This window comes from Protomyctophum parallelum (genome assembly GCF_964188405.1).
Source record: "Protomyctophum parallelum genome assembly, chromosome: 5".
NCBI classification, from domain to species: Eukaryota; Metazoa; Chordata; class Actinopteri; order Myctophiformes; family Myctophidae; genus Protomyctophum; species Protomyctophum parallelum.
In genome coordinates, this window is record NC_139702.1 from 3,512,390 (window position 1) to 3,584,478 (window position 72,089).

At 45.2% G+C, this 72,089-nt stretch overlaps 2 protein-coding genes across 2 annotated transcripts; both read left to right on the forward strand.

The window, feature by feature from the left end:
• Positions 1 to 2,165: 2,165 nt before the first annotated feature.
• Positions 2,166 to 9,270, forward strand: nansa (N-acetylneuraminic acid synthase a). Its single transcript, XM_083764980.1, has 6 exons — positions 2,166 to 2,378; positions 3,956 to 4,171; positions 5,860 to 5,959; positions 6,569 to 6,723; positions 7,216 to 7,482; positions 8,525 to 9,270. Exons 1-6 carry the CDS (start codon positions 2,247 to 2,249, stop codon positions 8,732 to 8,734), a joined length of 1,080 nt encoding a protein of 359 aa, XP_083621106.1. The 5' UTR covers positions 2,166 to 2,246; the 3' UTR covers positions 8,735 to 9,270.
• Positions 9,271 to 16,790: 7,520 nt separating this feature from the next.
• On the forward strand, positions 16,791 to 37,341 carry LOC310859203 (solute carrier family 24 member 2; the record flags this gene model as incomplete). Its single annotated transcript, XM_083765604.1, has 9 exons — positions 16,791 to 17,747; positions 30,393 to 30,428; positions 31,278 to 31,407; positions 33,281 to 33,364; positions 34,517 to 34,623; positions 34,835 to 34,972; positions 35,592 to 35,681; positions 36,780 to 36,946; positions 37,092 to 37,341. 9 exons carry the CDS (start codon positions 16,791 to 16,793, stop codon positions 37,339 to 37,341), a joined length of 1,959 nt encoding a protein of 652 aa, XP_083621730.1.
• Positions 37,342 to 72,089: the final 34,748 nt, after the last annotated feature.

Below are 72,089 nucleotides of genomic sequence, written 5' to 3' on the forward strand. Positions count from 1 at the left end.
GTGGCCTGGTGGTCGTCAGTCCGCAGAGACGTGTGGGAGTACGTTACGAGGTGCCACGTTTGTCAGCAGGGCAGGCCAGGTAACTGTAAGCCGTCCGTGATGTTACAGTCTACTCAGGGAGACCGGGCAGGGCAAGGTCTTGGGGTCGACCCGACGGGGCCGATCTTGAGAGGTGGGGAAGGAAGCGCCATGCTGCTGGTCACCATTGGCTACAACAACGAGTGGGCCATGGTCAAAAAAGTTGGACGAAGGTGGGGGAGGGGGGGTGTCTCCCGGGCCAGAGAAGCCAAATATGTTAGAGCCTGGCTGAGACGTGCGCAGTCCCAGCCAGACGCTTTGGTCGGGCCGAGAGCACATCCACTCTCAAAACCTTTTGAAGCATGCTCGTCAAAGCTAGTGCCCCCGAAGTGGTCAGGTTCAGCTAGATGACGAGACAGATTGGGCCTTTAGTTATACCTTTTGAATTGGAAGGAACCAGAAAGTAGAAATGTTTTAATGTGGTCAACCTCAACCCCTCCTTTGGGAGGACTTGGAGAATTAGCTTCCAGCTGGGGGGGGGGACTGTGACAAAATGCACATTATATTATTATTATCTGCTTTTTCCAATGTGTGTTATTGTATACGTGTGATATGAATACATGCGAAACCCTGTGATATGTGCACTTCCAATTCATGTCGGAGGTAATGGGCCTGATTAGCATGACAGTGATTGCTGCCACACGCCACTTGACAAATAGAGGGTGTGGTGCAGGAAGTGGGGGACCTGTGTACTAGTGTGAACGGGTGTGAGGAGGAGATCTCAGAGGCGCCAGGGTCTGTCTTTAGTGTTAAAGTTTCAATAACTAACTACTAGCAACCTGCAGCCTAAACAAACAAACTGTCGAGCTCAGCCGAGCACGGAGTAAGCGGCCGTGTTGTGACGCTGGGGAGACTGCGTCATCGGAGCTGGGTCCATGCATGAACTGCCGGTCAACGAGGAGCATCGCGGGTGAGAGAGATCCGTGTTCTGTTGGATATCAATGGATTAACGTGCGCTTCATGTGGATCTGTGGAACTATACTGTGGGAGCGTACTGAGAGGAGGACGGTCGCGGGACCGTTCGAGATTCAGAGCGCCTGCCTCGCGTGACGAACTTGTTTTGTTTGTTGTTTACAACTGACGTTGGGACTTTGTTGGGTTGAAAGGGGATTGGGGAATTGAGTGTTGGTTTGTTTGTATGTTTATTATTTTGGTATAGGGACAGAAGCAAGTGTATTGTCTTACCTGATTGATTTATTTTGTTATTAAATATGTGAGTTTCATTGAGCTAAAAACCTGCCGATCCCGTCTTTTTCCTTTAGTTAATAGTTTTCCTTTCTAAACAAAAGGCCGATTGTTACACCGTCAAGGTGCCTGGACCACTGAGCCCAGGCCCATAATGGACCATCTTGAACAGTGGAGGTGGCCTGTTCTGACATCACAATGATGTTCTGACATCCGCATAGACTCCATATTTGGGCATGCCTGACAAAGAACTCCATATATGGGCATAAAAGGGACACAGAAATAACTGGGTGGGGCATTCATTTCCAACTTGCATCGTTCCAAGTAGGCCAGTGCCCACTGGGCAGTAGGCCTACTCCCTACTTGTACATTTAAAGAACCAAAACAAAATCACAATAGGCTGCTATGGCATTCGATTACCCACAGCCATAGGCCCCCACCTATGTCTATGCTACCGGTATTGAAAACAAAGTTAAATCCAATTCTACCTTACTTTAGTTTAAAACATATGTTTTTATAGAACATATTTAGATACAAAATTAAGTTTTTTTTTAATAATGGTCCATTCGAGCATGTTTTGAAATGAAACAAAATATTTGCCTCTGAGTCAGAGGCAAATCTTTCGTTTCATATATTAAAGTCATGCTCAAAATGGAGCAATAATTATTGAACGGTCAATAAATTAACCTGAATTGAACACGCACGCACGCACGCACGCACGCAGATTGTATCCGTATCCGCTCTCAAGTCCGGATACGCAAACTGCAAAGTGGAAATGACATGTATGACGCACAGCCAACCAGCCAACCCGGCTGTGCGCTTTGCTCTACGTAACGTTCCAGCTTCCTCCGGCATTTGGATGTATGGGTACAGTACAGTCCCTCTGTATCTCTCGTTGTCCACGTTACATTAGTACAGTAGCATTTATTTAGGCTGTTTTCCCTCGGTGTTCATCTCTCTCCGTGTCCCAGCTGTGTGTCAGAATGCCGTTGAAGTTTGAGCTGTGTCCCGGGAGGATGATCGGCGGAAACAACCCGTGTTTCATCATAGCGGAGATCGGACAGAACCACCAGGGAGACATCGAGATAGCCAAGAAAATGATTAAGATGGCAAAGGTGCACATTTCAGAACATTACGTTACGTAGAAAATACCTCATAATAAGTATACTTAACTATAACTTTAGCTATTAGTTATAACTATAGCTACTATGTTTAGGCTACTGTAGTAAAACCTTGCTTTTGCATCTTTACTGGGTAGAAACGTGCAGATGTATTGGCAGGCATCCAAATGTAAATAATCTGTCATTATTGTGCATAATGGTCAGATTATTACATTCAGATTATAACACTTTAATGTTGCAGCAGGTAAACGTGAACGTGGGTCTGATTTGAATGACTTTTATGTGCTTTACAAATTAGGCAAGTATCAGAGTTATATAATGTGTGTCTTTCATTAATAAATACACGGTAATACAATTACAAGATACTATAGTATCAAGTAGGCGTAAAACAAAAGTACATCAAAATTGTAGCCTACTATATTTTTTTATTACTTTCACCACTGCCAAAGGTACAGTAATCTGATCTGAACACAGTTAATGTCATTGCTTAGGTTTACTGCAGCAATCTACAAAGGCTGGTATTCACTCACTTTCCTACTCAAGTAGAAATACTGTTGACTTAAATGTCACTCAAGTACAACATAAGAGTGTTTGTGTTGAAAATAACTTGTGTAAAAGCACAAAACTAGAAAAAGTGCCCTTCTGGGCACAGGTCTCCACCAGGTTATCCACAGATCCGTGCAGTTAGAGGTAAAACACTTTTGGGCCAGTTATAGCGCCACCTTGAGGCTGAGTTGAAATTGTTCATGTGGCATTTCGTCCTCGGCCTAGTGGGAATGTGGGTGCACAATTTCAGGGAAATCACGCGATGTGTTCATGATTTGCAGCATTTTGTTTGAAACTGAGCACTCCTGTGAATTTTGGAAGCCAATCTTAACCAATCAGTATGGAGTCTGAGAAATCTGAAAGACCGGTTTGGTTGAATGGCTCTAGAGAGACTGTGTACCAATTTGCGTGATGTTTGGACAAAATCTGTAGGTGTGCTGTGCAAAAACTTGTTTTGCACAAAGCGGCCTCCTGGTGGCGCTATAACAGGCCGTTCTGGAAAGTTTGGGGCAGAGGTTCATGGTTGGCATCCAGGGAGTGTGTGTGCAAAATTTGGCATCGACCAGGTTAACGGTGGCTGAGATTAGCTGGTCACGGACGGACGGACACACGGACGGACGGACGGAGTGCAAAACATACTCTCCCCATGCCTTCGGCTGGTGGAGACAATAAGCTCCTTTGAAGACTGCAGCTCTCAAGTGGTGATATGTATGCATGATTATAGGCAGTAGCCTAAACTGTTGATTTCAGAACTGCAGAAGTTTGGCTGCACAACCTAGAAATTGTAGTCAAACTTGGGCTGGAAAAGGTTGATTGCTAATGCTAGCATATATTTCACAACTATAGAACCACTGGGCTAGATTATTATGATTGTTGTTTTCAAAAGTGCAAATAAACACCTATAAATATTTAGTAACATAAAAATGTATTACAACAATGCAATGCTTCCAGCTCCTTGACTGGTTTTCTAAGCTGTACAGCTGTAATTCTCTTTCTCTGTCATCCTTTCTCGTCCACCTGTACAGGACTGCGGTGCCGACTGTGCCAAGTTCCAGAAGAGCGAGCTGGACCACAAGTTCAACAAACAAGCCTTGGAGCGGCCTTACACCTCCAAGCACTCCTGGGGCAAAACCTACGGCGAGCACAAGCGCCATCTAGAGTTCAGCCATGAGCAGTACAGGGTGCTGCAGAAGTATGCCAAGGAGGTTGGCATCTTCTTCACCGCCTCAGGAATGGATGAGGTAATGGCATTTATTTTCTGTTTAACTTGGGGAGCTGTAGACGAGGTCAGTGAATGTGGAGCAGGGAGAGAGAGAGAGGAGGAGGAGTCATGCTGCAGTTACACCGTCTAATGAAATCTCAAGGGCATGAACTGTTATCATTCTTGCACTCAGGAGTGCAGCGGCCGTTAGGAAGCTCAGGCCTTGGCCAAGCCAATGTTGCTCCTTCCCCACCTAGCTGCTGAAAGAAACAATCTGCTACTCCTACGATGACAATAGATAAATTGGCTGCCCCATTCGCAACTTTTACCAAGCAAAGAAAAGCTGCCAGACTCGTTCAGTCTGAACAGCTGAATAAACATAGGAATGAAAGACCCTGGCTGGAATCTGGATGCATGTCAATGGTCCATTGTGTGACCTGTACTGTAGTCTGTAATCTGTATAGGCATAGGTTATTGTCGGATGTCCTGAAGCAGTCCAAAAGAGAATGGATAATGGTCCTGGATTCATGAATTAAATTAGAGGTGACGTGACTTGCGACTAGCCGACAGAGACAGACAGATGTGCGTGCGACGTGTGTGCGTGTGAATTAATTAATGCATTTTTATTTTTGTGTCTTGTCATAAAGACCCATCCCTTGCGGGATTATAAAACCAAAAACATAAATAAAGAATATTACATTAACTTCCTGAACACAGAAACTACACAAAAAGAAAATATTTGGTTAATACTCAATAATCATATCTCATACGTTTTCTTTTCTGTTTGTCCCTAGTATTCTGTAAGTGTGAATATCTTATGTTTGAAAATCCACACCAGTCTCTCTGCTTAACCATATCGGATCCAGGGCCTACTTAACAATTTCTTATGCAATTTGTGATAGAAAGAGCAGTATAAAATACAGTTGAACTAATTCTTAATATCGTTTATATCACAGTACGTGCATATCTGCTCTTCTTCTATTACTCCTCTCTACCTACCAGTCACAAGGTGCAGGGGCAAGATGAACGGAGTTGGGCACATAGAGATCTTTGTCTTTTGGATAAAGGAGCACATACTTTTCACTAGCATAACAGCCTTTATCATAACAAATGTTCTCAGCTTTGGTTTATGCAATATTATATATATCATGTGACCATTTGTTCTGATGTAAGCTATGAAGTGTAAATGGTGCATTTATATAGTGCTTTCATCCAAAGCACTTTGCCTAGATTGATTGTGCATTACATTCACCCATCTATACACACACATTCACACACTGATGGCGGAGGAAACCATGAAAGGCACCAACCTGCACTTCGGGAACAATTTTGGGTTCAGAGTCTTGCTCAAGGACTCTACTCTACTGCACCTGCCCATGCGCCTTTTACCGATTTATCCCAGTTGAACATTTTCCTGGAAACTCTCCAGCTTATCTCAAACGGCTCCCATCGCATGTCATTGCCAATACAGGAGTGAATATGTGCGTGTGTGTGACTTACTATGAGTGACAGTCACAAGTCACAAGTTGACATGGAAACAGCTTAAATACAAAGTTAAAATGGTTTTGCTTAGACATTGGGATGGAGATAGTTATGTTTGAGGTTACGGTTAAGATAAGGATCTGGTGGGTGGTTAGCCAATGAGGTTGTGTGACCTCAAACTTCCACATTCATAGAAATTGGGATACTGGTTCAGGAGGAATGACCTTAAAGTGTTGCTTTTCTCAGATGGCTGTGGAGTTTCTTCATGAGCTGAAGGTTCCTTTCTTCAAAGTGGGCTCTGGGGACACCAACAATTTCCCTTTACTGGAGAAGACAGCCAAGAAAGGTCAGGAGACAAAACCTCATAGGGTTGAATACTCAAACTTTCATGTATTGGTTTATATATTTTATGAAGAGGTAGTGGTACCTTTTTATGTAAAGCATTTCCTCTGTATACTGCCTTGCTTCGTTTTAGCACACTGTGTATTCATACTATATTTCAAAGATATTTTGCAACATTATTGATATTGACACAGCTTCCACAAGCTTAGGTTATTGGTTGTGTGATTGCATTATTATCATCTATTAATTTCCTTGGACCCACTTCCCATGTCAGTGTCAGAGCTGTGTCACCAATGCACCATACAGTTTTTACAATTTTCTTATAATCCTTTTATAAACCTTTTTTTTTTTCAGGTGATTTCTTTAGGCTGTTTCTTTGTCCTTTCTTCATTTAGCAGAGTGTAGAGAGACAGAGAGACTGAACAACATGCAGCTCAAGCCTCCGACCACATTCAAACCATAAATGCAGCAATTCTGTGGTTGATGCATTTTGATCAGCTCAATGCGGAGTTCCCACGGAGAACTGCACTTTCAGATTTTGGGAGTTTGGACTAGAAATGCTGTTCTCTCTGGCTCTGTAAGTACATTCTAATCACTCTTGTCTGTGTGCCAGGCCGTCCCATGGTGGTATCCAGTGGAATGCAGTCCATGGACACCATGCGTCGGGTCTACCAGACGGTGAAGGAGCACAACCCAAACTTCACCATCCTGCAGTGCACCAGTGCCTACCCTCTGGAAGCAGAGGACGTCAACCTCCGAGTCATCGCGGTAAAGACGACAGAACACAATACAATTACGCAATTTTACACGAGGGTGTGCTTTACTGTGATTATATTGGCACGGCGGTGACGCGGTCACGAACGAGGCGGAGCCCATGTTCCGTAAGCATCCCTGAACACTATACACGAAATACAGAGAGAGACGGGCCTTGGTATTCAAGCCGAAAAGGTTCTCCAATTTGAACGGCCTCTTATGGAGGGATAAAAGCACTTCAGTATTAATTTAATTTATTCAGCAGTTTTTCCTCCCGTCACGCCTTAATTAAGGACAGTTCAAATGTCAGTCACTAGGTAGTATTGTATTAGTTTTTTTGTATTTATACAACGTAGGAGTTGAATGAATGATAAAAATAAATTGAGGCCTCTCACAAAAAGTGGTGAGATATCATCTTTGGTTAGACATGCATATTTTCAACAGCTAAACCTTTCCAGTGTGGGACAGTATCATAACAACACGTCTCCCTCCACTCTTCACATCCAGGAGTACCAGAAGGAGTTTCCCGATATTCCCATCGGATATTCTGGCCATGAGTCTGGGATTAGTATCTCAGTGGCCGCCGTGGCTCTGGGGGCAAAGGTCATCGAGCGCCACGTGACCTTAGACAAGACGTGGAAAGGAAGTGACCACGCAGCCTCCTTGGTGCCTGCAGAGCTGACAGAACTGGTCCGATCCATCCGATTGGTGGAGAGAGCCCTGGGGACTGGTGTCAAAACCATGCTCCCCTGTGAGAAGCCATGTCATGATAAGGTAAAGGATTGGAAGATCTGTTAAAACGTCCCAATTTGATAGTAATAATAATAAACTTTATTTATATAGTACCTTTCATACATAAATGTAGCTCAAAGTGCTTTACAGAGCAGAGAAGATAAGAAAAACAAAAGCAAAATAAAACAGTATTAAAACAGGCAAGCAGTTAAAACAATAGGACAATAACGCAGTGTCAAATCCGGAGAAGGCAGTGGTACAAAGATAAGAACAGATAAAATAAGGCAACGACATTTAAAAATAGTAATAAAAATAATAAATAAAAATAAAAGATCACTTAAAAGCTATGTTGTAGAGGTGGGTCTTGAGCTGAGCTTTAAAAATGTCTACAGAGGCTGCCTGACGAAGGTACAGTGGGAGCTTGTTCCATGCCGACGGCCCATAGAAGCAAAAAGCTGCTTCCCCGTATTTTTTTGTTGCCATTTTTTTAGGCAGAGCGAGCAGGCCAGCAGTGGAAGACCTTAGGGGCCGGTTTGGGACATATTTAGGCAGGCAGTCATGTAGGTAGGAAGGTGCGAGACCATTGAGAGCTTTATAGACAAGTAAAATAATTTAAAAATCAATCCTAAAAACAACAGGAAGCCAGTGCAGTGATGCCAAAACTGGAGTAATATGTTCTCTCATCTTAGTTCTAGTTACAACTCTAGCTGCTGCATTTTGTTTTCTTAGGCAGTCCTGAAAAGAGCGCATTGCAGTAATCAAGCCTAGAAAAAACAAAGGCGTGGATTAGCGTTTTTGCATCGTCCAAGGACAAATAGGCTCTGATTCGTGCAATATTTCTAAGGTGAAAAAAAAGTGAAATTTCTCTTTTCAGTTCTGTACAGTATTCTTTGCTTTTTAGAGATCACAGACCAATAACAGTTCAATGGCATCTACACTCTAGTCTACAGTAAATAATACCTTAAAATTAAAACTTATCTCTCTCTCTCTCTCTCTCCCCCTCTGTCCCTCCCTCTCCCCCTCTCCCCCTCCCTCTCCCCCTCTGTCCCTCCCTCTGTCCCTCTGTCCCTCCCTCTCCCCCCAGCTGGGGAAGTCTATTGTTGCCAAGGTTCATATCCCCAAAAACACTGTCCTGACTCTGGACATGCTGGCAGTGAAGGTGGCCAAGCCCAAGGGTGTCCCGCCAGAGGACATCTTCATGCTGGTCGGTAAGACCCTCATTGAAGACACAGAGGAGGACGAGAGCATCACGCCAGATGTGGTGGACAGCTACGGCAAGAAGGCCAAGTGCTGAGATCAGGTGGAATTAAAAAAGCCAGGGTGGGAAGTCATTGATGTAGTGCGGCTAAAATAACAATTTAGTTTCTCACATATGAAGAACCATTGTTGCATAATGTAGAGACGTGTACGGGAATCGTGTACGTTCAGCCAAACGGTGCATTTAACCACTTAAAACCCATACTTTATTGACCAGACTCTCCCAGGGGTCTACACATTGTCCCCTCATTTTGTCCTTCTACACAAAGTCTCTTTGCCGAAAAGAATCAGCTCTACAAGCTCCACGCACGCTGTGAGGTGTACCGGTCTGTTGTTTTCTCCAAATGTTGGCCCATTAAGTCATTCCTTTAATAGGTTCATATAGTGTTCAAGTGGTTAACTCTTAAACAGAATCAATTGACATTATTTAAAATAAGTTCATGGGGCTGGTCTTATTAATTTATATATGGACCTTAAAAGTGAGTGAAAGTCAAAATGTCAGGCCAGGTCACAAGACCAGTCTAACTATTTGTGTTTGATGTCAAGAGTCATCACATGACCGTTTCTCACATGCTTTAAAGGGATAGTTCAGTAAATTAATTCACAAAACTAACGTCATTTGTATTGTTGACCAACTTTCTTTCAACTTTGACCCCTCTATCACATGGAACAATGTTTTTGGGCGTAGTGATATGGACGAAAAAAAATACGAAAGTTGCACTAATATTTTTGAAATATGTCAACAATACAAATGACGTTAGTTTTGTGGATTAATTTACTTTTAATGCGTGGCCCCCTGTGCCCCCCACAACATGTCCGGAACTACTTCATATTTCACCAAAACCAGATCAGAACTCCCACCACAGGACTCGGGCAATCAATTAATTCAGTTGCAACCACTATATTAATGGCAAGTATTTCATACAGCTTAAGTAAAAAAAAAAGAAAGAACTATCCCTTTACCCATGAGCCCCTTAGGCAGGATGCTTTACAGTGTCACATGACTCCTGATAACACTCACAATGTGTTGTCAGACTCTTAACCCATTAAGACCTGAGGCCAATTCTACAAATGCCTTCTAAACCAGTAGTTCTCAAACATTTTTGTAATTAATTTTTAAGATTTTTCGAAAATGTTTAAAAATAGCAGATGTAAAGTACATCAGTATATAGTTTGGTAGTTTTCATGAGGATAGGTTGATCATCATACTGACAACTTCCCTCTTTCCAACTACAAATAGTTGTTCATCTGTTGTGTAAAGTGCCTGACTCAAAAGGAGTCATGGAATGGAATAGGAATGTACCTCCTCAATTAGCCCTAGAACGGCTCTTGTTGTTACATACAGTATGTACAGTATTTCACATACAGAGCCATAGAACACCCTCCTTTATTTGTGGTAGACCGTTACCATGTGCGGCTTGAATGTGATAAATGCTCCGTTTGTACTCACCCATTAAATTATTCCAAAGACGTGGAGTGAAAAATGGTCCTCTAGTTTTATATCCATGTGAAAGTTCTGGCACAAAACGCGTATTTAGTGAATTATCTCCACTTTTTCAAGAGATGCACACGGACGCCTTTCTCTCCGGCGAGGGGACGATGTTAGATATTTCCTGTTGTTTACCAAAGACGTCATCACAAATTGACCAAGGAAACACAAAAGTTTGGGTCACACAATTGGCAGGTGCTTTGCGATAGGTGTTGGGTAATTAATCACACCACCTGCCAATTGTGTGACCCAAACTTTTGTGTTTCCTCCAACAGGAAATATCTAAAATCGTCCCCTCGCCGGAGAGAAAGGCGTCCGTGTGCATCTCTTGAAAAAGTGGAGATAATTCACTAAATACGCGTTTTGTGCCAGAACTTTCACATGGATATAAAACTAGAGGACCATTTTTCACTCCACGTCTTTGGAATAATTTAATGGGTGAGTACAAACGGAGCATTTATCACATTCAAGCCGCACATGGTAACGGTCTACCACAAATAAAGGAGGGTGTTCTATGGCTCTGTATGTGAAATACTGTACATACTGTATGTAACAACAAGAGCCGTTCTAGGGCTACTCCTCAATGTACTGTACTACGAGGGCTTGTAGTGCTTCATCATAACTGACATGTTTGTGTTGATGGGCACGGTTTGGTTTGTTTTCTTAACGTGGGATTGGGAACGTACGGAAAGGTCAGTATATGTTACAACAACAATGGAAAAACTGTTCACTACTGGTATGGTATTGTATACTAGACTAGAAGTGAACGGACCAAAAATTAAAATGTTTTTGCACCACTAGGTGGAGCTGTCGGTTGTTATTTCTTAGCTAACAGTTTAGTCCCTTTTCAGTCATTTGGACACAGGCTGAACACTGCTAGGCTCATTGGTAGGGCAACAATTATTGGTTATTTTCTTTTCATCATCTTTTGATTAATGAAATAATCAAAGTGATATATATATATATATATATATATATATATATATATATACATATACACACTCAGCAACAAAGTTTGGAAACTTGTCCGTGGAATGAGCAACACAGCTAAACGTGTGGGTAGCGCCTCCAAAAAATGTGCCCAAATGGTTGGTATTCAACCCTTGCTTCGAGTTGCTTAGTGGATCATGCTGGTCGACCTAGCCACATTTTGTTGTGGTATGGCATCCCATTCCTCAACCATGTTTTGTTGCAAGTCATCCAATGTGGTTCTGTTGGTCACTAGCATGTACAGCACGGTCAAATTGGTTGAGGTCTGGACTCGCGGCAAGCCATCCCATCCTCCACTCCCAAATTCTGGAGGTAGGCTACTCTGTGATGATCTTGGCTCTGTAGGGGCGAGTGTTGTCGTCCTGGGACAGCGGTCCCAGATTCTGAAGATATGGGATCACCACTGGCTCCAGAATCTCATCCCGATATCTCACTGCATTTGAGATTGCTTTCAATGGTGACAACCTCAAGTTCTGTCTTGCCTGTGAGAGAGATACTGCCCCATACCAGCTGCCCCATACCAACTCCCTTTGAGAGAGATACTGCCGCATACCATGCCAAGCTGTTGGCAGAGGAATGGATGAAGTCATTTCTGTTTTACTTTGTGGGAAATGTATCGACACATTGCTGGTGCCCAGCCTCTGCTCATTCAGCTATGGATGCCCAGCCTCTGCCCATTCAGCTATGGATGCCCAGCCTCTGCCCATTCAGCTATGGATGCGCATGGAGAGGAGAGGAGTGGGTAAAATGGTCTCATTCTTATTCTACGAGGGTGAGTGGTGGAGATAAAAGAAAAACCTTTTATAATCATGCCCTGCTGATGAAATCTTAACTCATACTGCATCATACGGTGGTGGTGTTGTACAACAAAGTATAAGTCAGACTCAAATTTGAGCCCACCAGCCCCCACAAGCATGTCATAAAATCCAAGGATATGAGGATCTCCATAACATTATGAAAAGCACTCTGAGACTAGTCTTAGCACTGTACTGTAGCTAATTGTCACGTCATGTCATCAATGTTATTAGGCTAACTAATAAATAAAAATAACAAATAACAATAAATCAGTATGAGCAAAATAATAATTTGAAAGAAAAATAAGCAACCAAAGAAACAATGCGAAAGAAAGACATTTATATATCATCAGTACCACTGTAAAAACAAACGTGAATTGCTGGGAAAAGCCATCTAAATCCAAGCACCCATTCATGCGTTCTTCTTCAACCTGCCTTGGTTTCTCAAGCCCATTAACCATGTAGATATATATAGTACACTTTAGTTAGCGGAGGCTTTAGGGCGGCATTAAGCTGCTGCTGCTAACCTTACCTTCACACAGTTACATGAATACTGTCACAAATCACATCTGACCTTCTCTTGAGTTAAATGCAATTGGTACGTTTTTCTCAAATTAATTGATTGATTAATGACTCAAATAATGATTGTGCATCAGTGCATCTCCTCCAGCATTGATAAAAGCACCTTTGAAGAAATCTTTTTTTTTTATTCTATTTTATTAATAATTCAGTATACCCTGTCTAATGAACATTCGGCAAGGTAATAAATAATACAACTCCATGTCAGCTAAATTCTCTTGCAGCCTGGCCACAGTAATGTAAATGACTGAACACCCTCTTTGAAACACCTAGCGAATGTTCGATAGATGGTGTTTTTTGTTTTGTTAATTTTTTTCCTTCTCCATGACAGTAGATTTGTTTGACTTCAAGGTATACATGCAATGTCACAGTCAGTTCTATGCTACACAGAAGGAGCGCTCAGTTGACTTGGGTGATTATAACAACTATATATATACTGTACTGTAGGACAAGTCCTATTATAGCAGCCACCACAGTGACCACACCCCCATTCCAGATCTCCTACTCGGGTCAAACAGCCACAGACGAGTCACACATCTGACAACATAAACTCACACTGTAACATCCTAAGTGTTAATTAAACCCTGAGCATGTACAAATGTTTTATACTTATACATATACACATTATGTCATCAACATGGTAGATATTCAATTCAATTCAAAGGACAATCAAAACAAAATGTAATTGAAAGTGAGAGTATCCAATAGATCGATTTCTATGTACCGATTTCTATGTACACTCCCAGAATGATTAGTAGTCTTTAAGGTGGTTGTGTTCCATTTGATATCCTGTCACAGCAGCTCACAAATCCAGCAGATATGGGAGGTTTTTGTCATTCAAACTCTGTGGGAAGTATGTGTCTCTGATGTCTTAGTACAGTGGACAGACGGTTAGGAAATGTAGCTTGGTTTCCACTTCATTTTGTTTGCAGTGGGTGCATAGTCTCTCTTCTCTAGGGAGACGGGTCTGCCTATGACAGCTTTTCACGATCGCAAGACTGTGCTCACTGAGTCTGTACCTACCGTAGTCAAGATATCTCAGATAGCATAGTTTACTTTGCTTTTGGGATGCTTCTTTCCAATGTGTCAGATAGCTTTCCTTTTGCTGTTTTATCATTTGGCTTAATCCAATGAGTTTTCTATCTAGTGTCTCTGTTTGTGTTTGTGCACAGAGTTACAGGGCCAGCTGGCTGAGGGGGCATCTCTCTAGAGTTTCGGTCTGTGTGAGTGCCTTGTTATGGAGTGCATCTGGGACATTTTCTTTCAGGTGGTTGTAACATGTAAGTGCTCCCTTTTATTTTGATTATGAGTGGGTATCGTAATTACCGTAATTTCCGGACTATAAGGAGCACCTGAATATAAGCCGCACCAGCCAAATTGAGGGAAAATCCCAAATATGTACGTATACAAGCCGCACCGGACTATAAGCCGCAGGTGGCCCCCTAGTGGCCGTTACGTTAGCTCAGAGCCTTAGATGGCTCTGCGTTAGCTGTAAAAATCCATAGATTAGCTGCACCGTTGTATAAGCCGCAGGGTTCAAATCATGGGTAAAAAGTCGCGGCTTATAGTCCGGAAATTACGATATTTGCTATTTTCTGCTGGATCTGGATAATGCGTACAATGCATTTCTCTCAGGTTAGGTTGAGAGAGAGGGAAATGCATTAGGAGAGAGAGGAAGAAAAACAGAGGGAGACACAAATAAATGCACACTGCACAGTAACAATAATAACAGTAACAACAGTCAGCAGCCATAATCAATGAAACCTTTGTTCCGTAGCCGGGGTGATGTACAATTGCTATTGAACTTTAAAGCCAAATAGATTTAGATGAGTTCAACATCAGGGGCTTGCTAAAGCTTGTCTCACAGGGCAAGGTGATCGAGGCTCAAACGGAGATAATTTGCATTCAAAGTTGACGTGGCTGGCACTACAGGATAGGTCATGTTGGTTAGCAAAATTAGGAAGGTTCATCCTTTAGGAAGCATAAAGATGCATTGCATGCAGTATCGATAAGATATCTTGTCAACCAATCAAACCGACTGATTGGTTGACAAGACATTGTTGATGCCAGTGGGGCAAGGAGTTGTACAGTTAAAGTACATACATGTTGGTCTTGAATTGTTTCTTCTCAATTTCCCCCACCCTTTCCACAGTGTGCTCTGATTTCTCCCCTTGGAGACTGACATTGAGAGGGAGAGGGAGAGGGAGGCAGGGAGGTGGAGTTAGGGGTTAAAGTAAAAGGCAGGGAGGTGGAGTTAGGGGTTAAAGTAAAAGGCAGGGAGGGAGAGAGAGGTGAAGGAGGAGCCATGCTCCTTGGCTTCTGACCTGGTGTCTTGAAGCTCCTCCTCTGCTGGAGGGAGGAACATCGCACACAGCTTTTACCGTTCGGACCTTCTGATGAACCACTGAGCCTTTCAGCACTGGAATAACCCCCCCTGCACCACCCTGCACTGACCGGCCTGTGCTGCTTTACCTGCCTGCTGGATTCTCCACCGTACGACAGGAGCCTGCAAAGAGTGGTATGATGATGATATCTATATCTATTGCTTCTGCAATGCATGTATGATGTATCTGTAATGTGCAGTCACTGTAAGGCTTCAGGGAGTCATTTAGTCATTTTAAAGGCCTTTAGGGTATTTATTTCAATAAGCGTAAGGATGCACATGGTTTAAGACTAAGTGAACTGTCTGCAGTATTTTGTGAGTTTGTTAATTGGTGATGGATTGAAAGCTTTCTGTTTGGGGTCTCTCGTGTAGCCTATGCATATAATGGTCAGGTCCATATCACAGTGCTCAAAGAAATGTACCCTGTGTCTTACCTCCACCAAAACAAGATTCACACCGTACACATCAATTGGTCTTTGACTTTGTGCAGTGCAAGCAGTGTGCAGGCCCTGAAGATAATCTACTGTAAGTACATCTTCTCAGGCCCTATAATGAGCTTTTCACTTATCAGGGGCAGCTCTCACTGAAAGGGCTCAGGGCAATGTCAAGAAGGCCACGCATTTCATTCATTATAATTAAATACATGTGTGTGGCGTTTTTGTTTCCCAAAATCTATAGTTATTTATTGGTTTGTTTAGTTCGATTTTTACAAGTAAATAATTTTATGTAAAATAAAATCACATCAAAAAATATGTGTTTTAAATTTAAACTCCACTCAGTCCTGGCTGCAATTTTGGATAATGTTCAGTTCAAACTATAATTAAACATTTTAAATAGAAGTTTTGATACCGTTGCCACTGACACCTCACCTCATCAGTTCTGGCAGTTACAGTTACATCATTATTATTCACTATATTTAAAGAGTAAAGACATCTTTGAATAAATCATATAATCTCAGAATTACGTTGTATTATTCCAAGTTTGTCTTGAAATCATGTTGCCTGAAAATGTATTCACTTATCGCTGCCGTGTGAGCTTAATCACTATAATCTTTCTATAGAGAGAATGGAGGACAAGGTTACACTGCCTTTAGCGTCTTATACAAGACTATTACGTACAGTTTCAGGGCTTGCACCTGTTGCACTCCAACATCACTGGGGATTGCACGTTGATAATGATAATGAATTCATTTATATACCGGTAGCGCTTTTCCCAACAAGGTTACAAATTGCTTTATAGATAAAAGAGCATTATAATAACCGTACACGTTAAAACGGCATATATAAAAACAACACAAAATCAATGGGTAACAGTTAAAACAAAAATAACAGAAGATAAAAACAATAAAAAAAATGTCATGCTGTTTGTTAGTATAGCGATGTTAGAATACACGACTACAGTATTGTTTACCAGTGACCTCATGTATTGAAACCAGAGGGTCATTTATGACTGCACGATACGCAGGCTTTGAAACCAGAGGGTCATTTATGACTGCACGATACGCAGGCTTTCCCCAGAAACTGACTGCACGATACCCAGGCTTTCACCAGAAACTATATTCTTCTTCAGCTCACCCACTGAAAACTAAGTAATTTGTCCCTGTGCCATTTTATGTTTCTTCCTGTCTTCCAGAGACTAATATGTGGAAGCCTGTGAATGTGCTCGACCCTGGTATCAGACCTCAGGGATTCCATTGTGTCTAGACGGCTGAGGGGCAAGCGGTATGCCAAACCACCGGTGATCCACTGTCAGCCCTGTGGAACCCCTGCCCTTGTAGCCACCTCAGCAACAGCAGGAGCTTGGCCTTGAGGGGGACCCCAGTAGGTGTCCTCTCTGACTGTGAGCACCTGCAGACACCATGGATCTGATGCTACCAACCAGAAGTCGCGGCCGGGACGCCACGGCTTCCGGCAAGGCCGTCCCTTCCTCTTCGTGTTCCTATGCTCCTCTCCGAGGCGCTCACGGCGGCTGCTCCCGGCACAAATACCAGAACATCAGGAGAAAGCTGCGTCCGGGACGGATCTTAGGTTTGGTCGTCAGCCTGGCGGTGGTGTGCACAGTATTCTCATTGAGTGCCTTGACGCTGGACACAGCGGTGGACCCAGGGCGGGCACCGGACGGCGCCGAGGAGGCCGGCCCGGTGCCCCAGAGAACTCTCCTGGCAGAAGACACGCCGGTGTCTTCTGCCATGAAAGCTAACAGGAACCACGGGTCAGGGTCAGAGTCGGAGATGCCCCAGGGCGACTACCCCACAGACTACTTCTCCCTGGAGGAGAGGCGGCAGGGCTTCGTGGTGCTTCACATGTTAGGCATGTTGTACATGTTCATCGCCTTAGCTATCGTTTGCGATGAGTTTTTTGTCCCGGCGCTCACCGTCATCACCGAGAAGCTTGAAATCTCGGACGATGTGGCGGGGGCCACCTTCATGGCGGCTGGCGGTTCGGCCCCCGAGCTCTTCACCTCCGTCATAGGAGTGTTCGTCTCTCACAGCAACGTGGGCATCGGCACCATCGTGGGCTCGGCCGTCTTCAACATCCTGTTCGTGATCGGGATGTGCGCCCTGTTTTCCAAGGAAGTGCTGAACCTCACGTGGTGGCCTCTGTTCCGGGATGTTTCCTTCTACATCATTGGGCTACTGATGCTCATCTATTTCTTTCTGGATAACGAAATCACCACGAGGGAGAGCGCAAGCCTTCTGTCGTGCTACGTGTGCTACGTGACCTTCATGAAGTTCAATTCCAAGACGGAGCAAGTCGTCAAAAGCCTGCTGGGAAGCAACCAGGTGGATGAGCTGGAAGCACCTGCACCGCCCAAGGTGAGTCCTCCGGTTTCACCACCATCTGAATGAATTCAATAATAATGAATGGTTTATTTCTGTCCTTTTGACAAAACATGGATAGATACTACAGTTAAAGTACAAAATGCGCAATCATACATGCAATCCACAGTACATACAAATAAAATATAATACCTATAACAATGTCATTATGTATGACACACACACACACACACACACACGCACACACTGGTTTGTTTCACCTGCAATCAGAATCATCCCAAATCCTAGAACCAGGTTTTTCTGGGATGTGTTTAGCAGCAAGTTAACAACGTTTTTGCTTTCAGTTTCTTTCAAACATGGCATTGTTGGCGTTTCTTATTGGAAACCATTACCAGAGCCAGTTAACATTCCCTCCCTCACACAATAGCTTGACAAAAAATCTAAACAGAAATAATTACAACTGGCTACAAATCAAAGAATGAAAGAAAAAGGTGGAAAATGAAATACTCTCCTCCAGTATGTAGGGATGATGTCTTGAGGGTATTAGATTAGATAGACACTGTCCAAGTCAGCAAATATGGTACATACACTTTGACAGTGTAAGAATGGATCCTCTCAGGGTTAAATGACCACTCAGTATTGAGTGGTATCTGTGTACAGTGCACAGATCTAAATTCAACCATTTAGAACCGTTTATAAGAAAACCGGAATCAACCTACTGCATGCAGCTGTGACTCAGGCCATGCATGGCTTACCAGAAACACTTCTATATGAAATCTAAAACAATATGGGAGAACAGTCTGAGCTTCATTTACTCCATCTTGTGATTGTTATCGCTTGCCATCAATAACCTGGTTTTGGTTGGCAGTCTATTAGCCAACCAACCCTACCAAAAACCCAAGCCTAAACCTAACCTCTCAGGAAGCCATACAATCTGCTACAGGTTAGTTTTAACCTGCCACGGGTGAGTTTTAACCCGGCCACAGGTTTGTTCCAAACGGCCACGCATGTCGGGAGTGGCGGTGTTGTCGGACTAATGCCTGTCGGACTGTTAGTATGTCTAACCAGTCATGTTATGGTATATTCCTGTAGAGAGTCATCGACAGATTGTGAAAGTAGTTTGCTGTAGCCTTAAACCTTCATGGTTCTACTGACGGATGTTGGATGTTCAAATCAAATGAAAAATACTTCAATGTTTTCAAATAGTTAAGCAGCAACTTTAACATCAATGGGCAGCCTGCCCCTTCTTTTTAACTAGGACATGTTTTATTTATTTTTAATAGCTTTGATAAACATCAACTACAGTACGTAATTCATTTTAATCACCTCATTCAGTGATCATAGTTTGAGAGCTACATTTTTACTCACTCAGTGGATGAGTTTAGACCAAAACGTTTATCAGAGTAATTATACCAGGTTTCACAGTTGGGATTTCTGTTAGAAAACCAGACAGATAATTGCACACATTTGCACACTGTCTGCTCTGTTTCAGTTTGGTGTAAGAAGCGTGGTTTTGAGGGCCACAGTATTCGAAGGTCAAGGAACAACCAATGCGAGTTTAGAACTAAAGTTAACATGCCTGTCCATGTCATATTATACCAGTTGCTCAAATAAAAGAAATATCTATACATGGCCATAACCATAAATGAATTAACACATTTGCCATTTGGGAAAGTCTGATATTGTGGAAGTTCAATTCAATTAAATTTTATTATAGTGTCAAATCACAACAAGTTGTCTCAAGTGAATCACTTAAGCCCTGTCTTATGCTTTCACAACTCTTCTGATCTTGAAGTTTACATCTCTCAGGCTTTTAGACGTGCTATTTTCGAAAATGTTTAGCCTGTAATATCTGTGTTTTAAGTTTCCTGCCCACAAGAAAGCATCACCATGAGAGAGAAAAGACATGATCATGTGGCGCATTTGGTCAAACTAGTAAAAAAGAAAAACCCACAAAATTAAGGCTATGATTTTATTTATTGTCACATTTGTCTCCATCTCTTACTGTATGTGTTCTGTCTGTCTGTGTGCAGTCGGAGTCAGAGATGTTGCTCTCTGATGTTGTAATCACATATGGAAGTCAGGTGATTCTGCTCAAACAACTGCACATTGTAGCCACGTCCGTGACGTCCTAGCGCAGCATGTCTGTTGTGTACAGTGGTGTGAAATAAGAACCCATCACCAGTTCTTCAGGGGCATATACTGAGCAGTTTCACAGACCATTCACTTATTGACCTTTGTTTAGTTTAGTTTTTTCTTAAACCCCCCCCCCATGACATTTGATATGCATATGTAATTATACAATTCCTGTATTAGTTTAGTAAGTGGTTAACTATGAGCCATATGAGTTTGTGAAAGTAATAACAGATATAGGGACCACCCCGTAACCAGAAGTGTCCAAACAGCCTGATCTTGTATACTGGAGCAGTGGTTTTCAACCATTTTGATCCCCGGGCTCACTATTTATTCAGAAGTTTAGCCACGGACCACCATTTGATGAGGTCTCTCATACCCAAAACTAAAGAGTTTTTAGTTTTTACCATACCATACCATACCATCTTTATTTCTATAGCACATTTAAATAACAACAAGTTGTTCCAAAGTGCTTTACAATAAAATAATAAAAATCACAACTTCATTTAAAAACAAACAACATACAGTACACAGTGTCACTTTCAACATCAAAAAGCTCATACTATGCTAGGAAAAGCCAAAGAATAAAAATATGTCTTGAGGCGTGATTTAAACACCTGAAGAGTGGGGGCCTGTCTTATGTGCAGAGGCAGCTCATTCCAGAGCTTGGGAGCTGCGACTGCAAAAGCCCGGTTCCCACAATTCTATGCTGTATTTAAGAGAGATAACAGGCAAACGATCAAAATAACAATTCTTCTACATTCTCTAATTGTGTAGACTTCTTGTAAATTAAGTAATTCAGATGTTTAACAATAATGTAACTCTTGAGATCGTAAAATGAGCGTATTTTATGCTCTCATTTCACGAGCGTATGATGATAAGAGTGCTCTTATCATCATACATCAGCCAATGAAATCATCACATTCCGTGCTACAAACACACCTGCAAAAATTCTTTCGCTCTCAAGAGTTAAATATCTATAAGGGTCCAAAATGTTGTTACCAACTCTCCATCATTTAGCTGGGGGCCACCTGGAATCCTCTCAAGGACCACTGGTGGTCCCCGGACCACTGGTTGAAAACCACTGTACTGGAGCATCTACAATATAATATTAGGTTTGATTGACTGTTTTATAGACCCGTATTGCATGTCAACAAGGGTTCAATTAAAATGTCACTCTAAGAAGATTAGAGTGCTATGCTAACCACAACTGCTTTGTAAAGCAGTTGAGCCCACTGACTTTTATTTACCGTGACATGACTTTTGTGTCATTTATGCTGTCAATTCAACAAAACCTTAAAAAAAGCAATTTTCTTTTTATAATTCTATTTACATTGATAAGGAACGTGTTCAGAGTAACATATCGACTCTCAATTGGTTCCCAGCGGAAGGTTCCCGGTTCGATCCTAGGTTCCCCCAGAGTTAGTGTGGAAGTGTCCTTGAGCAAGACGCTGAACCCCTAATTGCTCCCGATGAGCCTTGCATGGCTTCCTCCACCATTGGTGTATGAATGTGTGTGAATGGGTAAATGACGTAATGTGCTATATAAATGCACCATTTACATACAATGGTTTGTTTTATCCTCATCACAGCCTTCTCACCGCCTCAATCTCAACCTCACTGAAGCATTCCTTGCTGTCTCTCTGGGAATAGACCTTTTTCACAGCAGCCATTTTGACATTAAATAACACAGCTGTTATGCTAGAACCCTAGCGTTCTGTGGAAATAGCAGATCTGCAAGCGCACAGCTATGGCAAGCTGCAAAGAGATATGATAGTGTGTAGACTAGAGGGAAAAATGGAGTGGACTTAGTACATGGGTCAACTATATTCCATTCAGGTCAAACGGAGTCAGGGTGCTGTCGTTGTGTATGTTAGAATCAGGTTCCCAACCACTAGTACTAATACCACTGGTGGCCCAAAAAAATAAAATAAAATCTGAGTTTTAGATCATTGGAAAGGCTCTGTTACAGTAAATTGAGCAGAGCCTTTAGTCTTAGTATCATTGGGTAAGCGCTATATTGGTTTGTTCCTCAGTCCGTCTCACCTAAAAGATGAGTCTGATGAGTTGGCAACAGCTTTTGTGTTTCTGTCGTCGGGCACTTGATGTACGATTTTCCTTGCCCCTCATGTGTCGGCGGCTCATGCGTTAATCCCCCAGGTTAAATCTGCATCAATCCTATTACAGCCACTAAGAATAGACGGCTGCAGGGTGGGGCCAGAAATCATCGCAGAGTCACAGAGTGAAAATAAAAGCCTTCAGTTGTAATGTCACCGTGTTCATTTCATGGAGCATTCTTCCTGTTGCACATAGTTTGTTTGTGGTGATTTGATGGCAGTTATGGCCGTGATGATGATGGGACATGAGTTGGTTTTGTTGGTTGAACATTCTAAAGTCTCCAATCCTCTCTGATCCCCTGATCACCTGCTTATACCTGCTGTGACGACGGCAAACAAACACAGGACAGCAATCTCCTCGCTGTCACTTAGACCCCCCGGTGCGTCTTATGAAACATGCCATTCAACATTGTGCTTCTGAAATGCAGCAGAAAAATGTACAGCAGTGTCATGTCAAGCACCGCCAAATTAATATGTACTTGGCCTTTGGTACTTTTCTTTGTGGCTTTCGCCTTTATTTGATCTTTTTTATGGAGGGACAGACAGTAGACTTACAGGAAATGGGACGAGAGATGGGGGTAAGACATGCAGTAAAGGCTGTCAGGATCGGGAGTTGAACCCGTGGCACACTGCCAGACTGGGTTGCCAGCCAAGGTGCCTGGACCGCTGAGCCATGGCCCAGGCCAAGGTGCCTGGACCACTGAGCCATGGCCCAGGCCAAGGTGCCTGGACCGCTGAGCCATGGCCCAGGCCAAGGTGCCTGGACCGCTGAGCCATGGCCCAGGCCAAGGTGCCTGGACCGCTGAGCCATGGCCCAGGCCAAGGTGCCTGGACCACTGAGCCATGGCCCAGGCCAAGGTGCCTGGACCGCTGAGCCATGGCCCAGGCCAAGGTGCCTGGACCGCTGAGCCATGGCCCAGGCCAAGGTGCCTGGACCGCTGAGCCATGGCCCAGGCCAAGGTGCCTGGACCGCTGAGCCATGGCCCAGGCCAAGGTGCCTGGACCGCTGAGCCATGGCCCAGACCCACGGAGCACCTTCTGAAGATCTGTTGGTGCGGGCCCCCTTCAAGATTTGGGTTGTTAAAATGTTTCTAGATTAACTATTATGTCCAAATAGCTAATGCATCTACTAGGATTAAAGTGTTTAAACTGATTTTGATGGTATATTAACAAAGTTGGCCCTGGGCCCCCTGGAACCCCCTCAAGGACCACACTTTTTTGAGTGGTGCAACCACTCCCTTACGGAGCTATGTGTGTGTGTGGGTGGGTGCCTGGCTGGCTGGGTGGGTCTGAGCACGAAAACAGCATGGTTGTTTTTCACCACCTGTGCAACCTAACACACACACAAACACACACGCACATATTAACTGTATATATGGTGATTCGGGTGTGTCAGTACAGTACAGTACAGTACAGTACAGTAGAGGGACCCCCACACGCCGTAACTCTGTCATTTCTCAACCTTTTCGGACGCGGGGAATCGCGCCGGCACCCTGGGTGCGTTCCTGTGGGTCTGGAGCTCCCCCCCACCCCCACCCCCACACGGAGTTGCACCACTCACTTCACACGGGTGTGATTTTTTTCCTCTTTCCACGTCATGCCTGCCCAACTGCTGGGATGACTTGGAATGCAGTGGGGTTTTTTTATATGACCCCCCCCCCCCCCCCAAGTACCCGCACCCCCCTCCCCTACCCCCTCCTTTTATTATTTTTCTGGAGATGCAAGGAAGATGTAATGTATCCAATATAGTGCCGTCCATGGCAGCTGTGGTAACTGCAATTGTTGCGAACGCAGTGAGCCACTTACTATGACAGCAAGGGCTGAATGTCTGTGTGTCCCGCTGTTACACCACCCGCCCGCCACCAGAGGGCGCAGCTGTAGCACACACACACACACACACACACACACACACACACAGGGCGCAGCTGTAGCACACACACACACACACACACACAACCACACACACACGAGCTGCGTTCGCTTCCCGCGTTTGCGCGTCTTACTTGTAACTGTACTCTGCTGTTCACTGAAACAAATTCCTAGCATGTTTTACATGTATGGCAATAAAGGCTTCTGATCTGATTCTGATTCTGATCTGATCTGACTAGAGTACCAGGCCTGGATCACCCTGCTCGTTGCACCCTGTCTCTGAGCAATGAGCATCCAGAGCAGTGTCAACTGACAGAGAGCTGTAGACATCATTGTGATGTTAATAATCAGTCTTGTTGAACAGAAGAAAACAGCAAACCGCACACTCATGTTTTTGGTCATTTGGTCTTCTTAAGCTTGCAAAACGTTTTTGGATACTGCACTGAGTTTTGAGTGTGCGGTTACTGATTTATTTTGTTGCCCTGATTAGCTCTAGCATCTCACCTAGTGTTTTGTTACCAAATAAAAGGTAAAAAGAATACAATTTGTTAGTTGTTTATGGCTTTTAGTAAATAGTACTTGTTATGATGATGATAATGATATCACATTTCCTCATACAGGCCAATATAAAGCAGGCTGACACTGATCTAGCATTTTCCACTGGGATTCGGTCAGGTTTCATAGCCTCAGGGATCCTCCACTCCAAACATTTGGTTATAGTTATAGACACTCACTGATTGTTTTGCAGTACTGCATGCTATAGTATAAATCTGTTGGAAATAATCAGTCAGTCAACTATACTTTATATCGTGTTGAACTTGTACATTATAAAATGTATAAACATATTAAACAATAAAATAAGGGTTTTAAGTTGATTAATTTCCAAGGTGAATTTGAAATACATCCATGGTCCATAAATTGGCTAGAACTGTTTTGTTAAGGAAAATAAATTATTATGCTTACTAGGCTAATTCTGTCCCATCAACAGCTTCTGTCAAGGTGCCATTGAGCTAAGTTTATGTGAGGCTAGGTCTCACGTAAATTGTGAATTTATATTGCGCTTTTTATCCAAATTTACATAGATGTGCATTACATTCACCCATTCATACACCGAAGGCGGAGGAAACCATGCAAGGCACCAACCTGCACATTGGGAGCAATTAGGGGTTCAGAGTCTTGATCAAGGACACTTCGACACTAACTCTGGGGGAACCCAGGATCGAACTGGGAACCTCGCGTTTCCCAACTGGAGTGTTCTACCGGCCACTCTACACCTGAGCCACTGCCACCCCATTACATAACAACATAAAAGATGGACTCCTTCCTTCCCAGTCCCCAAACAGCCAAGTCACATAAAAGGTTTAAAATCCCACAAGTCAAGGATATATTTGACATTTAAGATAAAAAACATGAACCTCAGGGTGTATAAATCCTAAACACAAAACAGAACTCCTACTCTTACTAACATAAAGGAAACCAGAAATACAAATATCTAACCAAATATACTGTAACTAACAAACGAGAAAATAATAACAAAAAGAGAGGTCACCCACCCCTTCACGCCCAAGCCATTACATTATCCTAATTACAAAACATAACCAAGTGCTGTTGTTTGGAGGCTGGCTATGAGGAAGAGATCAGAAGAGATCACCTGGTTCCATCTTGCGTTAGCGACCCATTTGAAGGGTGAGGTGAAGAAGCGTGCATGAGGTAAAAAGAAACTATCTATTTTTAGTCTCTTGAATCCTGGGCTGAGCCTCTGAGCTATCACCGTTCTGTCCTGACTGTGAGGTCAGTATAGGTCGCAGGTTACTTGAGAATTTACAATAAATACAAACTAGAAAATTAAACCATCAAAGTGGAAACGATAGTCTACACATTAGTGAGGATGAAGCAGTAAACGGAGAACTCCTGAACATCATGTGAAGATTGTTGTGAGAGTTCACACGCAGGGTTTAAAGTCACCGTTTTCTAAAAGTGGAGATCTCTGCCGATTAAATCCTAGATAAGTCCCACAGCTTGGATGAACGGTCAAGTAGACAGACACGCTGCAGGTGCTACTGGTTGACGGAGACGAACAGAATAGCCGCCCTGCCCTTAGCTATTTGTTGAAGGTCCCAAAAAATAAAACAAACCTGGCTGCAGCCAGTGACTGGAATGACAAAATACAAAATAAAGACAAAGTGAGGCTGAACCCTCAGCCCCGTCTGCTTCTTTGACTTTTTAGGTCTGCAGTCATGGGTTCGGTTCTTGTGTGCATGTTAACTGTGTTATTCTGGGTGAGCAATCTGTGAAAATAGCAGGTGTACAAGCTGTAAGCTTGTAGATCTGCTGTTGTCACTGAATAGATTTGGTGTAAATATATAGTGGGAATATAGAATATAGTGGGATTTAGTTTAAGTGGTTGACTTCTGGCTATTACAGAGTTTATGGGGTTCTTTTGGAAACTACTATGTACCATCATTTCTACAGTTACCGGTAATGTGGTGTACAAACACATGGCTTTGTTCTGTAAATAGTTCACAATGACTTCTCTTTTAATGCTGATATAGTGGACCACCACATGCAGAATCACATAAACTACAGTATTTATGAACACAGGTTTGTGATAGAAATATGCATATAGTTATGCTCACAGTGTGCAAGCGTGTGTATACAGTATGTGTGTGTGCACACAATATAGGTGTTTCCAGTCATTCAGCCATGTTCACTTAGCCTGGCATGCATGGCCAGACTAATATCACTGCGTAGATATTAGTATGGAATCTCTGTGTGGAACCTACATGTCCAAGGGGGGGATTAAAAACAATACCTGCCCCATATTTCCGTACTGGTATTCCAGGTAGATCCCTCACTACTTTGGAGGGAGTGAAATCCAATCACAACTGAGCGGTGCCAGACCAAATCTGCAAGAGGGCAATTATTTTTGCAATGACAGATTCGTCTGGTTTCCAGGCTAATGTTCACTAGCCAAGTAATGGTTCTCAAACATTTTCATTGTCAGTTATTTGTCCACTGTCTCCCGTCTGGAATTGTATGCCAGGGACACCCATAGGAGATTTGTTTTGTTAGACCTTTTCAAGATTTTTCAAGAAAAAGACAGATGTAGAAAGCTTGTGGAATAACATAGTTGGACCACAGCTATATCACACCACCAGCAATACAAGGAACCAAATCATGTAGAATTTACAGTAGATGTCTCCCTCTATTGCCCATCAAAATGTTTTCTCTAAATGATGATGATGATGATGATATTGAGTGGCCAGGCCTGATTCTGTCAGGCAGGCAGTCTAGTGCTTCATAATAATGGTCCAAACTTTCTTTAGACATTACTAGTATTTATGTATTTATATAATAATGCCTCCTTGAATCTAATGTGAATGTGTTTTTAAAATAACTGGAGACAGGAGAGCTAGGTTCAATGATAAGCGTAAACAATTACCTGTTTTGCATATGGTTGCTGTCGAGTGGAATCCTAGCCTGTCAAAAACTGTTTAGAAAATTAAAAAATTAACTTAATTGTGTTCTAATGAATAAAATGTAGTTATTAAGTATAAAGTGTATAAATAATCTCTTTATTACTTTTCATTGGTTAAATATTTATGAAACCAACAGACCACATTCACTTTCCAAATGTTTCAAAAACATAGCAGGTGTGTGTGTGTGTGTGTGTGTGTGTGTGTGTGTGTGTGTGTGTGTGTGTGTGTGTGTGTGTGTGTGGATCAGTATATCCATACAATGTAACTCTGTGGCTTCTGTGGCATATACACATATCAGACGAACATGCTCTGTGCTGTCCGTGTTTCATGGCCGCCTCAATGCTTTTCCAATGGAAGTCACGTGGTTTGACCAAACAGTTGTGTGTGATGGGGGGAAATCAAGTGTTTGGTCAAACCACCATTGGAAAAGCATCGAGGCGGCCATGAAACACGGGCAGAGCGCAGCGCAGTTGTTCTTTATGTGTGTATGAAGCCATGAAACACAGGCAGAGCACAGCGCAGTTGTTCTTTATGTGTGTATGAAGCCATGAAACACAGGCAGAGCACAGCGCAGTTGTTCTTTATGTGTGTACGAAGCCTCTGAGCGTGTAAAAATGGCCCAAGTGCAGTGTTAACCCCCCCACCCCACCCCCTCTCTGTGTAAGCTTCAGAGCAGCAGGTGCTGAGGGCTAATAATGTCTGTCCCAGGAGCCATGTGAACCTAATGCTGAACATCATCATCTCTCTCTCTCTCTCTCTCTCTCTCTCTCTCTCTCTCTCTCTCTCTCTCTCTCACGCGCACGCAATTAAACACTGTCTGCTTTCTCTCTGCATTTCCACTTTCACCTTTTTATTTATTAATGTAATTTATTGACACCGTACTGACTCCAAATAGGATTGGATTTAATGGTGATCATATAGCCGCTAGGGTAAGGATATCATGCCAGGAAAGAAGAGAGTTTGAGGCTTTTACCACAAAAAGAATACAAGTAAAATGTTTTGAACCAAGGGCCATGGAATCTGCTCTGCCTGTAGGGATATTCTAAAACAATGAGAATCAATAATTTGTGTGTTTTTTCCCCCATTACTGCAGGTTTAAAGAAGCAGTCAGTCTTGGGATTTGACATAATGTAGGCTACATGATGTGTGTTTGTGATAGTTCAATATACCATATGGATGACACTGGTTTACAGGGCATGATGATGATTGCATGCCGTGTTCTTTAAGTAAGTAAGTGTTTGTTTATGTAAATAATGGAGGCTAATAATGAGACCTAAACAACAGAGGATAGAACCCCGCCCCCTGCTGTGAGCTGACGTAAACAGCAGCAGGTGTCTTCTCATTCACCTGAAAGGGATTATCGATGCTCAAAAGTCTGAGAATGAAGCGAGAAATCATGTGAACAACAAGAACCTTTCACTAGATAGATATGACCCTGGAGAGAAGGACTCTTTTGTTTTTGTTTAATGATCATTATTAATGATGACACACTTTGTTGTGTGGCCCAAAACTCAGTTTTGTGTGTGTGTGTGTGTGTGTGTGTGTGTGTGTGTGTGTGTGTGTGTGTGTGTGTGTGTGTGTGTGTGTGTGTGTGTGTGCGTGCGTGCGTGCATGTGCACACAGGGGCACCTAAGCTAGCTGTGTAATATCTGGCTGTCCAAGCTAGATATAAAAACAACCTATCTACAGTATATAAAAATATACAAGTCAAATATATAAGTCATCAGCTTCCTCATACCATAAATCACAAAACATGCTGGCAACATATAACCACTCAAATGTGTGTCATTTGTTTGAGGCAACATGGCTGTCCTGTACCCTGTACAGAATATGTCCTCTGAAGAAATGCTGGGGTTAGATTAGTCTTACCGTAGGTCTGATTTATACTTCACTGTGCGCCATATGTCACGCACTGAAAAGTGTCCTGTCTCTTCAAAAGCAACACATTGCACTGTCTGCAACACATTATGAACTTGTAAATCTGTTGGGGCGTGCCGCGTGACACCGTCCAGCGCACAACTAACTATAAATCACCCCTTGAAGGGCATAAGACCACTTTGGTAGAGATTTGGGGTGTGTAGTTAAATTGCCATGATGTAACTCCAAAGGTGGGCAAGACATTTAAAATAATAATAATAATCTCCATTCTGAACGGGAACCCATTTTGGTGTTAGCATCATGTCGTGCTTTAGCTATTTAAAAATAGCAGATCTACAAGCTCATATCGCGCCACCGAGTGGCGCGATACGAGCTTGTAGGTCTGCTATTTTTGAAAAATCGAAGAACGACTGACATAGAAACATAGCTTTATCAGAAAACTGTCAGGATGTAGAAGACGTTTATAGAATCTGATCTCAGGTCAGAATGGGATAATAATCTCCAATATCTCCATTGACTAGGAAGGAATTGATCATGCTCATTATTGATCTCCATTGTACAGTGAAGAGACTCTTTTAGCCAAATAAACTCAAACAAAGCTGATTCTGACAGAAAGAAAAAGTTACATCATGGCAAGGTAACTACAGCGATAGATTTTGAGTTTCAACATTTTGACAATGTGTTAGCTTAAAAAGTTCCTTGTCACAAATGATTCTCTTAAATAAATTATAAATATAAATTATAAATTATATAATTTGACAAATTTTCATTCCAGTTGGCCACTGCCTTGAAATACATTTGGTATAGGCCTACTGTACATCCACCTTTTGCAGAACTAGAAGATTTTATATTAGATATACAGTAAATATCTTATTGAATGAATTAAAAAATATATAGGCTATTTTCATTAAAATCATTAAAATGAATGATGCTGAAATGGAGAACAATCACTGATACCGTATATCTGACTTGTTTCTTGCCTGATCCATATTCTAGTGTGACAATAACCTACTGGATCAGTTTAGTTGGTGTTGTTTCAAAAACGTTATTGTGACTTTGTTCATTTTGAGTGTGTTTATATTTTATAATTGGCTAATCAGGTTTACTCATCTCATCTGACTGCTTACCCATTTTATGCCCTTTCACTGCTTTTTCCCCTCACATATCCAGATGTATTTAACTCTCACTGTGTGTTTTTCTTTAAGGCAAACGAAGCAGGAGAGGATGAGGGCAAGCTGACGGTAAGATGTGCAAGAATGTGTGTGTGTGTGTGTGTGTGTGTGTGTGTGGTCTGAGTTCCTACCCACCACGATGGGGTGTTTGAATTATCTCCAACCAATACAAATGGCCGCATTCACATACTGTATGTACAGTACGTTCCTCCCAGTGCATCGGAGGAGACACATGGTTGTCTACAGTACACTCTCCCACATGACCAACTAGGGGTTAACAGAGACAGGGACTATACCATAGACCGTAAAACAATACTGGATAGGGCCCCAAATTAGCCAATAGATCACACCTGATCTCCCCTCGATCTCCATATATGGAGCTGACCTGTTCTGACATCACAATGATTGTCCTGAAATCTGCATAGACTCCATATTTGGGCATGACTGACAAAGAACGAAGACATAATAACTGGGGTGGGGCATGCATTTCCAACTTGCATCGAACCAAGTAGGCCGGTGCCCAACCGGCACCACTCTAGTGTGTAGAAAGAACAAAAACAAAATTAATTTATCAATTTGAAACTCCCAACAGGGTACAAATGTCCATTTGGTTACTCTTGAAAAACAAAAGGATATATCCTCATGACTTCACCCACTGTAGTTTGTTGTGCCTGTCACAGTATATACATACACACAACTGAGCCTTTCTCCCAGCCTTACGTCTGTCTGTCTGTCTGTCTGTCTGTCTGTCTGTCTGTCTGTCTGTCTGTCTGTCTGTCTGTCTGTCTGTCTGTCTGTCTGTCTGTCTGTCTGTCTGTCTGTCTGTCTGTCTGTCTGTCTGTCTGTCTGTCTGTCTGTCTGTCTGTCTGTCTGTCTGTCTGTCTGTCTGTCTGTCTGTGTCTGTCTGTCTGTCTTCAGACCAAGCCCAGGCTGCAGAGGGAAGGCAGCTGTGCATCTCTACACAACTCCCTGATGAGAAACAGCATCTTCCAGCTCATGATCCACACACTCGACCCGCTTAGTTCACATGGTACAATTGATGTTGATGGTACAGACACACACACACCCGCCCGCATGCACACACACACACACACACACACACACACACACACACACACACACACACACACACACACACACTTTAACCATTTATTTTTTCACACAAAAAAAATAATCAGTGAGGGCTCATTGAGGATTGGGATTGGGCCATAGATTACCAAACACTCAACTCTGCATCAACTCAAGGCCCGCACTACTCTCCCTCTCAACTGTGGTTCAATTTGAGTGTAAGCCAATCAGAAGGCGGAATAGAAGTGACATCACACATTGTGTTGTGTTGTGCGTATGTTTTGCCCCTACAGTTTAAACCTGAGGCAGTGTAAATGTTTAACATGTGTCCATTAGAGAATAAAATTACATTAAAACAAAAAAAGTATTTTATGTATTTGAAATACAGAAAATACTAGATCTGAAAGTATTTAGATACAAAATACATCTAATTTCTTCCATCCCAGCAAAATACAAATTACAAAATACAAAAACGTATTTCAAATACATGTATTTCAAATACTGCCCATCTCTGCGCACGCACACACACACACACACACACACACACACACACACACACACACACACACACACACACACACACACACACACACACACACACACATACACACACATACACACACACACTCAGTGGACATATACAAAAATATTGCTGCTGTCTGACAGAAACCTTATCGTCATATTCAATGTATTTATGTTTTTTCACAATAAATGAATGCTGTAAGTTATACTCTGAAATTGTCGTGCAAAGGTAGCATGCTTCACAACATGTTGTGGGCTTGTAGATCTGCTTTTTTCGCAACGTTTATTTTTTTTAAAGATTATAATGACATGCACAAAATAGGGACAACAGGTTGAAAGTGATAGCAATGTCTCTGTGTTATATAAATATTTAACCAATGAATAGTATTAAGATGCTCGGGTGGTGCAGTGGTAAAGTAACCTGACGCTGCCAGATCCAAGAAGCTTGCTACACAAATTTGTTTCACAGCTTATTGGGATCAAATTCGATGACGGGGCTGTTCCTTTTTTTCAAGATACTTGGTAGATGATTGGATGGGACCGTCTGTCTATCACCGTGTGGGCGTGCAAACACAACCAATCATATTGACGTGTCTATATAGCTTCACATCCGGTTTCGCACATATCCCGCCCTTAGCTCACGCTGATTGGTTCGGTACGGAACGGATTTGTGTCAGCTCAACTCCCTTAGAGATCCCAGATGTGTGTGTGTTGGGGAACATGGTTACCCAATACTGCCCCCATCTGGCAGCGTCAGGTTAGTGGTAAAGTATCTGCCCACCACCGTGAATCCACCTTCTATACGCACACAATTCACCCTTTGTCAAGTCCCACCCGTGGTTGTGCCCCTCTTCGCACCCATTGGTTGCCGTTTCGTGGTTGGACAAAAATCCTCTCTCTCCATCCACTTCCATTGAACATGTTTTTCAGTTGCTTCATATTCATATTCTGTTCACTCAATTCTTATTTTAAACTTGGTGTCAGTAAAAAGGAACATCACAGGGGGAGCATGGTGACTGGGCATATCATTTTGTTTGTTTTTAGTTTTTTCCAAAAATGATGTTTTAGCAAATTCAACATAAACAAGGCGGAACAAGGCAGAAAGAGCCTGCCGGTTAGTCAGTCAGGGACCAATCAGAAGGCTGACAAAGGGTGAATTGGTCTGTGTTCGGGGGGAGAGAAGCTGGGCTGGGAGGGTATCTATCTCTGCATGCACGGGCTGGAGCGGCACCTGTCGGGTGGGCGGGAGGAGTAGGACGACACACACACACACACACACACACACACACACACACACACACGTCTGATTCACCGGTTGGTTGTGTTTCCAGAACAATTCAAAGAGAAGGCATCAATCCTCCACAGAATGGCTAAGAAGAAGTGTAAGGACGAGGGTGGTGGTGCCAACGGTCTGGGTGAGTACAGAAAAGTAAACCCACTGCTGCTCTGATTCATGCTTTGCTAAATGCTATGATCAGCCCTGAGACGATGCTGGAAATAGTCTATCAAACCACTTCATATGAGTCTGTTATTGTGCAAGATCTACGGGTGAGCTGGGTGGGCCCAGGCCCAGCCAGATTGAACTTGGGCCCAACTTTATTGACAGTTCAGCTCATATGAGATGGAAGCGGCCAGCATGTGTCCTCTGCAGGCGTATGCAAAGGGAAAAGCCTAAACGATGTAATTTAGGTAGCATAGCATAGACGTAACATTCTATAGTATAGTGTATACTGTATACTTATACTTTCATTGTACATATATTCTACTGTTAAGATGGATGGTTCTTTATTCTTTATTTATTAGGTGACTATTTCTATGCATTTGATGTGTTACCTTGTGTTGTTCTTACTTATGGTAAATCGCTCTGGATTCAGAGCATCTGCTAGATGCCTAAATTGTAAATTGTAATGCTCTACAATCTACATCACTTCTTTATCAGTAAGATTCCCAGCTATTATTTACCCTGACTTCTTTAGAGCTTTTCTTTTATCCCACAATTCTTGTAAGCCATTTATTTCACCCAGTGTCAATTGTCTATATGTAATCCTGGGCGCTACACTCCCTCTGCCAACCTGGGGAGGGCAACAGACTGAACTCATTCTTCCTTCATGCATATATGCATTAGGAGCCCAAGCCTCTTCTTTTCACCTGACAGTGGGGAGTTTCCCCAGTTAGACATAGCGTGTGTGTGGAAAGAACACTTATTCCAAGGTGCCCTGACTGGCCAGGGGGAGGCAGTATAGAGACCAGGATTTCTGTTAGGATTAATGTTTTTTGTGAGGGTACCTAGGCCTAGGGGACACGGGGAGAACATGCAAACTCCACACAGAAAGGCCCTTTTTGCCAACCCCACCTCGGATATCGGCACTGATGACGCCCACAGCGTCCCCAGTAGGAAATCGAACCCAGGACCTTCTAGCTGTGAGGCGACAGTGCTACCGACGTGCCCCTTTACTATAGCACTTCTTTACCATAGAAATGCAATGCTGTGAAAGTCACTGGCAGCTTTAAAAACAACTCTTTCTGTCTTTCCTCTTTTCCGCCCTCATTATCTTTCTTTCTTCTAGGAAACAAAGGCTCCACCGTGGAGGCAAAAGACATTTCTAAGAGTTCCAAGATGAATGTGTCCGTGGAGGTCACGCCACCAATGAACGGCAGCATAGGAGGAGACGTGGTGTGGCTTCCATCTTCCTTATCATCATCATTGTTATTATCCTCACTCTTGAGTTTAGGGCTGCAACTATAGATTATTTTCTGAGATAATCTAGTCTATTACTTTTAACTTTTAGTTTTTTCAAGAATTAACGCCCTACTTGATCACACAAAAGTATCAGATCTTTGCGTCGCGTTTTCACCCGACAGAGACAATATATTTTCTTCCTCAGGCTTATGATGAAGAGGAGGATGAGGACCAGCCCCTGAGCCTGGCCTGGCCAGACACCAACAGGAAACGTGTCACGTACCTCATCATCCTCCCCATCGTCCTGCCCCTGTGGCTCACACTGCCTGATGTCAGGAGAGAGGTACACACTCACACTAAAACAATATGACATATTGCCTCAGTACTGAAGGGAAATCATTTAACAAAGAATCAAGAAGGTTTTAAAGTTTTCTTTTTAGAGGCGTATATATTGTACAGGGAGTTTTAGACTTGAAACGTTACTCCAACATAAGGAATATTTGGAAATAGCAGATATTCCAGCCCACCTCCTAATCTGTGACATACAGAATAACTCCATAAAAAATAAAGATTGATTTAAAAGATTGTCTAATTTTTTGTCTAATTTTCTGCCTTTTCCTGAGGCAGAATCTAAAAATGCTTTTAAAATCAGTTGTTCTCAATGTTTTCATGCCAAGGACCCCCAAAATGATGTCCATTTCACAGCGGCTTCACAGAGCCCTAGTAGTGTATATAATGATGTCCATTTCACAGCGGCTTCACAGAGCCCTAGTAGTGTATATAATGATGTACATTTCACAGCGGCTTCACAGAGCCCTAGTAGTGTATATAATGATGTACATTTCACAGCGGCTTCACAGAGCCCTAGTAGTGTATATAATGATGTACATTTCACAGCGGCTTCACAGAGCCCTAGTAGTGTATATAATCAATTGATAGGTGATTCCTTTTTGTTATTTCAGACATCCGAAAGGTTTTTTCCAATCACTTTTATTGGCTCCATCAGTTGGATCGCTGCCTTCTCTTATCTGATGGTGTGGTGGGCTCACCAGGTAAAACACACAGGCACACATGCACGCACACACGCACACACACATGCACGAGTCTGTCGTTTTCGTGCACACTTATCATTCATTAATGGGCTAGCAGTATTAATTCCCTGTAACATTCCCATTTTGATCAATGGGCGTCATCATCTATCTCCTCTCACACATATTTAATATGTATCTGTGGATCTTCTCTTCTCTTCTCTTCTCTTCTCTTCTCTTCTCTTCTCTTCTCTTCTCTTCTCTTCTCTTCTCTTCTCTTCTCTTCTCTTCTCTTCTCTTCTCTTCTCTTCTCTTCTCTTCTCTTCTCTTCTCTTCTCTTCTCTTCTCTTCTCTTCTCTTCTCTTCTCTTCTCCTCTCCTCTCCCCGCTGAAATTGGTCTAATCAGGAGTCAGGTCATTCTATGTGTGAGCGTGGCAGCTAATCCCACCTAATCTCCCTGGCTCCACTCCAGGACCAGATGAGATTCTATTCTGGACAGTGCCAGTACAGCTCAGCTGAATCAAATATATCTCAGCATTTTAGTATAACAAGTCATCCTTGATAGCCTTTATTGATAGATTGAAAGTAGACTGACAGGAAATGGGGAGAGAGATGACACGCGGCCGTCGGGATCGGGAGTCGAACCCACGGCACGCCGTCAGGCTGGCTCAGCAGCCTAGGTGCCCAGAAGGTTGAGCTAACCACCCGGGCCTGCCTTTCTTTTTTGATGTTGTCTCTCTTATTAGTTTAGAAACTGATCAAAGGTGCCTCACTGGCACTGAGTGCATTATCCGGCAGCGGCAGCAGCCACGGCGCTGCCGCCAATTGCCGCCAACAGCCGTGGCAGTATTTCCTCTGCCGTAGCAGTGTTTCCTCTGCCACCGGCAAAGCCTCCTAATCCGCCACAGACCGGCAACTGCCGCTTGCCACCGGCACATGCTGGCACCTGCCGCTTGCCAACCGGCACATATGCCGCCAGCTGCCGGTTTTGCTGTCAAAGATGCTATTTACCTGCAGGCTGCTGTAAAAGTTACACCAGATTGTTTCATGTGATGACAAGAATAGTTCCATCATGGTAGGCACTCTAAGAGGTTGACTGACTTGTTCTTTTGATGAACTCAGGTTGGAGAGACCTTCTGGATCACAGAGGAGATCATGGGTCTGACCATATTAGCAGCCGGAACCTCCATCCCTGATCTCATCACCAGTGTGATCGTTGCACGGAAAGGCCTGGGTGACATGGCTGTGTCCAGCTCTGTGGGATCCAACATCTTTGATATCACTGTGGGGTGAGTCCAGCATCCATGATCCATCCATCAATCCATTCCAGCAGGCCACAGACTTCCCTTTCCCTTTAGCCGGCTCTGACTGGGGATCCTGAGGCGTTCCCAGGCCAGTGTGGAGATAATGTCTCGTCTCCTCTTCCTCTCTCAGGTTGCCTTTCCCCTGGCTGATCTACCACTTCATCAACGACTTCAAGCCGGTGCAGGTGAGCAGCAACGGCCTCTTCTGTGCCATCGTGCTCCTCTTCCTCATGCTCATGTTCGTCATCATCTCCATCGCCGCGTGCAAGTGGAGGATGAGCAAGATGCTGGGCTTCTCCATGTTCCTGCTCTACTTTGTCTTCCTGGTCCTCAGCGTGATGCTGGAGGACAAGATCATCACCTGTCCCATCACCGTCTGATTGAGACACGTACAGCACGCACGGATCTGAAGTCTGAACAGAGACGCACGCATGAACACATGCATGAACGCTCACTCACGCATGCACGCACGCACACACCCACACACACAAACTTACAGCCTGCCTATAACGACAATTCACCATCACTTGGAGTATAGCATATGAAAAAAGTATAGTTTAAAGCAAAATGCCAGACACAGTGAGGGCTAACCTCAGCAACAATCCTATACCCACCCGGTCGTATACACCCACCCATCAGGAACGCACAATACACACCCTTTCCTTACATAGCAATCACAAGTTGCGAATGGAACATAACAGCTAGGGACAAGGACTGACCTTTATCAATCCTCCACGTTGATGTCTTCAGATGGAATCATTCATCTGTCAACCAATAGGAGGAGCGAGTTCCCTCTCCCATCGTGTGACTGCACTCACATGCTTGCATTGGTCAGCAGCTGCATGAGCCAATCACAGCCATTCAACCTGAGAGAGTCAAAGATGTGTTCATGTTTGTTCAGAGTGCTTAATGGAAGGGAGGAAACCAGCAGTATTCCACTGGTACTGGTACACATACTCTTATCAGCAGCCATTACAACCTGTGGGTTGTCCCTCATACTTGAACACAGGAAGTGCAACATTGAGGGGGAAAGAAATCACCATAGAGGGAAAAAAATCAAAGCATGAGTTTAGCTTTGTTCCACTGTATGCGTGACATGTGTCAGATATGACTGATCTGATTGGATTGACCAGCATCCACCGGCCCCCAACAGCACAAACTAAATACTTGATTGTCTTCAATGACTTGGGAACATTATCATGCATGATGCAAACACATTCCATAACGGAAACATCAGTGTCACGCCCTGATGGATAGAAACTGAAAATGCTGGATCATGTTTGCAGTGCGTGACACAACAAGCAAGTGACAACCTACGAGGATATGGACTATGGAGTCTGGACAGCATGTGGAAATGTATTATCATTATCTATTATATATATATATATCTATTAAAAATTGTTAACCACAAGAGTGGGTTATTTTTTCTTTTCTTCGAACCTGGTTATTTGTAAAGGGGATGTTTCATGTAAAGTGTAACTGGGTTTCTTTTGCAGTATTTTGAGGCAAAGCCATTGATGTAACAAAATACTGTACTGTATATGAAAGCAAATTATAATCATTGTTTTTCTCTTGGACCTTTTGATATCAAGTAAATGTAATGTAACAGTATGTTTCCACTTCTCCACAGGCCATCTGGTCGTTGTAGGCTTCTTGTATTCATTAAAATCAAATAGGCCCATTTAGGTTCCCCTAAAAGTCCACCTCTGCTATATTAGATTAATAGTTTACACTAATAGTTTATAGGCATACAGGTGTTTTCACACCAATTTCGTAAATAGATTATTAATTATGATAGTATGATCGGTCCCTAAAGGGAAACTTCTCCAATTTTGAGATTACTGTAAATCCCATTGTCACTGATGTGAAGAGATCATATAGGCTACACTACAGTAGCTAGCATATTAGGTTGTGTTCTCAGACTGATAGCCCGAATCAGATGTTTAGCCTATCCAAATTGTAATTAGATTGTCTTTTATCAAGTCTGAACAGCAGAACAACGGATGGGAACTACATTCCTAGGTGAATGCAAATGCCATTTAAATCTGATTTCTAAAGATGTGTCTCAGTCTGGACACTGAAGCCTGATTTATACGTTGTTGTATACAAAGGTGTTTTCTTGCCTAAAATAGCAGATCTAGAACGTCACCATGCATCACATTCCAACATGTTGTGAGTGACATTGTTGTTGTTGTTGTTGTTATCACAGCAAATAATGCAGACTGGGCAATCGGAGTACATAAATCTGATCTGATAACTTGCAAATAATAAGATCAGATTCAAGATGGATTTGTGGAGCAGATATTGAAATGGCCAAAGTTTTTAACCATTTTGTTTTTGTAACCCATCACCTATTGTTGCGTATTGAACTACATGATGTCCCACAAATTAAATGCAGCTCTCAAAGGGAGATATTACAATGTTTAATTGATTTGAGGTGTCTTTTCTTTAAGACTATTCTAACATCAGATCAACACCTTTTACATCAAAACAACAATTCACACTTGCATGTGAATGATCGATCTTTGGCTACTATCCAAAATACATGTTGCTAAATAATGCATCCTTCAACATCCTTATGTTGCCTGTGTTCTATGTAAAAAAAAATCATGTGAAGCATACTTAAAAAAATGCTCAGTGTACCCCAACAATCGCATTAAAGGCAAAATAAAGATAGGCTACTGTAGAAACAGTATGTAGTTACATTGTAGTGCTTGGATATGGAAAGACAAACATCTCAGGTCACAAGCTTTCAAGTGTAAACTGTATGCAGAAATACAATTATTTGCAGACATAAAACCACGTTGGATACGTCTTGATGTTTCTAACAATCACATTTTAGAGCAAGTTGATGTTCTTCCTGAAAAACATTCATTGAATTCTCAAATGTTGTGTTGTTTTCAACTCAAACGTATTTCGTAGCCCATTTCTTTCTTGAAAAATCAGAAAAACAATATCCCAGCTTCTCTGTTTTTTTGCATTGTCATCAGTGATAAGTGTTTTTTATGTGTATAAAAATAAAATATTTGTACTCTAAATCATTGACAAATCATAACCAATATCCCATTTCTTATCATAATGTATGTCATCTTCCTTAAGTGTTATGTTTGACCACACACTATACATTAACTAATAAATACAGCATACAGTATGCATGCTCTGTCTTCAGATGCTATTAATAATAATAAATGCATAGCCGCACACTCGTAGCTGCCAATGCCAAATATGTTATTGTGGACACAGAGACAAGAGACTCCCTTATTGCTTTGCTGGGTTGTCTGCTGACAGTCTGAATGTGCAAAATGTCTATGAGTGAGTTGAAAACATCTCCACTACACAGTTACGTACTGTAACAAGTAACAACACATGGCTGTTACTTTTATATTTACATTATTTATTTACACTAAGTCTGTTATCCTATCTGAATCATGTCTAATACTGTATAAACAGTCTTATCAGTCATTCTTTGTCAAGTGTCATATGATAAAATAAATAAATATTGAAATAAAAAACATTCCAAAGATGTCTACTGTGTAATCAACTGATTAACGGCATAGTATTTCCCAGAGCAGGCCATGCAGTATATTGGAGTTTGGGCTTTATACTTTTTAGATAACTCCAATTTGGAGTTACCTAAAAAGTATTGTTAAGTTATGCGTAGTTCTGCAGCTTAACGTTGCATTCGGAGAAAACACGGAGATGTATTAGATCCATATTTATTATGTTAAGGGCTCCCTAGCTGTCACACATCAGTCTCACGGTGACAGACCCAATACTATTACTGAATGAACTGCTAGTCTGCTCCACACACAGGTAGTAGTCATGTGACCTGAGTCACCTGATCATGCTATAGGAGGCAGGCATGCATCCTATACCTTGCACCTTGGCGCCTCACAGTGGCACAAGCATAACATTGCACATCATATAGAACAGTAGTACAGAATTACATAATTGCGAATGCAATAAGCACTAACTATGAGACCCTGCAGATCATGTCTGTCTGTCTGTGTGTGACGTGTCTGTGACACCACCCGCCCGCCACCAGAGGGCGCAGCTGTAGCACACACACACACACACACACACACACACACACACACACACACACACACACACACACACACACACACACACACACACACACACACACACACACACACACACACACACACACACACACACACACACACACACACACACACACACTAATATATATGATATACATGGTATGGTTTACTATACTTTTTTTTTTTTTTTTTTTAAGATATTTTATTGATTTTTGAAGGGACAGACAGTAGGCTGAGGGTTTACTATACTTATATCGTACATAATATTCAATTCAATTCAATTCAATTCAATTCAAACTTTATTCAAGACACTCACAGGGGGGTCCATAGGGCAGAACACATAAAACATAAACAAACTATAAATAAAATAAACAAAGCATAAACAAAAAAAGTGCCCTTCTGGGCACAGGTCTCCACCAGGATAGGAATGTAGGACATTGCAGCTTGCCTTCATCTGGTGGTTGGATAAAAGGGCAACAAAAGTAAACTAGGGAGTTGGCATACAAAGTTATCCACAGATCCGTGCAGTTAGAGGTAAAAACACTTTTCGGCCAGTTATAGCGCCACCTTGAGGCTGAGTTGAAATTGTTCATGTGGCATTTCTTCCTCGGCCTAGTGGGAATGTGCGTGCAGAATTTCACGGAAATCACGCGATGTGTTCATGATTTGCAGCATTTTGTTTGAAACTGAGCACTCCTGTGAACTTTGGAAGCCAATCTTAACCAATCAGGATGGAGTCTGAGAAATCTGAAAGACCCGTTTCGTTGAATGGCTCTAGAGAGACTGTGTACCAATTTGCGCGATGTTTGGACAAAATCTGTAGGTGTACTGTGCAAAAACTTGTTTTGCACAAAGCGGCCTCCTGGTGGCGCTATAACAGGCCGTTCTGGAAAGTTTGGGGCAGAGGTTCATCGTTGGCATCCAGGGAGTGTGTGTGCAAAATTTGGCATCGACCGGGTTAACGGTGGCCGAGATTAGCTGCTCACCGACACACACACGGACGGACACACTGACGGACACACGGACGGACGGACGGAGTGCAAAACATACTCTCCCCCCAAGCCTTCGGCCTGGTGGAGACAATAACAATAGGCCTATAGCCTACAATAGCACAGTGAGTCACAGACTGGGGGGTCCGGGGAACCCATGCAGTACCTACCTGTCAGTTGCTGCAGGTGTCCGGGGACCCCCCAGTAGGCCTACCTACCTGTCAGTTGCTGGTGTGCGGGGACCCCCGTTAGGCTACTGGCTGGGGGTCCCAGAGATAGAAATGCCACTAAATGGGGGTCCGCAGTCTAATGCATGTCAAACTAGCCCTAACCATAACCTCACAAAAACAAGCACTGCTGGTCTCGGACAGGAACAAACTGCAGGTTGAAAAGACCCTCAGCTCTGAACTCGGTAGAATCTGCACCTGGCTCGCTGATAACAAACTATCCTTACACCTGGGAAAAACTGAATCCATCCTCTTCGGATCAAATAGTAAACTCAGCAAGGCAGATGGCTTCTTGGTTAGAGTGGGTGTAAGCGCCATTTTGAGTCTCCTAATTGTGGCCAATGATGTCCACTGAGGGGTGTGGTCAAGTTCAGGTTGCCATAGTTACAGGGAGGGTATTTAACCCTGTCCCTAATGAATTGCAGGTGTTGTTGATAGGAGGCAAACTGTTTTCTGACTGTGCAGACAGGGACTGTTGCATTCACCACGTTGACTGTTTGTTACTTATGTTATTTGCCTTCAAAGTATAGGATTTTGTAAGGAAAATAAATATAATTTAATATCCACTCTACGAACATTCTGGACCTCAGTTCTTTCAGCACACGTCTAAACTTCCTCATCCGTCAGCAGCCAGTAGCACCTAATACAGGGATTTAGGCGCTACATTTAGTCAGAAAACAGCCTCGGTTCCACGCTGGTTGTCTATTGGGAGGCAACTGGCAAGGGGAACCACCGGGGTCGTTTGGATTGGACTGCAGTGGACACAGTACACACAGACAGGGCGTGTGTGTGTGTTTGGCGTGGAGTGGACGGATCTGCGGTGGAGAGCCAGCAGTGAGCGATCGTCTACAAGCAGCTGCTGTTTGGGAGGTGGTCGATTTGAACCCGGAGCTACAGGGGCGCTCACCGGGGGACGTCGGCAGCACCACCGCAGCAGCAGCAGCCAGCCCAGCACCAGCAGTGGTGATCGGGACCGGACCGCACAGAGCTCTCATCTCTTCAAAACTGACGGGCGTTCAAGTGTGTGGTATGATTCAGTGGCACATGGCCGCCGCCCGCTGTTACAATCTTAAGTCTCATGCATTGAACACACTTTAACAGACTTTGAGTGTTTTGGACAAGAGTCACAACTTCACAAGACTGTAACATGGATGACTTGTGGGATGATGAACCTCCACTAAATATTCAGAAAATAATTGACTACCATAGACGAAGGTATTTTGAAGCCAATCGGGACGGGTGGTTGTATGGCCCAAATTGCCATGATGATGATGATGATGATGATGATATCATCATATTTGATAGTGAGAAGAATTGTGTTGCTTCTCATGACTGTGACAAAGACAATGGGGCTGAGGCTCTGAGTCTGAGCACACATGTGGAGGAGGAGCTTGCTCACCAGGCTGGGGCACCGAGGCCACAGGAGATGCAGGCAGAGCAAGATGCCATGATCAGCTGTAGCTTGGCTGAAGAATCAGCTGCCAGAAAAGTGGTGAAAGGGCCACTTAGTGCAGGAAGGCCATTCTTCTCTCCAACTCCAGCAGAAAGGCCATCCTTCTCTCCAACTCGAGCTCCAGCAGAAAGGCCATCCTTCTCTCCAACTCGAGCTCCAGCAGAAAGGCCATCCTTCTCTCCAGCTCCAACCAAGGCCAAGAAGGCAGCAGCTCCACAACCTAAGAAGACTGGCCCCAGCAGCGCTGAGCTTGAGGTCAAGAGCCTGGTAGCAAAAGACACTCTGATCCAGACCGCGGCTAAAGGGCCCGAGAAGATGAAGGCCAAGCAGCCTGTTGCCAAGAAGATGGCAGCTACAGGCTCAAAGGAGAGAGAGAGAGGAAAATGGCAGAGCAAGAGAAAGAAAAGATGGCAGAGCTCAAGAAAGGGGAGAAAAAGAAGATGGGAGAGCTCAAGAAAGAAACGGATAAAAGCAGAACATGCCTGAGTTTAAGCAGATCTCTAACATTCATTCAGCCCCTCTCTAAAAATCTGCTTGTGTAAAACTATTTGAGTTGAGTTTTGAAATGAATATGATTTATTGCTTAAAATGTTGTATTTTGTTTTGTTCATTGCATTTTGGGTTTTAATGGCTCTTTGTATTTTTTGTTTTGAATTGCTCTGTTTTCACACCAGTAGCAATTGGGGGTGGGTGTGTAAGCGCCATTTTGAGTCTCCTAATTGTGGCCAATGATGTCCACTGAGGGGTGTGGTCAAGTTCAGGTTGCCATAGTTACAGGGAGGGTATTTAACCCTGTCCCTAATGAATTGCAGGTGTTGTTGATAGGAGGCAAACTGTTTTCTGACTGTGCAGACAGGGACTGTTGCATTCACCACGTTGACTGTTTGTTACTTATGTTATTTGCCTTCAAAGTATAGGATTTTGTAAGGAAAATAAATATAATTTAATATCCACTCTACGAACATTCTGGACCTCAGTTCTTTCAGCACACGTCTAAACTTCCTCATCCGTCAGCAGCCAGTAGCACCTAATACAGGGATTTAGGCGCTACAGTGGGTGACAATATTATCACACGAAAAGATCAAATTACCTACCTAGGTTCCATCCTGGAGGCTAATCTTTCCGGTGATAAAATGGCCACCAACGTAATCAAAAAAGTCAATCAAAGAACAAGATTCCTTTACAGGATCTCCTCACTGGTCAGCAAAAACACCTTGAAGACCTTAACAGGAGCCCTCGTACAAGGTTTCTTTGACTATGCATCCACCTCTTGGTACCACAGCACCTCAAAGGCCCTTAAAACAAGGCTCCAGACCTCCCAAAACAAACTGGTCAGGCTCCTACTTGGCCTCACCCCCCGAACCCACCTCACCCCTGCCCACTTTGACAGGCTGGGGTGGCTTAGGGTCGTCGACAGAGTACAGCATCTTGCAATGGGTCTGGTCCACAAGATTCGATACACCACCAAGATACCCATGTACCTGTCTAAATACTTCCTTAATGTAAACGAAGTCCACACCCACAACACCAGAGGGAGTGCAACAAACCATGTACAACCCAGATTCGGCACAAACAAGGGACTAAATTATTTTCGCTCCTATGCCACCAAAATGTGGAACGCCCTACCAACAGTCATTAAGACATGTGAATCCCTTGACTCCTTCAAAACCGCTCTCAAAGGGCACCTACGGATGGCTGCAATTCGAAACTGGCCTCTGTAAAATCTGAATCCCCCCCACCCCCCCACCCCATTTCCCTCACTGTATATTGTATATTTTCCCAGTGCTTGTATATTTTCCCTTTTTTGCTTCCCATATGATGAATTCCTGTTCTGTTCTTTAGCTACATAGAAATGTCTATTTGTAGGCCTATGTCTCTAAATGGTTGTATGTCTTTAAATGTTTTGATGAATTGAACAATGTGGACCCTGTTGTAAACAAGTGTAATGCTTAATTGGGTCGTCCACTCACAGTTGACAGTCTTTGTATTGAGTTTGTGCTTAAAATGTACTGTAAATTCTACAAACTGTTAATAAATATTTCAATCAATCAAAAAAAGCAGTCCGTGTTGTAGGAAAATTACCAACGGGGTTCGAACCGGCAAAATTAAGAGGCTAAGACTAAGTCAGATGACTAGTCCAGTACACCACCAAGGACACTGCCAAGTTAGAGATCGGGCTCTGTATTGTGTATTTAAGTTGTGACGTCAGCCACTTCCGGATTCTACTCCAGGAAGTTCCACGTCATATATTTTCTCTCGCGGGCGTGGCCTCACCCCGGAAGGAAGTGACGGCCGGCACCCTTAAATACGGAAGAGACGCGTGGAGCCGAGTTTGGTCAGTGTTTGTTTGGAAGTGCCACGTCACCATCGGAGCAGGTATGTTATTTACTACTTAACGCTGTTGTTGTTTTTGTGTTCAAACGTCTATCACCTATGAAATTACTTGTTATGATGTTTATATATGATGTTTCTACAAAATTGTAAAACAGTGTTTCAGTAGCTGAATGGTTAACGTCGACGGGCCTGAGTTCACTTCCCCGTCGAGGACCGAGAGTGTTTTTCTACCAAACAAACACAATTGCTTTTGCATCTAATCGAGGTCCACGGACCACCATGTTACATAAATAGACACAATGGTGGTCAGTGGCTCAGATACTGAATGGACCTCTACTAGATGCAAAAACTTTTGTAAGAAGAAAACACACTCTCAGTCCTGGACGGGGAGTAGAACGCGGGCCCTAACGTTACATTAACGTCGACAGTACCCACTCGACTACCGGAACACGGCTTTGAAGAGTAGTATTCACGTATATAAACACAACAAGTAACTTCAAAAGTGAACATGTTTGAGCCACGGACTACCATTTCACATTAATAGACTCTCACAATGGTGGTCAGTGGCTCAAATGCTGAATAAATAATCGACTAGAGGTGAATAGAGTATTGTTTGGTATGTAAAAGGACAAACATTGTGAAAATTGTCGGGAAGCAACAAACATTCTTTGAAATTGGAGGGAAACGATTTCGGGCACTCATGTTAACAAAGCTCAGTCACTAACCACTATGGCTATGCTACAATCAGCATTATATAATTGTAGCGCCGGCCGCAGCTAGAAGAATATGCAGGCTTTAGACTCTCTTTATAAGGATAGATGACAAGGAGTTTATCATTGGAACGCCACCGGTCGCTCCGTTTATTATAAATCCCCACAACTGATCACAGCCAACACTGGCGCATCACAACACTGCGTCATCAAAGCACGCCAGCCTTCAGGCAAAAGCAAACGATCCTCGAGCCTACATAATCAAAGGATCAAAAGTAGCAATCTTCTACATTCTCTAATTGTGTAGTTTTTTGGAAATTAAGCAGATGCTTAACAACAATTGAACTATTGAGAGTGTAAAGTTCTACTATTGGGGTCCATTTGGTTACCTAAATTAAATTGCTCTGTATTGTGACAGTAATCATTGCTATAGAGTGTGTTCAGTAACAGTGTTAAATAGCTCTATAGTGTGACAGTAATCATTGCTATAGTGTGTTCAGTAACAGTGTTAAATAGATATTGTGACAGTAATCATTGCTATATTGTGTTAAATAGCTCTATATTGTGACAGTAATCATTGCTATAGTGTTTGTTCAGTAACAGAGGTCTCCCGGTCTCTCCAGCTTTTTGTTAAACAGAAAAAGCATTTTCTGAAACTGCAATTTTATCCAATCAGGAACGCAGTCAGGATACAGATTAAACAAGTGGAATTGTAATGACTGTAACAGACAAAATTAGAACGGGAACATTATAAGCTCATAAATAGCTACTTTCTCCTGATTGGCTGAAAATGTGTCACCTACCTGATTTTTTTTTTTAAATATCGTCACCTTATTAAACTAATTGCCTTCAAGGTTTTCAGGAAACACAAAAAACTGTGCCAAATGTAGAATAGGCCTATTATTATATTTCTAAAATTATTTCAATTCCAAAAAATATGAAAAAATATGACTTGACATACAAATAAAGGTGTATGTCAATCATGTAACATGTAAGGATAAAATGACTTAGGCCAATATCTGAACATGCCATTTTAACTTAGGCAATTATAAACGTTATTTAGGCCAAATTACTTCTGCAGTAAGTGACTTAGGCAAAATGTTTTATTCCAATTATTTTTAATAGACCATGGTTTAGGGTCAGCCTCAGAGTGTTTAAAATAATATCAGAGCACAAAGACATTTGACACTGAAGGGGAGTTAATGGGAGTGAATTTCGAGTGAATGGGACTGAAAGGGAGGTACTGTTACTATGGGAGTGATTGGGAGTTAATGGGACTGAATGGGAGGTACTGTTACTATGGGACTGATACTATGGGAGTGACAGTCCCATAGTAACAGTACCTCCCATTCACTCCCATTCACTCCCATTCAGTCCCATTCACTCTGAATGGGAGTGAGTGGGAGTGACAGTCCCATATAGTAACAGTACCTCCCATTCACTCCCTTTCACTCTGAATGGGAGTGACAGTCCCATCGTAACAGTACCTCTCATTCACTCCCATTCACTCTGATTCAGTCCCATTCACTCCCCATTCACTTTTATTCACTCCCATTCAGTCACATAGTAACAGTACACCCCATTCACTCCCAATTCAGTCTCATTCACTCCCATCGTATCGTCCCATATTAACAGTACCTCCCATTCAGTCCCATTCACTCCCATAGTATCAGTCCCATAGTAACAATACCTGCCATTCACTCCCATGCACTCCCATTCACTCCCATAGTATCAGTCCCATAGTAACAGTACCTCCCATTCACTCCCATTCAGTCCCATGTACTCCCATAGTATCAGTCCCATAGTAACAGTACCACCCATTCACTCCCATTCAGTCCCATGCACTCCCATAGTATCAGTCCCATAGTAACAGTACCTACCTTTCACTCCCATTCAGTCCCATTCACTCCCATTCTATCAGTCCCATGGTAACAGTACCTCCCATTCAGTCCCATTCACTCCCATTTTGAAAGGTGTGTTAAAATGGCCTAAGTCACATTTTATTATGACTTAGGCAAAATAATATGGCCTAAGTCTCCCTCTTGACATAGGCCATTGTTTGAATAGGGTGTAACAGAAGGCCTTTTACATTAGGGCTTGGGCGATTTTACCAGAGGTGGCCAGCATCACCAGGTGGTGATTTAGGCCAAAAGATTACTTAGGCCATTAGTTTAATAAGGTGACGATATGATATATATGATATGGTACTTTATTGTCAGTTCAGAAATCTATCTTGCAACACAGCAGCCAAGTATGCAGAACACATATACACGCATTTGACATAACACAAACAACACAATTGACATACATAAAGACATGAAGACAAGAGCAATATCCACCGCTTAGATTATCCTGTGGCTACTACAACTCCTGATTAAACCCTTTTATATTTATTAAAGAGCTGGAGAGACAGGAATATTCCTGTTACTGAACACACACTATAGCAATTATTACTGTCACAATAACTTTGTACTTTTGCTACTGATGTTTGTGTGCAACATTTGAGCTGGTGTCAAGTCACCTTAATTCAAGTGATAGATTATATACAGGGGCATGCCATATGGTCTACCTGCACAGCCTTTGTGATCTACTGGTAGATCACAATGTACCTTTTGGGCACCCCTGCAATACAGGATTCCTGTCCAGAATTGTTTTTTATTAAATATAGAGGGTTTAAGTGTAGGGTTTGTCATGTTGGTGTTCTCTATTACTTTTCGTCCTGGGCATGACGTTAAACTGTCCAGTGTAACTCCAAGTTACATGGGGTGGGTATGGTTTGAGAGTTTGTGATGCTCAGTTATTTTTTTGCGTCTCGGTTCCTCAGGTGGAAGCTGCATAGTTGGGTTTTTGATGGGTTGGGTTTCAGGTGGTTGTATTGTAGTAGCTTGACATTTCTTGGAGGGCACTTTCAAGGACAGACTCAATCTTCTGGAAGTCTGCTTGTTGGGTCGTAATGCAGAGGTTGTCGGCGTAGATGAAACGCTGGCATTAGGCATTAGGCATTGGGTAGTGGCTGGTCGTTTGTGTAGATATTGAAAAGGAGGGGGGCGAGCACGCTACCTTGTGGGAGGCCGTTCTTTTGGGCTTTCCATTTACTCCTCTGGTCATTTAACTGGATATAGAAGCGCCTGTTGTTGAGGAGGCTTTTCCTGACCATTGTGCGGTGTTGGACAGTGTCGTAGGCAGCAGAGAGATCTCTGAATGCTGCTCCAGTTATTTGTTTCCCCTCAAACCCATCCTCAATGTGTTGGGTGAGGTTGAGCTCTGTCCAGCACAGGAGCGGCTGGGACGGAAACCAGCTTGGTCTTTAGTCAGCTTGGTATCTATGAGTGGCAACGAGGCGTTGGAGTAGCAGCTTCTCATATAGCCTTGTAGGTGATGCAGAGGGAAATGGGTCGGTAGCTCTTTGTGGATAATGGGTCTTTGCCAGGTTTAAGGATTGCAACCACTTTGGCCTTTTCCCAGACAGAAGGGATGGTTTTCTGTGCTATGCATGTGTTCAGCATCCCCACAAGCCAGGTCTTTGCGTTGGGTCCCAGGTTCTGTAACATTTCTGCCAGTAGGTCATCAATCCCTGCTGCTTTTCCGGGTTTCAACTTTCCCATTGCAGTTTCAAGTTCTTCTAGGTCGAAGGGTTTGGTTTGAGCGCTGGCTGATTGTGGTTGGTCTGATACCACTGTGCGATGGTATTCTCCTGTGGGTCGGTGGCGGTCTTGGTCACAACTGGTGGCCAACAGTTGTAACCAACACCGCCACCGACCCACATAGATTACCATCGCACAGTGGTATCAGACCAACCACAATCAGCCAGCCCTCAAACCAAACCCTTCGACTTAGAAGAACGTGAAACTGCAATGGGAAAGTTGAAACCCGGAAAAGCAGCAGGGATTGATGGCCTACTGGCAGAAATGATACAGCACCTGGGACCTAACACAAAGACCTGGCTTGTGGGGATTCTGAACACATGCATAGCACAGAAAACCACCCCTTCTGTCTGGAAAAGGCCAAAGTGGTTGCAATCCCTAAACCTGGCAAAGACCCATTATCCCCGAAGAGCTACCGACCCATTTCCCTCCTCTGCATCACGTCTTTCTTATACCTGTGGTGTGCGGACTCCATCCAATACCTACACCAGTTGTGATGCAACAGAGTTTGCTGTGACCGTTGTGAATTATGGGTGGTGTGGTCTTTGCCAAGACGGTGGATTGTGGCCCATGCCTTCCTGCTGTTATTTGTCATTTTGGTGTTCTCTATATCTTTTCGTCCTGGGCATGACGTTAAACTTTTCCGTTCGAGAGGACCGGCGACCCTCGAATGTAAACGGCCACGAAAGGAAACTGTGTGTGTGAGGTGTTCTCTATCATTTCATTCCAGACTTCACTGTCTATCTCCTGTGTTTTCCATTCATCTTGAGCGTTACACAGTCGTCTGATGTGCGGGGGGAGGTGCCGGCTAGCGCATAAAGGCACGGACGGGACAGGTGTTGTCTTGACCCATCCCGTGATGATGCGACAGGTGTCATTTAGGGCTGTGTCGACCAATTTGGTGTGACGTGATCGGCTCCAGCTTGAGCAGGCATACTCTGCTGTAGAGAAAGACGGGGCCATGGCAGTTGCACGGATTGTTTGTGGGTCTGCGCCCCACTTGGGAGTTCACTAGTTTTCACAGGATGTTATTGTGGGTGTTGACCGTGGCTTTTGTGTTCTCCAGGTGTTTTTTTGAAGAAGAGTGTCCTGTCCAGTGTAACTCCAAGATACATGGGGTGGGTATGGTTGGAGAGTTTGTGACCATCCCAAGTGACGCTCAGTTCTTTTCTCGCGTCTCGGTTCCTCAGGTGGAAGCTGCATAGTTGGGTTTGTGTGTCTTTCTTTTTCTGTCTTTCTTTCTTAGGACGGAGATCAAGGTAGACGCCATAGGAAGGCTCAACACTAGCCGATGCCCCTAGAGATCCATCCCAAAGCTTCCCTCAGGGAGCACAGCAAGCCAGCTAGCCAGCAAGCCTGCCCAGTCAGCCAACGCAGCCAGTCAGCTCCGCCAGTCAGCCAGTGTAGAAAGTCAGGCTGCCAAGCCAGAGCATATCAGCCCTTGCAGTCAGCCATTGCAGCCATACCAGCCTTGCTCAGTCAGCTCAGCCAGGCCTCTCTTGAGGCCTGGCTCTCTGTCTGCCTGGCCCGGTCTGCCCTGCCCTGCCTTGCAGCAACAGAACCAGCCTTGCTGGAAAGCCAGCCAGCTCAGAATGCGAGCTGAGCAAGCCAGTGCAGCAGCAAGCCCAGACTAGGTTACCGCAGCCTTACTGTGCAGCCACAGCCACTCAGTCTAGACCAGCAGGAGCTGGCCAGGCTCCAACCCTTGCAGCGCAGCCTTAGGCCGGACAGTCCCCCTGCCTGCACTTCGTTGCCTTCCTGGCCTGTCTGCCTGCCTAGGCGCCTCGGTCTTCCTGTCTGTCTGCCTTGGCCTGCCAGTCTGAAACTGGTTTAGACTAACTGCGTGCTTGCCAGCTGCGCTGGCTTGCTGAGCTCGTATTCTGAGCTGGCTGGCTTGCCAGCAAGGCTGGTTCTGTTGCTGCAAGGCAGGGCGGGGCAGACCGGGCCAGTCAGACAGAGAGCCAGGCCTCGAGAGAGGCCTGGCTGAGCTGGCTGAGCAAGGCTGGTATGGCTACAATGGTTGACTGCAAGGGCTGATGTGCGCTGGCTTGGCAGCCTGACTTTCTACACTGGCTGACTGGCGGAGCTGGCTGGCTGCGTTGGCTGACTGGGCGGGCTTGCTGGCTAGCTGGCTTGCTGGACTCCCTGAGGGAAGCTTTGGGATGGATCTCTAGGGGCATCGGCTTGTGTTGAGCCTTCCAACGGCGTCTACCTTGATCTTCGTCCTAAGAAAGAAAGACAGAAAAAGAAACACACACACAAACTCAACTATGCAGCTTCCACATGAGGAAGGCAGGCAGGCACGCAGGCAGGCACAAGCTGCCTGCGTGCTTGCTTCGCCCTCCAGTTGCTGCTCCAGTTATTTGTTTTCCCTCAAACCCATCCTCAATGTGTTGGGTGAGGTTGAGCTCTGTCCAGCACAGGACGGGACGGAAACCAGCTTGGTCTTTAGTCAGCTTGGTGTCTATGAGTGGTATGAGGCGTTGGAGTAGCAGCCTCTCTTGTAGGTGATGCAGAGGAGGGAAATGGGTCGGTAGCTCTTTGAGGATGATGGGTCTTTGCCAGGTTTGGGGATTGCAACCACTTTGGCTTTTCTCCAGACAGAAGGGATGGTTTTCTGTGCCATGCATGTGTTCAGCATCCCCACGAGCCAGGTCTTTGCGTTAGGTTCCAGGTGCTGTATAATTTCTGCCAGTATGTCATCAATCCCTGCTGCTTTTCCGGGTTTCAACTTTCCCATTGCAGTTTTGAGTTCTTCTAGGTCGAAGGGTTTGGTTTGAGGGCTGGCTGATTGTGGTTGGTCTGATACCACTGTGCGATGGTATTCTCCTGTGGGTCGTGGCGGTGTTGGTTACGACTGTTGGCCACCAGTTGTGATGCAACAGAGTTCGCTGTGACCGTTGTGAATTATGGGTGGCTCCCTGAGGTCCTTGATCGCCATTGGGTCCAACAGTGATCATTGAAGCGTGCACACACATGCACACATGCACCTACACACACAGGGGCACATGCGTATGCACACCTGGACCTTTAAATGAACAACAACACAAAAACTAAGGCACTGGTGTCGGACTTCTGGTTTACCTGAACGGGGTTCAACTCCCTGCAGTGCCCTGCTCAATGTGTTGTATTTCATTCATTGGTCCATGGTCTCAGGTCATTGAGCGGCGCGCTATAGTGTGCGATTCTTCATCATTGTTGAGGATTTTTTAAAGGTGAAAATCAAGGAAAAGCAAAAGGCTATAGTCCATGGTCACGGACCGCATACTGGTCAAGGTCATTTATACTGGTGAAGATCATTTACTAGTCTTCTAAAGGTCATTTATACTGGTGAAGATCATTTACTAGTCTTCTAAAGGTCATTTATACTGGTCAAGGTCAATTACTAGTCTCATGAAGGTAATTTATACTGGTCACAGTCATATACTGGTCACGGTCATTTCTACTGGTGAAGGTCATTTATACTGGTCAAGGTCATTTGTACTTGTCAAGGTCATTTATACTGGTCAAGGTTATTTACTAGTCTTATTGAAGGTAATTTATACTGCTCAAGGTCATTGATATTGGTCAAGGTCATTAAGTGGCACGCTATAGTGCGCGATTCTTCATCATTGTTGAGGATTTGAAAAAAGGTTAAATTGCAGAAAAGCGAAAGGCTAAAGTCCATGGTCACGGAGGGCATACTATAGTATGTTGTTTTTCTTTTTTTTGGTGGTGTGCGGGCTCCATCCAATAACTACACCAGTTGTGATGCAATAGAGTTTGCTGTGACCGTTGTGAATTATGGGTGGTGTGGTTTTTGCCAAGACGGTGGATTGTGGCCCATGCCTTCCTGCTGTTATTTGACATGTTGGTGTTCTCTATATCTTTTCGTCCTGGGCATGACGTTAAACTGTTCCGTTCGAGAGGACCAGCGACCCTCGAATGTAAACGGCCACGAAAGGAAATTATGTGTGTGTGAGGTGTTCTCTATAGGTTGGGTTTCAGGTGGTTGTATTGTAGTAGCTTGACATTTCTTGGAGGGCACTTTCAAGGACAGACTCAATCTTCTGGAAGTCTGCTTGTTGGGTCGTAATGCAGAGGTTGTCGGCGTAGATGAAACGCTGGCATTAGGCATTGGGTAGTGGCTGGTCGTTTGTGTAGATATTGAAAAGGAGGGGGGCGAGCACGCTACCTTGTGGGAGGCCGTTCTTTTGGGCTTTCCATTTACTCCTCTGGTCATTTAACTGGATATAGAAGCGCCTGTTGTTGAGGAGGCTTTTCCTGACCATTGTGCGGTGTTGGACAGTGTCGTAGGCAGCAGAGAGATCTCTGAATGCTGCTCCAGTTATTTGTTTCCCCTCAAACCCATCCTCAATGTGTTGGGTGAGGTTGAGCTCTGTCCAGCACAGGAGCGGCTGGGACGGAAACCAGCTTGGTCTTTAGTCAGCTTGGTATCTATGAGTGGCAACGAGGCGTTGGAGTAGCAGCTTCTCATATAGCCTTGTAGGTGATGCAGAGGGAAATGGGTCGGTAGCTCTTTGTGGATAATGGGTCTTTGCCAGGTTTAAGGATTGCAACCACTTTGGCCTTTTCCCAGACAGAAGGGATGGTTTTCTGTGCTATGCATGTGTTCAGCATCCCCACAAGCCAGGTCTTTGCGTTGGGTCCCAGGTGCTGTAACATTTCTGCCAGTAGGTCATCAATCCCTGCTGCTTTTCCGGGTTTCAACTTTTCCATTGCAGTTTCAAGTTCTTCTAGGTCGAAGGGTTTGGTTTGAGGGCTGGCTGATTGTGGTTGGTCTGATACCACTGTGCGATGGTATTCTCCTGTGGGTCGGTGGCGGTCTTGGTCACAACTGGTGGCCAACAGTTGTAACCAACACCGCCACCGACCCACATAGAAAAGTTGAAACCCGGAAAAGCAGCAGGGATTGATGACATATTGGCAGAAATGATACAGCACCTGGGACCTAACACAAAGACCTGGCTTGTGGGGATTCTGAACACATGCATAGCACAGAAAACCACCCCTTCTGTCTGGAAAAGGCCAAAGTGGTTGCAATCCCTAAACCTGGCAAAGACCGATTATCCCTGAAGAGCTACGTACCCATTTCCCTCCTCTGCATCACGTCTTTCTTATACCTGTGGTGTGCGGACTCCATCCAATACCTACACCAGTTGTGATGCAACAGAGTTTGCTGTGACCGTTGTGAATTATGGGTGGTGTGGTCTTTGCCAAGACGGTGGATTGTGGCCCATGCCTTCCTGCTGTTATTTGTCATTTTGGTGTTCTCTATATCTTTTCGTCCTGGGCATGACGTTAAACTTTTCCGTTCGAGAGGACCGGCGACCCTCGAATGTAAACGGCCACGAAAGGAAACTGTGTGTGTGAGGTGTTCTCTATCATTTCATTCCAGACTTCACTGTCTATCTCCTGTGTTTTCCATTCATCTTGAGCGTTACACAGTCGTCTGATGTGCGGGGGGAGGTGCCGGCTAGCGCATAAAGGCACGGACGGGACAGGTGTTGTCTTGACCCATCCCGTGATGATGCGACAGGTGTCATTTAGGGCTGTGTCGACCAATTTGGTGTGACGTGATCGGCTCCAGCTTGAGCAGGCATACTCTGCTGTAGAGAAAGACAGGGCCATGGCAGTTGCACGGATTGTTTGTGGGTCTGCGCCCCACTTGGGAGTTCACTAGTTTTCACAGGATGTTATTGTGGGTGTTGACCGTGGCTTTTGTGTTCTCCAGGTGTTTTTTTGAAGAAGAGTGTCCTGTCCAGTGTAACTCCAAGATACATGGGGTGGGTATGGTTGGAGAGTTTGTGACCATCCCAAGTGACGCTCAGTTATTTTCTCGCATCTCGGTTCCTCAGGTGGAAGCTGCATAGTTGGGTTTGTGTGTCTTTCTTTTTCTGTCTTTCTTTCTTAGGACGGAGATCAAGGTAGACGCCATAGGAAGGCTCAACACTAGCCGATGCCCCTAGAGATCCATCCCAAAGCTTCCCTCAGGGAGCACAGCAAGCCAGCTAGCCAGCAAGCCTGCCCAGTCAGCCAACGCAGCCAGTCAGCTCCGCCAGTCAGCCAGTGTAGAAAGTCAGGCTGCCAAGCCAGAGCATATCAGCCCTTGCAGTCAGCCATTGCAGCCATACCAGCCTTGCTCAGTCAGCTCAGCCAGGCCTCTCTTGAGGCCTGGCTCTCTGTCTGCCTGGCCCGGTCTGCCCTGCCCTGCCTTGCAGCAACAGAACCAGCCTTGCTGGAAAGCCAGCCAGCTCAGAATGCGAGCTGAGCAAGCCAGTGCAGCAGCAAGCCCAGACTAGGTTACCGCAGCCTTACTGTGCAGCCACAGCCACTCAGTCTAGACCAGCAGGAGCTGGCCAGGCTCCAACCCTTGCAGCGCAGCCTTAGGCCGGACAGTCCCCCTGCCTGCACTTTGTTGCCTTCCTGGCCTGTCTGCCTGCCTAGGCGCCTCGGTCTTCCTGTCTGTCTGCCTTGGCCTGCCAGTCTGAAACTGGTTTAGACTAACTGCGTGCTTGCCAGCTGCGCTGGCTTGCTGAGCTCGTATTCTGAGCTGGCTGGCTTGCCAGCAAGGCTGGTTCTGTTGCTGCAAGGCAGGGCGGGGCAGACCGGGCCAGTCAGACAGAGAGCCAGGCCTCGAGAGAGGCCTGGCTGAGCTGGCTGAGCAAGGCTGGTATGGCTACAATGGTTGACTGCAAGGGCTGATGTGCGCTGGCTTGGCAGCCTGACTTTCTACACTGGCTGACTGGCGGAGCTGGCTGGCTGCGTTGGCTGACTGGGCGGGCTTGCTGGCTAGCTGGCTTGCTGGACTCCCTGAGGGAAGCTTTGGGATGGATCTCTAGGGGCATCGGCTTGTGTTGAGCCTTCCAACGGCGTCTACCTTGATCTTCGTCCTAAGAAAGAAAGACAGAAAAAGAAACACACACACAAACTCAACTATGCAGCTTCCACATGAGGAAGGCAGGCAGGCACGCAGGCAGGCACAAGCTGCCTGCGTGCTTGCTTCGCCCTCCAGTTGCTGCTCCAGTTATTTGTTTTCCCTCAAACCCATCCTCAATGTGTTGGGTGAGGTTGAGCTCTGTCCAGCACAGGACGGGACGGAAACCAGCTTGGTCTTTAGTCAGCTTGGTGTCTATGAGTGGTATGAGGCGTTGGAGTAGCAGCCTCTCTTGTAGGTGATGCAGAGGAGGGAAATGGGTCGGTAGCTCTTTGTGGATAATGGGTCTTTGCCAGGTTTAGGGATTGCAACCACTTTGGCCTTTTCCCAGACAGAAGGGATGGTTTTCTGTGCTATGCATGTGTTCAGCATCCCCACAAGCCAGGTCTTTGCGTTGGGTCCCAGGTGCTGTAACATTTCTGCCAGTAGGTCATCAATCCCTGCTGCTTTTCCGGGTTTCAACTTTCCCATTGCAGTTTCAAGTTCTTCTAGGTCGAAGGGTTTGGTTTGAGGGCTGGCTGATTGTGGTTGGTCTGATACCACTGTGCGATGGTATTCTCCTGTGGGTCGGTGGCGGTCTTGGTCACAACTGGTGGCCAACAGTTGTAACCAACACCGCCACCGACCCACATAGAATACCATCGCACAGTGGTATCAGACCAACCACAATCAGCCAGCCCTCAAACCAAACCCTTCGACTTAGAAGAACGTGAAACTGCAATGGGAAAGTTGAAACCCGGAAAAGCAGCAGGGATTGATGGCATACTGGCAGAAATGATACAGCACCTGGGACCTATCGCAAGGACCTGGCTTGTGGGGATGCTGAACACATGCATAGCACAGAAAACCATCCCTTCTGTTTGGAAAAAGGCCGGAGTAGTTGCAATCCCTAAACCTGGCAAAGACCCATTATCCCCGAAGAGCTACCGACCCATTTCCCTCCTCTGCATCACCTACAAGCTCTATGAGAGGCACTACAATTTCTGAACAGACTATATTTACATCAATATGTCTGGGTCCCCACCTACTCACTCAGGGTTGACGTGTCACACCTGCAGTGATGGGAGGGGCACCAAAATGTAGTATTTTGATTGTTTAATGGGGGCACTCCCTTAGTATAAAAGTGTATGTTTTGTGTACACATGACCTGATGAAGATCAAATGGATCGAAACGCTGTCAGTATTTCAACAAAGAACGTCTTTCTTATACCTGTGGTGTGCGGGCTCCATCCAATACCTACACCAGTTGTGATGCAACAGAGTTTGCTGTGACCGTTGTGAATTATGGGTGGTGTGGTTTTTGCCAAGACGGTGGATTGTGGCCCATGCCTTCCTGCTGTTATTTGACATGTTGGTGTTCTCTATATCTTTTCGTCCTGGGCATGACGTTAAACTGTTCCGTTCGAGAGGACCAGCGACCCTCGAATGTAAACGGCCACGAAAGGAAATTATGTGTGTGTGAGGTGTTCTCTATAGGTTGGGTTTCAGGTGGTTGTATTGTAGTAGCTTGACATTTCTTGGAGGGCACTTTCAAGGACAGACTCAATCTTCTGGAAGTCTGCTTGTTGGGTCGTAATGCAGAGGTTGTCGGCGTAGATGAAACGCTGGCATTAGGCATTGGGTAGTGGCTGGTCGTTTGTGTAGATATTGAAAAGGAGGGGGGCGAGCACGCTACCTTGTTGGAGGCCGTTCTTTTGGGCTTTCCATTTACTCCTCTGGTCATTTAACTGGACATAGAAGCGCCTGTTGTTGAGGAGGCTTTTCCTGACCATTGTGCGTTGTTGGACAGTGTCGTAGGCAGCAGAGAGATCTCTGAATGCTGCTCCAGTTATTTGTTTCCCCTCAAACCCATCCTCAATGTGTTGGGTGAGGTTGAGCTCTGTCCAGCACAGGAGCGGCTGGGACGGAAACCAGCTTGGTCTTTAGTCAGCTTGGTATCTATGAGTGGCAACAAGGCGTTGGAGTAGCAGCTTCTCATATAGCCTTGTAGGTGATGCAGAGGGAAATGGGTCGGTAGCTCTTTGTGGATAATGGGTCTTTGCCAGGTTTAGGGATTGCAACCACTTTGGCCTTTTCCCAGACAGAAGGGATGGTTTTCTGTGCTATGCATGTGTTCAGCATCCCCACAAGCCAGGTCTTTGCGTTGGGTCCCAGGTGCTGTAACATTTCTGCCAGTAGGTCATCAATCCCTGCTGCTTTTCCGGGTTTCAACTTTCCCATTGCAGTTTCAAGTTCTTCTAGGTCGAAGGGTTTGGTTTGAGGGCTGGCTGATTGTGGTTGGTCTGATACCACTGTGCGATGGTATTCTCCTGTGGGTCGGTGGCGGTCTTGGTCACAACTGGTGGCCAACAGTTGTAACCAACACCGCCACCGACCCACATAGAATACCATCGCACAGTGGTATCAGACCAACCACAATCAGCCAGCCCTCAAACCAAACCCTTCGACTTAGAAGAACGTGAAACTGCAATGGGAAAGTTGAAACCCGGAAAAGCAGCAGGGATTGATGGCATACTGGCAGAAATGATACAGCACCTGGGACCTATCGCAAGGACCTGGCTTGTGGGGATGCTGAACACATGCATAGCACAGAAAACCATCCCTTCTGTTTGGAAAAAGGCCGGAGTAGTTGCAATCCCTAAACCTGGCAAAGACCCATTATCCCCGAAGAGCTACCGACCCATTTCCCTCCTCTGCATCACCTACAAGCTCTATGAGAGGCACTACAATTTCTGAACAGACTATATTTACATCAATATGTCTGGGTCCCCACCTACTCACTCAGGGTTGACGTGTCACACCTGCAGTGATGGGAGGGGCACCAAAATGTAGTATTTTGATTGTTTAATGGGGGCACTCCCTTAGTATAAAAGTGTATGTTTTGTGTACACATGACCTGATGAAGATCAAATGGATCGAAACGCTGTCAGTATTTCAACAAAGAACGTCTTTCTTATACCTGTGGTGTGCGGGCTCCATCCAATACCTACACCAGTTGTGATGCAACAGAGTTTGCTGTGACCGTTGTGAATTATGGGTGGTGTGGTTTTTGCCAAGACGGTGGATTGTGGCCCATGCCTTCCTGCTGTTATTTGACATGTTGGTGTTCTCTATATCTTTTCGTCCTGGGCATGACGTTAAACTGTTCCGTTCGAGAGGACCAGCGACCCTCGAATGTAAACGGCCACGAAAGGAAATTATGTGTGTGTGAGGTGTTCTCTATAGGTTGGGTTTCAGGTGGTTGTATTGTAGTAGCTTGACATTTCTTGGAGGGCACTTTCAAGGACAGACTCAATCTTCTGGAAGTCTGCTTGTTGGGTCGTAATGCAGAGGTTGTCGGCGTAGATGAAACGCTGGCATTAGGCATTGGGTAGTGGCTGGTCGTTTGTGTAGATATTGAAAAGGAGGGGGGCGAGCACGCTACCTTGTTGGAGGCCGTTCTTTTGGGCTTTCCATTTACTCCTCTGGTCATTTAACTGGACATAGAAGCGCCTGTTGTTGAGGAGGCTTTTCCTGACCATTGTGCGTTGTTGGACAGTGTCGTAGGCAGCAGAGAGATCTCTGAATGCTGCTCCAGTTATTTGTTTCCCCTCAAACCCATCCTCAATGTGTTGGGTGAGGTTGAGCTCTGTCCAGCACAGGAGCGGCTGGGACGGAAACCAGCTTGGTCTTTAGTCAGCTTGGTATCTATGAGTGGCAACAAGGCGTTGGAGTAGCAGCTTCTCATATAGCCTTGTAGGTGATGCAGAGGGAAATGGGTCGGTAGCTCTTTGTGGATAATGGGTCTTTGCCAGGTTTAGGGATTGCAACCACTTTGGCCTTTTCCCAGACAGAAGGGATGGTTTTCTGTGCTATGCATGTGTTCAGCATCCCCACAAGCCAGGTCTTTGCGTTGGGTCCCAGGTGCTGTAACATTTCTGCCAGTAGGTCATCAATCCCTGCTGCTTTTCCGGGTTTCAACTTTCCCATTGCAGTTTCAAGTTCTTCTAGGTCGAAGGGTTTGGTTTGAGGGCTGGCTGATTGTGGTTGGTCTGATACCACTGTGCGATGGTATTCTCCTGTGGGTCGGTGGCGGTCTTGGTCACAACTGGTGGCCAACAGTTGTAACCAACACCGCCACCGACCCACATAGAATACCATCGCACAGTGGTATCAGACCAACCACAATCAGCCAGCCCTCAAACCAAACCCTTCGACTTAGAAGAACGTGAAACTGCAATGGGAAAGTTGAAACCCGGAAAAGCAGCAGGGATTGATGGCATACTGGCAGAAATGATACAGCACCTGGGACCTATCGCAAGGACCTGGCTTGTGGGGATGCTGAACACATGCATAGCACAGAAAACCATCCCTTCTGTTTGGAAAAAGGCCGAAGTGGTTGCAATCCCTAAACCTGGCAAAGACCCATTATCCCCGAAGAGCTACCGACCCATTTCCCTCCTGCATCACCTACAAGCTCTATGAGAGGCACTATAATTTCTGAACAGACTATATTTACATCAATATGTCTGGGTCCCCACCTACTCACTCAGGGTTGACGTGTCACACCTGCAGTGATGGGAGGGGCACCAAAATGTGGTATTTTGATTGTTTAATGGGGGCACTCCCTTAGTATAAAAGTGTATGTTTTGTGTACACATGACCTGATGAAGATCAAATAGATCGAAACGTTGTCAGTATTTCAATAAAGAACGTCTTTCTTATACCTGTGGTGTGCGGGCTCCATCCAATACCTACACCAGTTGTGATGCAACAGAGTTTGCTGTGACTGTGAATTATGGGTGGTGTGGTTTTTGCCAAGACGGTGGATTGTGGCCCATGCCTTCCTGCTGTTATTTGTCATGTTGGTGTTCTCTATATCTTTTCGTCCTGGGCATGACGTTAAACTGTTCCGTTCGAGAGTACCAGCGACCCTCGAATGTAAACAGCCACGAAAGGAAATTATGTGTGTGTGAGGTGTTCTCTATGGGTTGGTCACAACTTGGTCACAACTGGTGGCCAACAGTTGTAACCAACACCGCCACCGACCCACATAGAATACCATCGCACAGTGGTATCAGACCAACAACAATCAGCCAGCCCTCAAACCAAACCCTTCGACCTAGAAGAACTTGAAACTGCAATGGGAAAGTTGAAACCCGGAAAAGCAGCAGGGATTGATGACATATTGGCAGAAATGATACAGCACCTGGGACCTAACACAAAGACCTGGCTTGTGGGGATTCTGAACACATGCATAGCACAGAAAACCACCCCTTCTGTCTGGAAAAGGCCAAAGTGGTTGCAATCCCTAAACCTGGCAAATACCCATTATCCCCGAAGAGCTACGTACCCATTTCCCTCCTCTGCATCACGTCTTTCTTATACCTGTGGTGTGCGGACTCCATCCAATACCTACACCAGTTGTGATGCAACAGAGTTTGCTGTGACCGTTGTGAATTATGGGTGGTGTGGTCTTTGCCAAGACGGTGGATTGTGGCCCATGCCTTCCTGCTGTTATTTGTCATTTTGGTGTTCTCTATATCTTTTCGTCCTGGGCATGACGTTAAACTTTTCCGTTCGAGAGGACCGGCGACCCTCGAATGTAAACGGCCACGAAAGGAAACTGTGTGTGTGAGGTGTTCTCTATCATTTCATTCCAGACTTCACTGTCTATCTCCTGTGTTTTCCATTCATCTTGAGCGTTACACAGTCGTCTGATGTGCGGGGGGAGGTGCCGGCTAGCGCATAAAGGCACGGACGGGACAGGTGTTGTCTTGACCCATCCCGTGATGATGCGACAGGTGTCATTTAGGGCTGTGTCGACCAATTTGGTGTGACGTGATCGGCTCCAGCTTGAGCAGGCATACTCTGCTGTAGAGAAAGACAGGGCCATGGCAGTTGCACGGATTGTTTGTGGGTCTGCGCCCCACTTGGGAGTTCACTAGTTTTCACAGGATGTTATTGTGGGTGTTGACCGTGGCTTTTGTGTTCTCCAGGTGTTTTTTTGAAGAAGAGTGTCCTGTCCAGTGTAACTCCAAGATACATGGGGTGGGTATGGTTGGAGAGTTTGTGACCATCCCAAGTGACGCTCAGTTCTTTTCTCGCGTCTCGGTTCCTCAGGTGGAAGCTGCATAGTTGGGTTTGTGTGTCTTTCTTTTTCTGTCTTTCTTTCTTAGGACGGAGATCAAGGTAGACGCCATAGGAAGGCTCAACACTAGCCGATGCCCCTAGAGATCCATCCCAAAGCTTCCCTCAGGGAGCACAGCAAGCCAGCTAGCCAGCAAGCCTGCCCAGTCAGCCAACGCAGCCAGTCAGCTCCGCCAGTCAGCCAGTGTAGAAAGTCAGGCTGCCAAGCCAGAGCATATCAGCCCTTGCAGTCAGCCATTGCAGCCATACCAGCCTTGCTCAGTCAGCTCAGCCAGGCCTCTCTTGAGGCCTGGCTCTCTGTCTGCCTGGCCCGGTCTGCCCTGCCCTGCCTTGCAGCAACAGAACCAGCCTTGCTGGAAAGCCAGCCAGCTCAGAATGCGAGCTGAGCAAGCCAGTGCAGCAGCAAGCCCAGACTAGGTTACCGCAGCCTTACTGTGCAGCCACAGCCACTCAGTCTAGACCAGCAGGAGCTGGCCAGGCTCCAACCCTTGCAGCGCAGCCTTAGGCCGGACAGTCCCCCTGCCTGCACTTTGTTGCCTTCCTGGCCTGTCTGCCTGCCTAGGCGCCTCGGTCTTCCTGTCTGTCTGCCTTGGCCTGCCAGTCTGAAACTGGTTTAGACTAACTGCGTGCTTGCCAGCTGCGCTGGCTTGCTGAGCTCGTATTCTGAGCTGGCTGGCTTGCCAGCAAGGCTGGTTCTGTTGCTGCAAGGCAGGGCGGGGCAGACCGGGCCAGTCAGACAGAGAGCCAGGCCTCGAGAGAGGCCTGGCTGAGCTGGCTGAGCAAGGCTGGTATGGCTACAATGGTTGACTGCAAGGGCTGATGTGCGCTGGCTTGGCAGCCTGACTTTCTACACTGGCTGACTGGCGGAGCTGGCTGGCTGCGTTGGCTGACTGGGCGGGCTTGCTGGCTAGCTGGCTTGCTGGACTCCCTGAGGGAAGCTTTGGGATGGATCTCTAGGGGCATCGGCTTGTGTTGAGCCTTCCAACGGCGTCTACCTTGATCTTCGTCCTAAGAAAGAAAGACAGAAAAAGAAACACACACACAAACTCAACTATGCAGCTTCCACATGAGGAAGGCAGGCACGCAGGCAGGCACAAGCTGCCTGCGTGCTTGCTTCGCCCTCCAGTTGCTGCTCCAGTTATTTGTTTTCCCTCAAACCCATCCTCAATGTGTTGGGTGAGGTTGAGCTCTGTCCAGCACAGGACGGGACGGAAACCAGCTTGGTCTTTAGTCAGCTTGGTGTCTATGAGTGGTATGAGGCGTTGGAGTAGCAGCCTCTCTTGTAGGTGATGCAGAGGAGGGAAATGGGTCGGTAGCTCTTTGAGGATGATGGGTCTTTGCCAGGTTTGGGGATTGCAACCACTTTGGCTTTTCTCCAGACAGAAGGGATGGTTTTCTGTGCCATGCATGTGTTCAGCATCCCCACGAGCCAGGTCTTTGCGTTAGGTTCCAGGTGCTGTATAATTTCTGCCAGTATGTCATCAATCCCTGCTGCTTTTCCGGGTTTCAACTTTCCCATTGCAGTTTTGAGTTCTTCTAGGTCGAAGGGTTTGGTTTGAGGGCTGGCTGATTGTGGTTGGTCTGATACCACTGTGCGATGGTATTCTCCTGTGGGTCGTGGCGGTGTTGGTTACGACTGTTGGCCACCAGTTGTGATGCAACAGAGTTCGCTGTGACCGTTGTGAATTATGGGTGGCTCCCTGAGGTCCTTGATCGCCATTGGGTCCAACAGTGGTCATTGAAGCGTGCACACACATGCACACATGCACCTACACACACAGGGGCACATGCGTATGCACACCTGGACCTTTAAATGAACAACAACACAAAAACTAAGGCACTGGTGTCGGACTTCTGGTTTACCGGAACGGGGTTCAACTCCCTGCAGTGCCCTGCTCAATGTGTTGTATTTCATTCATTGGTCCATGGTCTCAGGTCATTGAGCGGCGCGCTATAGTGTGCGATTCTTCATCATTGTTGAGGATTTTTTAAAGGTGAAAATCAAGGAAAAGCAAAAGGCTATAGTCCATGGTCACGGACCGCATACTGGTCAAGGTCATTTATACTGGTGAAGATCATTTACTAGTCTTCTAAAGGTCATTTATACTGGTGAAGATCATTTACTAGTCTTCTAAAGGTCATTTATACTGGTCAAGGTCAATTACTAGTCTCATGAAGGTAATTTATACTGGTCACAGTCATATACTGGCCACGGTCATTTCTACTGGTGAAGGTCATTTATACTGGTCAAGGTCATTTGTACTTGTCAAGGTCATTTATACTGGTCAAGGTCATTTACTAGTCTTATTGAAGGTAATTTATACTGCTCAAGGTCATTGATATTGGTCAAGGTCATTAAGTGGCACGCTATAGTGCGCGATTCTTCATCATTGTTGAGGATTTGAAAAAAGGTTAAATTGCAGAAAAGCGAAAGGCTAAAGTCCATGGTCACGGAGGGCATACTATAGTATGTTGTTTTTCTTTTTTTTGGTGGTGTGCGGGCTCCATCCAATAACTACACCAGTTGTGATGCAATAGAGTTTGCTGTGACCGTTGTGAATTATGGGTGGTGTGGTTTTTGCCAAGACGGTGGATTGTGGCCCATGCCTTCCTGCTGTTATTTGACATGTTGGTGTTCTCTATATCTTTTCGTCCTGGGCATGACGTTAAACTGTTCCGTTCGAGAGGACCAGCGACCCTCGAATGTAAACGGCCACGAAAGGAAATTATGTGTGTGTGAGGTGTTCTCTATAGGTTGGGTTTCAGGTGGTTGTATTGTAGTAGCTTGACATTTCTTGGAGGGCACTTTCAAGGACAGACTCAATCTTCTGGAAGTCTGCTTGTTGGGTCGTAATGCAGAGGTTGTCGGCGTAGATGAAACGCTGGCATTAGGCATTGGGTAGTGGCTGGTCGTTTGTGTAGATATTGAAAAGGAGGGGGGCGAGCACGCTACCTTGTTGGAGGCCGTTCTTTTGGGCTTTCCATTTACTCCTCTGGTCATTTAACTGGACATAGAAGCGCCTGTTGTTGAGGAGGCTTTTCCTGACCATTGTGCGGTGTTGGACAGTGTCGTAGGCAGCAGAGAGATCTCTGAATGCTGCTCCAGTTATTTGTTTCCCCTCAAACCCATCCTCAATGTGTTGGGTGAGGTTGAGCTCTGTCCAGCACAGGAGCGGCTGGGACGGAAACCAGCTTGGTCTTTAGTCAGCTTGGTATCTATGAGTGGCAACAAGGCGTTGGAGTAGCAGCTTCTCATATAGCCTTGTAGGTGATGCAGAGGGAAATGGGTCGGTAGCTCTTTGTGGATAATGGGTCTTTGCCAGGTTTAGGGATTGCAACCACTTTGGCCTTTTCCCAGACAGAAGGGATGGTTTTCTGTGCTATGCATGTGTTCAGCATCCCCACAAGCCAGGTCTTTGCGTTGGGTCCCAGGTGCTGTAACATTTCTGCCAGTAGGTCATCAATCCCTGCTGCTTTTCCGGGTTTCAACTTTCCCATTGCAGTTTCAAGTTCTTCTAGGTCGAAGGGTTTGGTTTGAGGGCTGGCTGATTGTGGTTGGTCTGATACCACTGTGCGATGGTATTCTCCTGTGGGTCGGTGGCGGTCTTGGTCACAACTGGTGGCCAACAGTTGTAACCAACACCGCCACCGACCCACATAGAATACCATCGCACAGTGGTATCAGACCAACCACAATCAGCCAGCCCTCAAACCAAACCCTTCGACTTAGAAGAACGTGAAACTGCAATGGGAAAGTTGAAACCCGGAAAAGCAGCAGGGATTGATGGCATACTGGCAGAAATGATACAGCACCTGGGACCTATCGCAAGGACCTGGCTTGTGGGGATGCTGAACACATGCATAGCACAGAAAACCATCCCTTCTGTTTGGAAAAAGGCTGGAGTAGTTGCAATCCCTAAACCTGGCAAAGACCCATTATCCCCGAAGAGCTACCGACCCATTTCCCTCCTCTGCATCACCTACAAGCTCTATGAGAGGCACTACAATTTCTGAACAGACTATATTTACATCAATATGTCTGGGTCCCCACCTACTCACTCAGGGTTGACGTGTCACACCTGCAGTGATGGGAGGGGCACCAAAATGTAGTATTTTGATTGTTTAATGGGGGCACTCCCTTAGTATAAAAGTGTATGTTTTGTGTACACATGACCTGATGAAGATCAAATGGATCGAAACGCTGTCAGTATTTCAACAAAGAACGTCTTTCTTATACCTGTGGTGTGCGGGCTCCATCCAATACCTACACCAGTTGTGATGCAACAGAGTTTGCTGTGACCGTTGTGAATTATGGGTGGTGTGGTTTTTGCCAAGACGGTGGATTGTGGCCCATGCCTTCCTGCTGTTATTTGACATGTTGGTGTTCTCTATATCTTTTCGTCCTGGGCATGACGTTAAACTGTTCCGTTCGAGAGGACCAGCGACCCTCGAATGTAAACGGCCACGAAAGGAAATTATGTGTGTGTGAGGTGTTCTCTATAGGTTGGGTTTCAGGTGGTTGTATTGTAGTAGCTTGACATTTCTTGGAGGGCACTTTCAAGGACAGACTCAATCTTCTGGAAGTCTGCTTGTTGGGTCGTAATGCAGAGGTTGTCGGCGTAGATGAAACGCTGGCATTAGGCATTGGGTAGTGGCTGGTCGTTTGTGTAGATATTGAAAAGGAGGGGGGCGAGCACGCTACCTTGTTGGAGGCCGTTCTTTTGGGCTTTCCATTTACTCCTCTGGTCATTTAACTGGACATAGAAGCGCCTGTTGTTGAGGAGGCTTTTCCTGACCATTGTGCGTTGTTGGACAGTGTCGTAGGCAGCAGAGAGATCTCTGAATGCTGCTCCAGTTATTTGTTTCCCCTCAAACCCATCCTCAATGTGTTGGGTGAGGTTGAGCTCTGTCCAGCACAGGAGCGGCTGGGACGGAAACCAGCTTGGTCTTTAGTCAGCTTGGTATCTATGAGTGGCAACAAGGCGTTGGAGTAGCAGCTTCTCATATAGCCTTGTAGTTGATGCAGAGGGAAATGGGTCGGTAGCTCTTTGTGGATAATGGGTCTTTGCCAGGTTTAGGGATTGCAACCACTTTGGCCTTTTCCCAGACAGAAGGGATGGTTTTCTGTGCTATGCATGTGTTCAGCATCCCCACAAGCCAGGTCTTTGCGTTGGGTCCCAGGTGCTGTAACATTTCTGCCAGTAGGTCATCAATCCCTGCTGCTTTTCCGGGTTTCAACTTTCCCATTGCAGTTTCAAGTTCTTCTAGGTCGAAGGGTTTGGTTTGAGGGCTGGCTGATTGTGGTTGGTCTGATACCACTGTGCGATGGTATTCTCCTGTGGGTCGGTGGCGGTCTTGGTCACAACTGGTGGCCAACAGTTGTAACCAACACCGCCACCGACCCACATAGAATACCATCGCACAGTGGTATCAGACCAACAACAATCAGCCAGCCCTCAAACCAAACCCTTCGACCTAGAAGAACTTGAAACTGCAATGGGAAAGTTGAAACCCGGAAAAGCAGCAGGGATTGATGACATATTGGCAGAAATGATACAGCACCTGGGACCTAACACAAAGACCTGGCTTGTGGGGATTCTGAACACATGCATAGCACAGAAAACCACCCCTTCTGTCTGGAAAAGGCCAAAGTGGTTGCAATCCCTAAACCTGGCAAAGACCCATTATCCCCGAAGAGCTACGTACCCATTTCCCTCCTCTGCATCACGTCTTTCTTATACCTGTGGTGTGCGGACTCCATCCAATACCTACACCAGTTGTGATGCAACAGAGTTTGCTGTGACCGTTGTGAATTATGGGTGGTGTGGTCTTTGCCAAGACGGTGGATTGTGGCCCATGCCTTCCTGCTGTTATTTGTCATTTTGGTGTTCTCTATATCTTTTCGTCCTGGGCATGACGTTAAACTTTTCCGTTCGAGAGGACCGGCGACCCTCGAATGTAAACAGGTGCTGGGACAGGGACAGGTGTTGTCTTGACGCATCCCCTGATGATGCGACAGGTGTCATTTAGGGCTGTGTCGACCAATTTGGTGTGACGTGATCGGCTCCAGCTTTAGCAGGCATACTTTGCTGTAGAGAAAGACAGGGCCATGGCAGTTGCACGGATTGTTTGTGGGTCTGCACCCCACTTGGAGTTCACTAGTTTTCACAGGATGTTATTGTGGGTGTTGACCGTGGCTTTTGTGTTCTCCAGGTGTTTTTTGAAGAAGAGTGTCCTGTCCAGTGTAACTCCAAGATACATGGGGTGGGTATGGTTGGAGAGTTTGTGACCATCCCAAGTGACGCTCAGTTCTTTTTTCGCGTCTCGGTTCCTCAGGTGGAAGCTGCATAGTTGGGTTTGTGTGTGTCTTTCTTTTTCTGTCTTTCTTTCTTAGGACGGAGATAAAGGTAGACGCCGTTGGAAGGCTCAACACAAGCCGATGCCCCTAGAGATCCATCCCAAAGCTTCCCTCAGGGAGCCCAGCAAGCCAGCTAGCCAGCAAGCCTGCCCAGTCAGCCAACGCAGCCAGTCAGCTCCGCCAGTCAGCCAGTGTAGAAAGTCAGGCTGCCAAGCCAGAGCATATCAGCCGTTGCAGTCAGCCATTGCAGCCATACCAGCCTTGCTCAGTCAGCTCAGCCAGGCCTCTCTCGAGGCCTGGCTCTCTGTCTGCCTTGCCCGGTCTGCCCTGCCCTGCCTTGCAGCAACAGAACCAGCCTTGCTGGCAAGCCAGCCAGCTCAGAATGCGAGCTGAGCAAGCCAGTGCAGCAACAAGCCCAGACTAGGTTACTGCAGCCTTACTGTGCAGCCACAGCCACTCAGCCCAGACCAGCAGGAGCAAGCCAGGCTCCAACCCTTGCAGCGCAGCCTTAGGCCGGATAGTCCCCCTGCCTGCACTTCGTTGCCTTCCTGGCCTGTCTGCCTGCCTAGGCGCCTCGGTCTTCCTGTCTGTCTGCCCTGGCCTGCCGGTCTGAAACTGGTTTAGACTAACTGCGTGCTTGCCAGCTGCGCTGGCTTGCTGAGCTCGTATTCTGAGCTGGCTGGCTTGCCAGCAAGGCTGGTTCTGTTGCTGCAAGGCAGGGCAGGGCAGACCGGGCCAGGCAGACAGAGAGCCAGGCCTCGAGAGAGGCCTGGCTGATCTGGCTGAGCAAGGCTGGTATGGCAACAATGGTTGACTGCAAGGGCTGATGTGCGCTGGCTTGGCAGCCTGACTTTCTACACTGGCTGACTGGCGGAGCTGGCTGGCTGCGTTGGCTGACTGGGCGGGCTTGCTGGCTAGCTGGCTTGCTGGGCTCCCTGAGGGAAGCTTTGGGATGAATCTCTAGGGGCATCGGCTTGTGTTGAGCCTTCCAACGGCGTCTACCTTGATCTTCGTCCTAAGAAAGAAAGACAGAAAAAGAAAGACACACACAAACTCAACTACGCAGCTTCCACATGAGGAAGGCAGGCAGGAAGGCAGGCAGGCAGGCACAAGCTGCCTGCGTGCTTGCTTTGCCCTCCAGTTGCTGCTCCAGTTATTTGTTTTCCCTCAAACCCATCCTCAATGTGTTGGGTGAGGTTGAGCTCTGTCCAGCACAGGAGCGGCCGGGACGGAAACCAGCTTGGTCTTTATTCAGCTTGGTATCTATGAGTGGCATGAGGCGTTGGAGTAGCAGCCTCTCTTGTAGGTGATGCAGAGGCGGGACATGGGTCGGTAGTTCTTTGGGGATAATGGGTCTTTGCCAGGTTTGGGGATTGCAACCACTTTGGCCTTTCTCCAGACAGAAGGGATGGTTTTCTGTGCCATGCATGTATTAAGCATCCCCACGAGCCAGGTCTTTGCGTTAGGTTCCAGGTGCTGTATAATTTCTGCCAGTATGTCATCAATCCCTGCTGCTTTTCCGGGTTTCAACTTTCCCATTGCAGTTTCGAGTTCTTCTAGGTCAAAGGGTCTGGTTTGAGGGCTGGCTGATTGTGGTTGGTCTGATACCACTGTGCGATGGTATTCTCCTGTGGGTCGGCGGCGGTGTTGGTTACGACTGTTGGCCACCAGTTGTGATGCAACAGAGTTCGCTGTGACCGTTGTGAATTATGGGTGGCTCCCAGAGGTCCTTGATCCCCATGGGGTCCAACAGTGGTCATTGAAGCGTGCACACACACATGCACACATGCACCTACACACGCACAGGCGCACATGCGTATGCACACCTGGACCTGTAAATGAACAACAACACAAAAACTAAGGCACTGGTGTTGGACTTCTGGTTTACCGGAACGGGGTTCAACTCCCTGCAGTGCCCTGCTCAATGTGTTGTATTTACATGGTTCATTGGTCCATTACTTAGGCCATTAGTTTAATAAGGTGACGATATGATATATATGATATGGTACTTTATTGTCAGTTCACACTGAAATTTATCTTGCAACACAGCAGCCAAGTATGCAGAACACATATACACGCATTTGACATAACACAAACAACAAGACAATTGACATACATAAAGACATGAAGACGAGAGCAATATCCACCGCTTAGATTATCCTGTGGCTACTACAACTCCTGATTAAACTCTTTTCTATTTATTAAAGAGCTGGAGAGACAGGAATATTCCTGTTACTGAACACTTAACACTTTTACTGAACACACACTATAGCAATTATTACT

Excerpts from the sequence above, each read along its gene's own strand:
- nansa (XM_083764980.1), top strand. The coding sequence starts at position 2,247 with ATGCCGTTGAAGTTTGAGCTGTGTCCCGGGAGGATGATCGGCGGAAAC. Across the intron at positions 5,960-6,568 it reads GGAGAAGACAGCCAAGAAAG|GCCGTCCCATGGTGGTATCC; the intron begins GTCAGGAGACAA and ends TCTGTGTGCCAG. Across the intron at positions 7,483-8,524 it reads AGAAGCCATGTCATGATAAG|CTGGGGAAGTCTATTGTTGC; the intron begins GTAAAGGATTGG and ends CTCTCCCCCCAG.